Raw genomic sequence first — 72,089 nt, 5'->3', positions numbered from 1 at the left:
GGATCAGGTAGCCCTTGAGATGGCCTACCCAATGGTCCAATTGGATCATCCATCAGATCCATCATCAGGCTGCCAGAGCTGCCCAAGCAGTCTAGATGAATAGTGCCATAGGGTTTTGGCCAGGCTTGGGAGTTGGTTTCAGCCACATGCAGGGCTGGAAATGCATGAATAATAAGGGTTCAAGGCTGCAATCACCTAGGGTTTGGTCTCTGCAGCCCTAGCTTGCACCCAGGGTTCCAAATCACAAATCAATAGGGCCATCTGGCAGTGCAGGTGGGCACAACCAGGTTTTGGCCATAAGAACAGCATAACTAAATGCTCAAATTACATAAAAATTCCAGATCTTCCATGCACAAGGTCTGCATGGTAGATCTGGACCAGTACTAGGCAAACCCTAGCTAGTTTGGGCTGCCCAAGAAGCATAAACACAGAAAATGAGAGAGGGAAATAGAAACAGCAAGCATAGAGGGTGTTCTTATACCTGCACAGAGCTTAGAGAGACTCGGTTCCAGCCTATATGGGTGGTGGCAGCAGCCCTTCTTCTTCTCCTTCTTCTCCCTTTTCTCTCTTCTTTTCTCTCTTCTTTTCTCTCTTCTCTCCCACGGATTCTCCAACAGATAGAAAAGCTCTAATGAGCTCTAACGCTCCCTATTTATAGACCCCCCCTTCATTGAGGCATGTTTGCCTGTGAAGGCTCTTTTTAAAAATCAGTTTTAAAATTGATTCTGACTGATTTTGGGCTCACTGGGGGGGTCCACAGTGAACTGAGGGCATGAGGTGGTCCCTCAGACTTCCCTCTATCAGTGAAGGGTGCCTATGTCCATAATGGGTGGTCCCCATAAATAAAATCCATTAAAATATTCAAAATCAGTCACTGGGCGATGTCTCTGGGCCTTGCTGCATCGCCCAGTGCCATTGCCCAGAGAATTCCAGCAAGCTGAAATTCAATGGGGCTTGCACAGGGTTTGACCCTAAGTCAGGGTATTGTCCCCACATGCCACATAGGGGATTTTACACACTTTTCACATAGGTGGGTCCCACTGTTTGGGGAGGAGAGAGAGATTACCTGGGATCCAAGTCATGCATCAGCCTGTGAGCTACACAGTTGCATAGGTCTGCTATCCATCTTCTGACAGGTATATAGGGAAACCTGTTCAAAGTATTCCCATTGATCTCATTGAGTGGTGAGATGCTCCACAGTGATCCTAGTTGCTTGGACAGGGGTTCCTACCCTTAAATCAAGAATCCAACCAGTCAGGAGCAGGGTTTGACAGGTCCGATGACTACGAGAAGAGCTTCCAAGAATTGAAGCAGCAACTGGTTTTGGCTCCAGTACTCACCATTCCAAATGGTACTGGAGGGATCGTAGTTTATTGTGATGCTTCCAAAATGGGCCTCGGCTGTGTCTTGATGCAGGATGGAAAGGCAGTAGCCTACACTTCTCGTCAGCTGACTTAGAGTTGGCGACTGTGGTCTTTGCTCTGAAGATCTAGAGACACTACCTATATGGAGAAAAGAGGGGGATCTACAGTGACCACAAGAGTCTTAAGTACTTCTTTACCTAGAAGGAACTTAACATGAGACAGAGGCGATGGTTGGAGCTCATGAAGGATTATGATTGCACCATCCATTACCATCCTGGTAAGGCAAACGTTGTGGTGGATGCCCTTAGTCAAAAGTCCCAGACCTTATCCATCGCATCCTTGGCTGTCAGTAAGGAACTTGTTGAAGAATCTAGAAGGATGGACTTGGAGTTATTGGTAGAGGGTGTTACTCTATCATTAGCATCCCTATCTGTGCAATCGACCTTGGTGAAAAGAATTCAGTTGGCTCAAGCCTCAAATGAATGCTTTCAAGAGATCATTGAAGCTATTCAGGGTGATACACAGCGAGATCTGGATTTCACATTGACAGAGAGCGGTGTTCTCATGTTCAGGGATTGGCGATGCATTCCTAAGAATGATCAGCTGAGGAAGGAAGTGTTGACAGAAGCACATGACTCTCCCTATTCGATTCACCCAGGTAGCACTAAAATGTACAAGGGCCTGAAAGGACACTACTGGTGGAGTGGAATAAAGAGGGATGTAGCTGAATTTGTGGCCAGGTGTCTCACTTGTCAGTAAGTGAAGGCAGATATACAGCGGCCCCATGGCCTTTTATAGTCCTTACCCGTGCCAGAATGGATGTGGGAATATGTTACTATGGACTTCATCATTGGACTGCCTTATACACCCAAAGGTGTTGATGCTCTATGGGTTATTGTAGATAGGTTGACGAAGATAGCTCATTTCATCCCAATAAAGGTCTATTCTATGGATAAGTTGGCCCACTTATATATTGATAATGTAGTTCTCCTACACGGAGTTCCAGTTAGCATTATCTCAGATCGGGACCCCAGGTTCACATCTAAGTTTTGGGGCGGATTCCAGAGAGCTATGGGCACCTTATTGAGTTTTAGCATTGCCTTCCACCTATAAACTGATGGACAGTCGCAAAGGACTATACAGACATTGGAGAACATGCTCCGAGACTGTGCCATTGATATGCAGGGTAACTGGGATGAGCACATCTCGCTTATCAAATTCACCTATAACAATAATTATCAAGCTACTATCTGGATGGCACCATTTGAAGCTCAGTATGGGAAGAAGTGCCAGACTCCATTGTACTAGGACGAAGTGGGTGAGCAACGTATCCTTGGGCCGGAATTGATCCAAGCAACTTGTGAGAAGGTGGAGTTGATCTGTGAACGAATCAAGGCTGCTCAGTCCAGGTAGAAAGGCTATGTGGGCCAAAGACGAAAGGATCTAGAGTTCTCTCTCGGCGATAAGGTATTCCTCAAGGTGTCGCCCACCAAGGGCATGATACTGTTCAGCAAGAAGGGCAACCTAAGCTCAAGATATATTGGGCCCTATAAAATTCTTGCGAAGGTCGGACAGGTGGCTTATCGGTTAGCACTCCCACCATCTTTGGATGGTGTGCATGATGTCTTCCACGTGTCCATATTATGGAAGTACGTGCATGACCCAAGCCATGTTCTGTCTCAAGAACCACTGGAGCTAGCAGCGGATATGTCTTATAAGGAACAACCCAAGAAGATTCTGGACAGCAAGGTGGTAAATCTCCACCATAGCCTATTCATTATGTGAAGGTGAAATGGTGCAACCACCCAGAAAAAGAAGCATCCTGGGAAGCCGAGGTGGAGATGCGAGCGAAGTACCCTTCCCTTGGATTCTTACAAGGTACGCCAAATTTTGGGGACAAAATTTTTGTAAGGTGGGGAGGATGTTACATCCGCACCCAGATTTGCTATTTAATTATAGTTTCTCTCTCTTGTGACATGTACATACTGCTGTCGTGTACGCTGGTGACCTGTTTTCACTTGTGGTCAAACCTAGCCACAAGATCGTGGAATAGTTTATAGGCCTGCCTATGGAAGAGAGGTTCCTCAACCGACAGTGGGGGAGATTTATTGACGGTAATTTCATCGACCATCCTCCTAGCACAAGTCCCCGGAGTGAAGAGTACCAGAAGGCATTTCCTGTGTCCCCACACTTAGACACCTCCCTCAGTGATGAGCTTGGCATTGTAGTCGGAAAACTCTTCGGGATCACGAAGGACATGTTGTGACAGTCGAGGGATAAGATACTGCCCTTATGAATGTTAGTATACCCTCCCCTTGATGGCCTTGAGGTATGGGCCAAAGCCCAATAAATTTCCTTAGGGTTCTATCCTTTAAAGCAGCGATGGAGTCACGAACGGACTCACAAGACTGCTTCCGTCCGTGAGTCCGTCCATACTGTTTTAGACCTTTGGTTGTTTTCCTTGTGTGGGACCCACACCCCGTGCCCCGGGCATCCTACCTAAGCACCTAGATAAGGTGGACCCCACCCTTGGTCTCCTTGAATTGTGCATGTGCTATATAGGAGGACCCACTTGCCTATGATGGCATTTAAATGAGTTTTAACTCTTAAAGCCCCAAGCCAAACCGGCCCTAAGTGGGAGCTTAGCTATAAAAGCACAGCCTAGCCATTTATGGCTTTTTCACTTCTCCTACCTACCCAAAACTGTGGAAGGTTAGAGAGCATTGAAGGCATTGAAGAAGGAGATTGGAGGGAGCTGTGGAGGTGGAAGCCATTCATTGGCTCATCTTTGAGGTGAGTATTCTCCCCTTCTCCCTCTCTTTCCATTTCAAACTTGGAAATCCCCTTGGGATTGATCCCAGCTTAGGGTTTCCTCTTGGAAACCCAATACCCCTCTTTAGTTCCCTAATTTGAGACCTACCTTTCCTCTCCCTTGATGCCTTCATGGCTTTAATGGCATGAGTAGCTGCTCAATGCCTTAAGACCTAAATCTAGATTTGGGAAACCCTAGAGATCGTTCCAATCCATTAAAATCCTTTGAGTCCTATGTAGGGCTAGGTGCTTTGGACCCTAATGAGCTTGGGACTCACCTCCCTGACCCTAGGAACCATGTGGACTCATGTGTGGAAGAGTGGAGATAGAAATCTATCCAAATCTCGAAGAGAGAGTCGATGGATCCACAAATGGATCCATCATCGTGGTTCCGTCCATTGATCCATCCGGTATAACTTAGTTGACTAGTTGGGATGGATCTAGGAACCGATTCACTCATGTGGTTCCATCCGTAGCTACGTTCGCTCTCGGGAAAGTCTCAAGGTCTGGACGGATGCACGAAGGGATTCACTTGGGAGTTCCGTCCATGAATCCATCCCATCTATTTTCACTGAATGCTTGGACGGAGCCAGGAATGGACTCACCTGGTTGCCTCCATCCCTGCGTCCGTCCATGCTGTCTTGACTCAAACTTCAAACTAACTGTTGGGACCCCTCATGGGACCCACCTATACACTTCTAACTTTATCCTCAAGCATCCTCAGACTTTGTAACTTGTACGAGAGTACGTACACCGAGGCAAATCTTAGCAAACACCCCGAGCAACAAGCAAGCAAATTATGAGTGGGTTTTGGGTGATGTTTGGGCTTGTTTTCTCTGCATGATTCATATAATTGTGCTTATGCTTGCATCCATTCTTAACATGTTACATCATTGCATATAAACTATGTTGGTTACGAATTGATGCAATTTGGATATGTTTACTTTACATTATTATTTTGGGTTACAGTGCCGGGTATGCTGGTGCCGGAACCCCAGAAATGCTTATAAGAATTATTGATTACCATCCTGACCTGTATGCACCGTGCCATGCTGGTACCCGGGTACTAGATGGAATGGGACGTTGATGCACCCGGAATACCTCTCGGGATGATAGGACTTGCATGTAGTATATCTGCGGCTAGGATTTACTTTCCCATGCTACGACCCTTACCATCAAGGGTTTAGGTGTTGGGTGATCGGGGCTCCTTGTTGCCTGTGGGGGAGAGAGGCCAGGTCAGGGATGACCACTGATCATCGCGGTCTGCCACTGGGTGGTCAGATGGCTTTTACCGACGTAGGCTCCCTGGTGATAATTGAGGTTTTATTGTGGCGATAAGTTAAGTAACCCACAATGTCTTCTGAGTTATCATAGTAGCATATACCCCGACTTAGATTGTTTGTTAGGTGGAAAATCTATTTAACATTACATGCATCATGGACTATGTGTGATTGTGTGTTTGTGCATTCCCCTTCCCCTCACTGGCTAAGTGGAACTAACCCCCTGTGTACACACTCTTTTAGATTTTGATGTAGATGGTGGATATCTAGCTGGTCTAGAGGCCCAGCCAGAAGATTATGATGGTATTAACGCGGAGGAACTTGAGGCTACGTCGAAAAAACACGGCGATGGCTGCCCCTGTGATGATTGTGCCTACGAGCCGTGATGTTGTTGGGGAAAATCCCCTCTTTTGATTCTTTTGGGGCTTTGTGCCCATTATGAACAATTTTCTGCAATACTTATTATTCTTTTGAGTAGTTACGTTATGGTCAGTCGACAAACTGTGTTAGACTATTATTGTATCACCTAGCCAGCTGAACATATAGTTAGTAACTGTTAATTATCGCTACCGCTTGTATTTACTCTGTTTTGAATGGAATATTCCTTCCTTCCTATAAATTGTAATTATTTATGTTTGTCCTTGGCTATTGACTATGGATTGGGACATTGTGTCATTGATCCTGGTAGGAAACGGAAAGATGTGTGTCATCCTAGTCACCCTCTTGACTGTGCTTATTCCTAGCTTGGGATGGGGGCGTGACAGTTTGTCTAGGACGTTAGACGTTAGCTTTAGGTAATCTAATGACCAAAATACCCTCATGATAAAACCCACCAAAATTAAAGAGTAATGTGACCAAATTGCCCTCATCTTCCCCAAATCATTTAGGGTTTGAAACTGAAAATCATCCAAAAAGTGTTATTGGATGATTTAATGTATAAACCACAAATTGCCCTCATCTTCTCCACTCCGTTTCTCCCTGCTCTGGAACCTTCCAGGCTTTCTAGACTTCTCCACTCCTTTCTATTCCAATTCTAGTTTCTGCCGCTTATTTCAATTCTCTCTTCCTGCCTCTTATATAATAGAAGCCACCTTCTTTTCTCCGTTAAACCCTCAACATAACTTGAAAAAGAACAATCAGTCGATGTTTTCTAAAGCATTTCAAATCTGAATGGCTTCTTCAATCGCTTTGAGGAGAGCTCCTGTTTCGGGCCTCATAAACAAGCTCTTCAATCCTATTCGTTCTGTCATAGTAGCATCATCTGCAGCTACTCGTTCCTTCAACACCAAATCTCAGATGCGCCCGTACGACGATGATGAGCAAAGCATCGATATGGAATGCCGATCCGATCATTCCCTCTCTCGTCACCATGAGTCTTTTCACTGGTAGTTGTAACCTGTTTCCCCAATCTGCTCTAGTTGCAATGCTAATCCCTCATGATTAATTCCAAAAAGGGTTTTGGGTATATACAATTTTCTTGCATTTTTTTTGGATGATTTTCAGTTTCAAACCCTAAACATTTTGGAGAAGATGAGGGCAATTTGGTCACTTTACTTTTTATTTTTTATGGGTTTTTATCATGAGGGCATTTTGGTCATTAGATTACCTAAAACTAACGTCTAACGTCCCAGACTAACAGATTGAACTAAAGTGTTACAATGTTTTCAAAGTAGGAGGCATTTGGAAATAGTAAAGTTTTAGGGGTACATTTATACAAATGGGCATTTTGAGGGGGGCATTTGGTAAAAACCCATAAAAGAAAGATTAAATATTCAGACCTTACATGATGTCATCATCCTTTTGTGACATATAAAATGCTAAAATATTTATTTTTAATACAAAATGTTGCGTCAAGAAATCACCACGGGTTGTCTTCCAGCAATGTGGCCTGCACAGAAGGGTAGAATAAACACAAGAGAGTCGGTTTCCACCAGCAGGGGACACTCCGATGCCTAAGTCAGATCTCTCTTAGCAACAAACAGTTAAGAATAATCGTAATCAAGATGCCCTTGTAAAGATTTATACCTGGGTATATATAACGCGGGGTGTAAGTAGAGGCGACTGTAGAGAGTCCTGTTTTAGTAAGTTTCCTATTTCTAGTAGGGAATCCATTGTAGAGTCCTTTTAGGAGTAAGATCCCTGATTAGTAGGAGTCGTGGGCACTACTTTTGTGGTTTCCTTATGGGAGTATGTCATTGTCCCTAAGTAGGGGATGGATTGATCCACTCCCCACGTGATGGATTGCACCGTTTTATAATTAAACTCTTCACTGGAGCGGATATGGGTACGACCGGATGGGCTTTATAGTTTTTAGGTTGCTCCAGATTATGATAACATGGCATGACACTATTGGGTGGTTAGATTTAAGTATATCATAAGCCCTCCACTCTGGTAGAGCCATTAGATCTTGTCGAAGTAGAAGACGTTTGCTCATCGCTCTAGGGATCAATGTTCCACTTTCAACCGAGGGGGAATGGATTTTACATTCACAAAATACAAGATCCTTCGCGTTCTCGACGGAATGGCGATGCCTTACGCGCTCTTAACCGAACAACGACGTATTGTACCCTTTTGACCGAGCGGCAACGTCCTCATTCTCTACCGAGTGGCAGCGCCTCCGACATTCATGACGGAAAACCAACTTCGTGCTTGCAATTTGTTTGAACGACAACGTTCTCCATGCTCTTGACCCTTCTCTGTTGCGAGTGTCCGTTAGCTCCTAATGTTGACAAGTCCCTCGCTCTAAACCGAGCGAAGGCTCTTTTTGTTCGTTCCTCGGAAGTATGCTTGTGTTTTTGAAAATCTGGCAGTTAATCTAGGTGTCATGATGCTGTGGTTGAATGTACTGTGGGCCTTGGCTATCAATCCAAGTGTCATGCAATTAGATGCCGTCAAGGTCATTGGTACGGATTTCCATGCATGCAATGGACTAATTGGTGCATGTTACATCATCAGGTGCGCTGCCTGGGGTGGGGGAAGATGAAAAGGTGTCATTTCAATTTCAAAAACCCATCCTTTCACGCATGTGATTGTCCGTTTCCTGAGCACGAGTTTCCCGGTGGCATTGATTGCCATCTTTTTGAATCTTTTCCCTTATTTAATCTCTTTCCCTATTCATCTTTCCCCTTCTTCTTTGTCTTCTTCAAACTTTGCAACTCCCTGCTCTCATTGCAAGTGGTCTTCGCCAAGCCTGAGCTTTGTGTGCTAGACTTTTCTTCCCTGCGAAGCTTCTTTGGGCTCCATCGAACTTGTTGCCTTGCTCCTCTCCTCTGTTAATTCATCCAAACAGTAAGGTCTCCTTCACTGTCTTTTCTTTTTTGGTTTAAGTTTCTGCACTTTACTCTCTGCCTTAGCCTAAATCTCCATTCCATTCCCCCCAGTGTAGATGGCTTCTTCCAGCCAAAATCCCCATCAGAACCCGATAGCATAGGTGACTTTAATCGCCTCTACCAATAGATTAGTGTATTCGGGTGACGGTATAATCCACCCTAGGGATCCTGAGATTGCTATTCCCGAGTTTGGGAATGTATTACCCCCCTTGGGGCCTACGACGCCCGTTGGTGTGGCAGATTTGGTTGTATCAGGTGCCGCTAGGGGCATTGGTGCTGCATTTACAGCCAACCCTGAGTGGGTGGCCCTGTAATTTCATTGTTTCATCGAGGTAGAGGATTTGGTTGAGCTCAGGGATAGGTACCATATCCCCGACGATGCTTCTCTTAGGCTTCCCGCATTAGGGGAGTCCTCTTATACCTTGATAGAGGGAGAGTTGTGTTTTCATGAGCAGTTCCTGCTCGGGGGCTTGAGGTTCCCGATCAACGACGTCATTTGGGGTTTCTTAGGTGAGGTTTTTGACCATTTCCAGGTTTCCCCCACCCATCTTGTCCCCAACTCGTAGTGGAGAATCCTAGGCTTCATCCTTTTTGATACCAGTCTCGACCGTCCTGTCTCTTTTTCATTATTCCTCAATCTCTACCATCTCGCCGCTCAGCAGGGAAGGGGTTGGTATAGCTTGAGTCAACATGGTGGCATCCATTTTTGTTACCGGACTTCCTTCCTAGATCAAGCTTTGGAAGAACCGATTCTTTTTTACTTCTGGGTTGGGAGGTCTTCTGCTCAAGAACGTCTTACAAGAGCTTGTGTCAAACCCTGCCCCTGACTGACTGGAATCTTGACTGAAGGACAGAAACTTCAGACATGGCATCCAAGCACACTGTGGAGTATCACTCCAGTGATTGAGATTGATGAAGAAACCCTGTGCAGATCCTCCTACATACCTGTCAGAAGATGGATAGCTGACCCCTGCAACTGCACAGCTCATAGCATAATGTACTACCTGGACTCCAAGTATTCTCTCTCCTCTTCACATCTGTGGGTCCCACTCCTAGAAATGTGTGTAAAAGACCCTAAAAGGCATGTGGGTACAAAGCCCTGACCTTTGGTCAAACCCCTGTGCAAGCCGACAGAGTTTCAGCCTTGCTGAATTCTCTGGGCGATGCACTGGGCAATGCAGACATCACCCAGAGACATCGGCTAGAGTGCAAAACAACATTATTTTAATGATTTAATCTGTGGGGACCACCCATATTGGACATGGGCATCCTCCATAGGTTGAGGGGAGTCTGAGGGAGCACCTCATACCCCTAGACCACCGTGGACCCCACCAATGTGCCCAAAATGGCTGAGAATGCAGTCAAAAATGCATTCTAAAAATGGGCCTTAGCAACCAAACATGCCTTAGTCAAGGCTGGGCCTATAAATAGGGGTACCATTGGCTCATTTAGAGCTCTTGGTACTGTTCAAATCATGGAGAGAAAGAAGAGAGAAAAGAGAGAAAGGAGAAGAGGAAGAAGAAGGAAGAGAGGGGGGGCAGCCTTGCATCCAAGGCCTGGATTCGAGCAGCCATAGACCTGTGCAGGTATAAAATTTATCCTCTAACCTGCTGTTCATGTACTGCTGCTGTTCCTTACTTGATTCCTTAGTATTGTGATGAGTTCTGACCTTTGGCAGCCCAGAACAGCTGGGGACTGCCAGGTACCACCTCAGATCTGCAATGCAAACATGATGCATGGAAGATCTGAGTGTTTTACATTGATATTCAGATCTGTTTTGCTAATCTGAGAACCGAAACCTGGCTGTGCATGGTTGCACTGCCCAGTTACACTGAAAACTGGCTGTTTGGAGCCCTGGGTCCTTGTCCTAACTACATGGGACCAAACCCTAAGTGGTAGCAGACTTGAATCAGTGTATTATACCTGTAATAAACCTTGCATGTGACTGAAACCAAGTCTGGGAAGTTGGAGAAATCGTGGTTACTATTTACTGGGCTGTCTGGGCAGCCTCTGGCAGCCAAGTGGTGGGCCCAATTGAAAATCCACTTGGACCAGAGTGAAGATCACCCCTGGGGGTACATGATACCCTAACATGTATGGGGAAAAGGTTTGGTCACTGCCCATGGCCAGCAACCTTGGAAACTCAGCCAGATTTCGTTTTTGAAATCTCTGGGTGATGCACTGGGCGATGCAAACATCACCCAGAGGCATCGCCCAGTGAATGGAATTTGGCAATTTTACTGATCTGACTTGGGAATCCTCACCCTGGGGCCATGAATCAGTATGGGAAGATGGAAAATGACCAAAAAGCCCCTTCCCATATCTATCCATATGTGGGAATGCTTTGGGAACCCAAGTGGACCCCGCAGGACTTGGAAACCTTGCCTGTGTTGGTCCTGCAGCACTGTCAAGTTGGGGACAGCACTGTAAGACTAATATGACCTAGGATCATGTACTAATGTAGCAAATGACCATTCTGCCCCTAGGCCACCAACTCTGGATGATGCACCGGGACATAGGCCTAAGGCCCAGTGCAAGGCCCAGAGAATTCCAAGTGAAGACCAACTGTACATTGGGTCAACCCAGTGAACTTAGATCAACCCTAGGACCTCCAAAAATAGTTTGGAATATTAAATAAAAATTTCTGATTTATAACTAGGATTTGATCCAGCGCTCGAGGCCTACAGCCAGACTGCAGCTGGAACTGAATTTACAACTGAGTTCTTAGAACCCAACCCAGGTGAGTGAAGTGTTATCATATATGCATGTGTAACTGTATTGCTATGCTGGCAATTAAATTCTTAAATTATAAATGTTGTGTTATTTAATTCTGTTCAATTACTCAAATTACTACACAATGATTGTCTGTTGATAAATACTGTGATTCTTATCTGATGATTGTGAATGTTAGTCTAGATGTTGTAGTCGGCTTAGAAATGAGGCCAGTGGTAGCCCATAGTATGAGATACGGTTGACACTGCCTGACTCATACGATGCCATATAGACATGGGGCTAGAGTTTCATCACCCATGCTACGCACCCTTGCCAATAGGGGTTAAGGTGTTGGATAACTGTGAGGACTACCGTAAAACCCTAAAGGCGTTTACGCCGGGAAGCCTCAGGCCTACAAGCTCGGGAAGCACCGAAAGGTGAGTTTTTGGCGGAATGCCACATATAATGATTATGCATCGGTTCGGGTGAATTGATATTGAGTCGGTTACCTCACAGGAGTTAATCCAGATGATCGATCGGGTTGACCTGGGTAGGGAGATGCTGGAGCTAGCTGATCTTCTCCGACAACTCATTGGGTGTATCGCGGGAAGGGGTAACCAAGCCCACACCAGGGATACATGTATTGGTGATTGTAGTAGCACTAACCTGACTTAGCTGTATTTTTAGGTGGCTAATAATTAATCTGGACTTGCATATCATGTAGGATCATGTGGATTGTGGTTGCATGTGCATGCATGATGATATGTTTCGCTCACCAGCTCAGTGGGGCTCACACTTTGTTATACATGTTTTTCTTCTAGATGATTCTATAGGTGGATGCCATTGTGGCATGGAGGCTCATTACGAGGAGGAGAGCCCTGGTTATAATGATGATATTGGTGTGGACCCCGACGGAGGTCGTGCCGATGATGCGTGCATTCTCGGTGGTCATTGATGAAGACCGTTGAGGAGTGTACTTTATGCTTTTTATCTTGGGGACTCCTTTTGGTTTTTGTTAGGAGTTTATCCCCGTCGTGCTTGGGGTGCAGTCTTAGTTTTCTTTCCTTTTTGGGGTTGAGTTATCTCACCCTGTATATATACATGTATATATTTTCTTTGGCTTTTGTTTCTATCTGCTTTATCTTTCAGTTGCGGGTTGTATCTGGGAGGGAATGTTTCAAACTCCTTTATGTATATATATATCACCATCATTCCCGTATCGCTACGTTTTCTCTTTGGGTATTATAATTATAGATTATCTGCAGCACTCTGATCTTGCTTATGGTAAAGTGAAGAATGTGGGACCGTGAATGTAATAACTGCTTCTAGATCCGTGGGATTTGGCGGATTGCCATTATGCAATTCGGGTTACCTACCTAATCCTCCCAGGAGGTGGTTTGGGGTGTGACAGAGCGTCACTAGGTCGGTGAATGCCAGGGCAGCCCTTAGCAATTAGGACCTTATTACTATTTAGATGATGGAGGATGCACCTTCGTTCGACACCATTGAGCTTATGAACGAGGGGTTCCTTTCTCAACATGGGCTTAGCCCTGGTGAGCTCTGAGCTTTGTAGTTTTGTTTATTGTGTTCTTTGAGTTTTGAACATATGACTAATCTTTTTTCTTACCTTTCTAGTGCCGCTCGGAGACAACGACCTTCAGGGCACCCTTAGGATCCACCAGGTCTGACACATTCCTAGGGCGGATGGCATTGGGGTAGGCCACAATGAATTTCACCCTAGAAGTCGAAGAAGAGGAAGAGGGGCGTCGGTTCCTCTGCTAGCGCACCCCAAGGGTTTCCAGTTAACTCCGGCGACATTTTTATTACTCTTCCTCCTAGTTACCTATTAACTCACCTATGGGAGAATCAAACGCTGCTAGGTCGGAGGAAGTCTTAGTGGAGGCTAATCCACCCCGGGAAGATAGGGGTGACCCAGAAGATAGGGGTGACGGCTTGGCTGATCCACCCATGGAGACTAGGGGCCGTCCAGACCCACCTACTGACTCGTCTCTTCTTCTCTTGCCACAAAGGGTGGCATGACTGATCTTACCCTTTCTCCTCCCACCGAGTGTCAGGACGACACAGTTTCCTTCGTGCTCATAGTCCCCAACTAGGACACCTTTAAAGATAGCATTTTTGAGCGTCGCAAAAATGTTGGAAAGTGGACTAAGGGTTGCCTCCTCCCCATCAACTTCGACACCGTGCAATGGGATCCTCCTAAAGTTGTTACAAGAAGGGGGAGGACCTAAATCGCCCGAGCGAGTGTTCCATGTTTCCCTTTTTTTGGTAAGTTTTTTATTATTATTTCAATTTTTTGACTCTCCTTTGTTGTAGCTTGTTGCCTATGCTTCTCAGGCCTTTGACATGGTGAACGCGTTTGATGAGATGTTCGCCAAGAAGTCCCAAGAAGCCAAGGACTTATGCGGTGAGCTTGCCATTGCTCAGAAAGACATGGATGTCGCGTGTACTAAGCTCGGCATCGTCAAGACTGAGAAAGAGTAGGTTTCGTCCAACCTTGCTGCTCAAAGGAACCGTGTCTCCAACCTGGAGGCACCGTGGGATTGTTATTCCGTATGGTATTCCCAAACCCCGTTTTTCGTGGGGAATTTCATTTTGAGGTGTTTTGTGGATACTATAGTGCCCTAACTCATTCAGGCTTGTTTGTCTCAGAATCACGTTGAACGTGGATGCTACTTTCACCACCATGAAGTTGACCAGTACTGTGGCCGTGCATGGGCTCTTTCCTATCATCGCTGTCAGCTATACCGACCCCTCTACAAGCGCAGCTGGCCCAGAGAAGCCATATAGAGATGTTCCCTCATATTGCAATTTATCATCTGGGAACCTGAACTGCTTGTAGGCATCATAGGATAGCATGTCCACTGATGCCCTGTTGTGAATGAGGATTCTGTGCATATCTCGGTTGCCTACTATGGCTTCGATCACCACCGCGTCGTTGTGTGTCCAACTCACTCCTTCCATTTCTTCATCGGAGAAGGAGATGGAAGGAGTCACCTTGGCTGGCTTATCTTTTGACTCATGAGACCAACAAACCTGGCGTGGCCCTTGGCCTTCCTTCCCGACTCCTGGCTAGGGCCCCCAAAAATTGTTAGAATTGTTGTTCTCGCCACTCGGTTTGCTTCGGGATCCACTCGGCACTCTTCTTGTGGTTGCCTCTCATCATTCCTCACAGGTTAATGCTCTTCCCACCAAGCGTCCTCCCTATGGATGGTGTCCCCTTCTCTCCGTCTAGGGCGCTCTTCTTGGCGATTTGTGCCTCGCTTACCCTTCACGAAGTGGCATAGCTGATCATCTCTGATTAGATCTTCTATCTCCCTTTTCAGCTGACAACAATCCTTTGTGTCATGCCCGGTATCTTTATGGAACTGATAATCATTCTTCTAGTTTTTATCCTCGGGCTTAGAAAACATTGGCTTTGGCCATCGTATAATACCTCGATCATGGATTTGCATTAAGATATTCGTCCATATGGTGTTCAGAGGAGTATAATCCGAGCTTGATTACCTCTCTTGTCGCCGCTCGATTTTTTTGCTTTTTGTCTTTGTCGCTCTTGTCATCTTTGCCCTGGACGATCTTTACTTTTCATGGGCCTTCGGTTTGGCTGCTTTTTTGGCCTTTAAGACATCCTTTATGTTGGCAAACTGATTGTAGCGGTCCATTAACTCTTCAATGTTACCCGGGGGATCCCGTGCCATGGACTTTAGCAGATCATCATCTGTGATATTGCCGTACAGGGCATTCTATGCCATGGCATCGTCTGAATCTTTGACGTCCAGGGATTCTTGTGTGAATCGCGTGAGAAAGTCATGGATCGACTCATCATCTCTTTGCTTTACTGCTAGCAAATTAGCAGCTGTCTTCTTTTGCTTGATGTTGCTCTGGAAGCGAGTGATAAACGCCTTGTACAACTCTTCCAGACTATTGATAGATCTGGGTCTAAGACTTGAGAACCAAGCAATGGCTACTCCCTTGAGAGAACTTGGGAAAGCTCGACAGATGACCTCCTCAGATCCTTCGTACAACGTCATAACTGTGTTAACATAGTTGATGTGGTCATGACGGTTTATCTTCCCATAATATCTCTCAAAACTTGGTGGCCTGAATGCCACGGGTAGGTATGCGTTCATGATAGTCGTTGAGTAAGGGTGTCCGCCCGGTATGGGTTGTGCCTTAGCGAGCAATTGTCAACTCAGACTTCTTAGCTTTTCATTGATTTCCTTGAGCTTCTTTTCAAGATTACTATCGACTGCTCTGCTCGTTCTTGCCTGGTGGGGTAACCATCGAACTTGATACCCAGCTTGGTCATGCTGGTTTTCCTGAGTGGCTGATCGTCAAACCCAATCCCTGTTAGGTCTAGGAGGTAGTCCATCTTCAGTAAATCGTCGAACCCGACTCGCGGTTTCTACTTGACCACTAGCCTAGTGGCGGTGCTACTGCGATGGCGCTGTACTCCACACCGAATGGCGAGTTCAACTGGCTTCGGGCGAGATCTCGCCTTGTTGATTGGTTAGTTGGGTCCTTTCACCCCTGGAACAGATTCAAGTTGGCCCTTGAGTGTCGTGCGATCTCCCTCAAGCCCTAGTAGGTAAGGCTCTAGTAATAGCCATTGGGGTGGGTGCTGACCGCCGTGACGCCAGGGATGAGAAGATCCCATTATAAAAAAACTACGTTAGAAGATTACAATCTAATGGACTAGATTGCGTCAATTGGTGTGATCTTAAAAGGTAGCCTTTAAGTTATCCTTAATTGCACTAAAGGATGACACTACAAAAGAGGTAACCTAAAAATCTTCATTTGTAGAAACTTTCATTATACTTTCTCCCCCCACACTACCAACATCCACAATGGACGTAGCAAAACATGGAATAAAATCACCACCATGAAATTAAGTCCATTGTATACAAATCTGAGAATGTTAAGACCAATGACTAGATACAAAAACATTTGAAAACACTTTTCAGATATAATTTATTTTAATATAATAATAAAATAAAATATTTTTTTGTGAAATCTTCACAAAACAATTATCAGACCCTGAATTTCAACCAGTCATAGTCCGACAACTCTCACTCTTGGATATTCTCCCTAAACAAGCAATGGAACCCTTATTGAGTGTTACCCCTCCACCATTATATCATGTACGCCGAGCGACTGGTGTGTAGTCAGTCCTATCAGTAGACATCAACCATTGGCATACCACAGGCGTACAAAATACAAATGCAATGGTAAGTATCTCTCATGTAAGAGGAAAAGTAACTTTAAAAATTTGTTGTTGCCAAACGCAACTGGCGATGAACCATTTAGGATCAGTTTGTTTTACACATTAAAGTACCCATATTTATATTTCCACCCAATCTACATTGGGGAATTATACAATACGGCAACCCTAGAATAAAGTGTCCAAGTCTGTCCATAGTTGAGAATAAGTAACCGTATACATGAGCATTTGCACAAAAAAGTATCAATTATAACAAGCACATAATGAAAATGTAATTAATTAATTTAATCCAATTAAATTGGGTTTGATAGAATTCACCAAAAAAAAAATTGGGTTTGATAGACACACATTAAATGTTAAAATTCCGGCAATCTCCCACTTGTACATCAAAGCCAATGTCCAACTACTCTAGCACCCATGTTTTCTACATCTTTACTTCATTCAACTGGTGTGAGTCTCTTCCTCGAAGGGTTAGATAAATTATCCTTAGAATCAACTTTGGCAATAAACATATCATCATGTTGTATGTTCTCCCGAATAAGATGATAATTTTGCTCCATGTGCTTGTTCTTGTAATGAGCTCTAGGTTCCTTAGCTTGAACAATGGCTCTATTGTTAACACATAACAGGGACATTGGGTGTCTAACGAGGCTAGGTACAACCTCAAGGTCGGTCAAGGACTTTTTCAACCACACACCTTCCTTGACTACTTCACAAGCTGCCAAATACTCAACTTCATTCGTGGAATATGTAGTTGACTTTTGCTTGATACTCCTCCTAACATGAACAACATCCTAGAAGTGGGCTTCCTATCATCTTTATCAAACTAAAAATTAGAGTCTATATACCATACTACTGACAAGTTATATGCACCATAAACAATGGAATAATATTTTATCTTTCTCAAGTACTTATGCACGAGACAACAATCTAATGTTGTTGTATCGGATTTGACTATTATCTACTAACCATGCCAACACATAACATATGTCTGGTCTGGTACTTAGTATTGTATACATAAGGCCTTCCACACCAAAGCATAGGGAACGCCTTTCATAGTCTCTATGTCCTCAGTAGTTTGAGGACATTGTGACATAGAAAGTGTAATGCCATGTTGGAAAGGAATATTTCCTTTCTTAGAATCTTACATTTTAAACCTTTCCAGAATTTTGTTAATTTAACTAGCCTATGACAATCCTGAGATCTAGAGTTTTATGTCTCTAACAACCTTGATGCCTAGTATGTAACTAACATCACTTAAGTCCTTCATTTAGAAATTTGTGCATAGACACTTTTTTACAGAGGTGAGCATACCCGCATCATTCTCAACAAGCAGTTTGTCATCCACATACACGATAAGAAAACAAACTAAGCTCCCACTAATCTTCTTGTAGACATAGGGTTCATTTATGTTCTGATCAAATCTAAACTCTTCGATTGTTTGATCGAATCTGATGTTCTAACTCCTAGATGATTGCTTAAGTCCATAAATGGACTTCAACAATTTGCACACATTATTTTCTTCTCCTAGAGAATTGAACGCTTCTGATTGAAACATATAAATGTCCTCATCTAGATGTCAATTTAAGAAAACTATCCGGATATTCATCTATCAGATCTCATAATTAAAATGTGCCGTTATTGATAATAAATCCGAATGGATTTCAACATTGCGACTAGAGAAAAATGTTTTATCATAATCCACACCCTCACACTGGGTGTAACCTTTAGCGATCCATCTAGCCTTGAAGCATTCTAGTTCCCATCAAAACACCTTTCTTCCTCTTGCAGATTCACTTACACCAAATGACTCTATTACCCTCAAGTGGATCCACTAGAGTCTAGACATCGTTGGTGTACATAGAATCCATCTCAAGTTTCACAGCATTAAGCCATCTATCAACGTCTACTTCTCCTATAGCCTCTTGGTAGGTTATGGGATCCAAATATGAAGAATCGACGACCATGTAGAACTCTTCTACTTTATTCGACTCTTTACTATAGAGTCAAACAGTCAAGAGTTTTAACCGTCCTCCCATTGTGCTTAGGTTCTATAGGATTTTCCATAGGTTATGAAATATTAGTGGTTGGTACTACCAGAATTGTTTGAGTGTCAAGGTTACCACTTCTTGGATTATCACTAGCTGAGATATAGGGATGATTTGATCATCCTCGAGGAATGTTGCGTGTTTACTAATAAACACCTTCTACTGAACAAGATTATAAAATTAATAGGCTATGATGCCCTTGGGATATCCTAAGAAATGACATCTGTCAGTCCTGGATTCAAGTTTGTCGCTCAACTACCATTTTACAAGTGCAACATAGTTCTATACTTTCAGATGTTGCAGACTAGGCTTTTGCCCTTTCCACAATTCATAAAGCGTCTTTGGCATAGACTTACTTGGAACCTTATTCAGAATATATATCATTTTTTCTAAGGCATATTACCAAAAAGATAGGGGAAGCTGAGAGTAAGTGAGCATGGATCGATCCATGTCCAACAGTGTTTGATTTCTTCTCTCTAAAACATCATTTAGTTGTTGTGTTCCAAGTGCACTTAGTTGGGATAAGATGCCCCTAACATGTAAGTGGTCTGTGAATTCGTAAAATAAATATTCACCACCTTGAAGGCATTTGATGCTTTTAACTAATTGGTTCTCAAACTCAGCTTGAAAATCCTTGAATTTTTCAAAAGCTTCCAATTTGTTATGCATAATGTAAATGTATCATATTATCAATAATCATTGGTAAAAGTGATGAAATACTAATATCCATGCCTAAAGGGATATTCAAGGGTCCACATACATCCGAGTGAATGATATCTAATGTACCACTAGCTCTACCTCCCTTCTTAGGGTAAGGCTTCTTGACCATTGTGCCTTGCAGGTAGGATTCATAGATCGGATAAGGTTGAACCTCAAGACTCTTAAGAGGACCATCCTTTATTAATCAGTTAATAATGTCCATCCCAACTTTGGAGATCGCTTTGGTTTCGTTACACTAAAAATCATCCTAAAATTACTAGATTCATTCAAGACCGATTTGAGAAAATACAACCATTCATTTTAAAACTGGAAGCAACAAATTTGCCACATAACTGATGATCAAATCATTATTAAATGAAAAACTATAACCATCATCAATGAGTCTTGAAGTAGAACTCAAATTCCTATTGAATCCAAGTACATAATAACAATTATTAAGTCTTAAAGTTTCAGTATCGATAAATGAATAAAATAAGTGCCGACTGAAACTATGTTGACCTCTTCTCCAGTTCATACTAGGGGTGATCTCACTCTTTCTTATCTTTTTGCTCTCCTGAAACCCCTGCAACATATTGCAAATGTGTACGGTAAACTCAGAGTCTACACACCACAGATTAGTTGGTCTTACCAATAAATGAGATTCAATCAAAACAAAAGAGTCAAAAATACTTGTCTTTCCCTTGTTCATCTTCAAAGAAGTAAAGTACTAATGAAGAAAAAGGACACAACAAAACTTAGATAGTCTTTCTATGAAAGTACAATTCTACTCCACAAAAGTTTCTTTAAGGTTCTTCATAAACTCTTTCGTAGAACTTAGACAGTCTTTATATGAAAATAAAATTCTACTCCACAAAAGTGTCTTTAAGGTGCTTCATAAGCTCTCTTGTAGATGTAAAGTCATCAAATGAAATCCAGAAGCTTTTATCTATTGAACTGAGTATGCAAGCTCTTATAAGGGCATCATTTCAGTAAAAGCTCTCCCAGTTTGCATAACCCTCACCATCAAATGTGAGAGGTAGAGGAGGTATAGAAAACTCATACACAAAGTGAGTCTTTTTTGTTCTCAGGACGTGTAAAAGCTTTCGCTTCTACTCAAGGTGTTAATCAAATAGCAGTCCATGGGATCATCTCCATGTTGATCATGGTTAAAACCAATGGTTGAATTTATCTGGGTCAGTCCATGGTCTCCTGTGGTCACCCTAGGGAAACCAATTATAAACCAATTAAGGTTTTACACCTCTAGGGTTAACCCATAGCTGCCCATGGGTGCCCTATTTTAATTTTAGGGTTGCCCATGGTCGCCCATGGGAACCCTGGTGTAACCCAATTAGAGTATGGTATAATAAACCACTACCCAATCCTTATCTTTCATGTCCAATAAAATTATGGGATCCCTAAGAGAGAGAGAAAATTCATCTCTTTTCCATCCCATGGAAAAAGGGATCCATCCTATACCTGAATGTGCAACGGAAAGAGATCGATTCGGGTTTCTTTCACATCCTATGATTATCATATAATTAAATACAAAAGGAATTAACAAGAACTTGCTAACATATTGAGCCTCAAGTGTTGCTCCTCCAATAGACAGTGGTTCTTCCTCTAATGAGCACACCAGGTAAACAAACTTGAACCTCCAATGGTGCTACCAAGGTTCTCCAAGCCAATCCAAGAGTCTCTTCAGTTCTTCAAGCACAGATTTGGGTTTCCAAAATCCTAACTCTCAAAAACTAGAGAGCAAAAAAGAAGGAGAGAGAGAGAGAGAGAGGGAGCCAAAAAGGTGGAGGGGGGAGCACCAAAAATTCGGCCAAGGCTGAAAACATGGTGCTCCCCTCCACGGTTTTTAATATTTAAATAGACAGGGCTTCTAAAGCCCTGCTTGGAAAAAATCCCAGTGAGAGTCTGTTTCTCTCTCTTCTCTTTGACTTCCTGTTTAAACCTGATGGGCTTCTAATTGATGAAGAAGTAGATTCTAATAGGGAATTGTAAATTAATTATTTATTATATATTTAATGGATAAATAATAAATTGCACCATATCCAATAAATTAAATAAATAATTAATTAATTAGAAAATTTCATTTATACCCTCACATAATAATCAATTATTATGTACCAACCCACCACTAATCAACATCATCATTATGGAATCTAGGGCATGCACATATGTACTGCCAAACCCCATTCCATAGAACATGTCCCATATAAGAGCGTCTATGTACGTGATCGAATCCCACAAAATACGATAAAATATTTTAAATGAAAACTACACATAAACTATCATTTTATGTAAAATAGGTTTTGCAAAAACCATTTCTAAAATGGCATTGGATCCAAATTTCGATCCAACCATTCACAAACAATCTCTATCTTGATGTTCCCCAATCGGGCAGTGGTGATCGTGTTGAGTAACTCTCCCACTCACAAAATGTTTGCGCATTCCTAGAACACCGACTTTGACTCTCTTGAATCTTAGTCATTGATGATCCAAAGAATGCGTTCACATTTCGTAGTGACGAGGTCCTCTCATGTATAGGGTCTCGGTGACACATCTCTATCCCATCCTACATTTGGCAGTAATACATGAGGGAATCGACAAATAAGATTCGTCGCAAATGCATATTATGATGTGCACTCACATTTGTGCTCTGATATCAACATGTCTAGGCATACCCAATGCGACGACTATATGATAAGGGTGTCCAACCCAAACCGTAGTCGTGAATACCATTTTAAGTAAAACTTACGGGCACATAATGCTAAAAAAGTTTATATTGCATGTGATAATATTAAACCAAAATGTATTAAAGGTTCAATACAAGTAAACCGGACTGAACCGGACCGGACCGGGTTTGATGGATACATAAATCCAACACAAGGTACTTTGTACTAGTCAATCTATTGTCATTTAGTAAAGAGGTCAAGCTTTAAAAATGAAATGAGGGTTGGACGGATAATGAACATTAGATCATCCAGCTATTGCTGAAGGCTAGACCCCAAGGGGCTCAATCGGCTAAACTAGGCGATTGACCTACTCTACCAATATTGGAGCTGTTGGATATTCCGACAACTCTATTTTGGGGTCTCTCTTCTTCCTTTATTTAAGAGAAACTTAGAAGGATTTAACTAGGACTTTAGCCCTTCATTTGTATATGTAGTCTTGGTTTTTTGAGCTCAGTAAGAATCATTATTGTGCTTTTATCTTGCATATCTTACTTTCTGAAGGTCTTGTTCTTAAGTTGTAAATTCAACTATTTGATCCATTGTTGTAACTTGAGTGGAAATACTTAAAGATTTTTCAAGAGAGTTGTAGTTGGAGATTAAAGAATCACCATTGTTGTAACAGTTATGAGTACTAGCTAGTTTGGAAAACTACTTGGGTTTGAGTTTTAGCCAAAACACTGAGGTTAGTTGTGAGCCTAGGAAAATAAATGTGAGAAGGCTTGATTAATATCATTTGAAAATTCATCCACGGTGGAAGGTCCAAGTGTGCAGATATCGCTTGCTAGTGGATGTAGGCAAGAGACCAAACCACTCTAAATCTTGTTCTAAATCTTGTCTTATTATTGTCTCTTTCTCTTTCCCCTTCTCTAAATTGTGTCTTGCATTATTTATAAGTTTACAACAAATTATTAATTAGTAACTTGTAATCATGAATCTATTACTAAACAAGAATTGTGAAATCAATGCATGTCTGATTATCGCCAAATAGAGAATGTATAAAAAACATATGCACGATAGGCGACAATCTACTATGGTGACCCTGTGCAAGAATGGAAGGGGAGAGAGAGAGAGAGACCTCTATGACTTAATTATGTAGCTGCCAAAATTAATAATGACCCTATTTAGGTGAAGGATGAGACCTCTATGACTTAATTATTTAGCAACCATAATTAATTAGGGGTGGAAATGAATAGTTGAAATTCGTTTTCGTATCCCTATCCATTTAGTATTATCCGAATTTGTCCGAAAACTAAATAGATGCGGATACGGATAAGCTATAGCTATACAAAAAGCTATGTTTACATGTAAACAGATAAAATATTCGATCTGTATTTGTGTCTGTATCCATTTAGTACTATTTGAATCTGTTCGAAAACTAATCGAATGCGGATGTGGGTATAGCACTATCCAAACCAAATCGAATCAATTTGCGTCCCTACAATTAATAAAGTGCACTTGTCACCAGTTCCATCATTCCATGACTCTTTTCCTGACAACCTACCCTCTCTCTCTCTCTCTCTTATAGAATAAAAAAGGCCATTTAAAAAAAAAAAACAAAAAAACAAAAAAGGAACTTAAGAGGAAGGAGCGATGAGACTTAATTTGTTGTGCCCTTGTCTGTAACTGTCAGAAAGGTAAGGAGGGAAAGCGCAGGGAAGGTGAGTCGAGAAATAGACAAAAGGAGGAGAGGCTCGCTTCTTTATAAATTGGGCTTCAGTTGGCTAATAAATAAACGTAGACAATCATTCATCTCTAAGATACTTTTAGTCGTAACGAGTTAAGTCATGGGCAATGAGGCCAAGGTTAAGCTACTTCCTTGCTCAGCTGCAGAAGAAGAGCAAAATCAGTTATATAGTAGGTTATGGATAGAATCAAAGCAGCTATGGATAGTTGCTGGACCTGCCATCTTAACTCGACTATCTATGTATGGTACCTTCATCATAGCTCAAGCCTTCATTGGCCACATCGGAGACACCGAATTGGCTGGTCTCTCCATCGTTTATCATGTCCTCGTTCGCTTCTCCATTGGAGTAATGGTATCTTTCATTCTTTCTTCTCTCCATTTATTGTCTTTCCTTCAAAATTTCTTATCATGTAGTGCTTGTTAGTCATTATAGGAAAAAAAAAAAAAAAAAATATCCTTTGCAGTAAACGAGTATGAAATTCTACATTTTTTTAAATATCCAATAGTCAGAATTACTACATCATCTTTCCAATATGCCACAACTAGTTGTGTCTGTTTCTATAGATTCTATGACATCATGGGGATAGGTTAGTCATTTAGACCCCTTCTGTGTCTAGGCATGGGCGGTAGTACAATCTTTCACAGAGAACTTTCTTCCATAAGTATTTTATATTGTAAAATTAACTTCACTTTATATTTATTTCTTTAATTTAATACAGACGGGCATGTCTAATGGACTAGGAACTCTATGTGGGCAAGCATATGGAGCAAAACAATATCACATGTTGGGGATATATTTGCAGAGGTTTTGGTTGATTGAGTTCTTCTTTTGCATTCTACTTCTCCCTCTCTTTATCTTTAGCGCTCCAGTTCTGAAGTTGCTTGGGCAAAGTGATAAGGTATCAGGTATGGCAAACATAATAGCAGTGTGGTATATACCTATAATGGTATCTCATGTCTTCCGTTACACACTTCGGATGTATCTTCAAACACATGGTAAGAACATGGTGGTGACATGGTCGGGGGTTGTGACTCTCATACTTCAAGTAATTGGTTGTTGGATTCTGGTGGAGAATATGAAATTGGGAGTTGCAGGTGTGATGCTGGCCATGGATATTGCAAGCGTAATTCCTATAATTGGGCTGTTGATGTATGTTTTTTGTGGAGGTTGTCCTCTAACATGGAAAGGATTCTCCATGCATGCATTTTCTGATCTATGGCCAATGGTGAAACTTTGTGTGTCTTCAGGTGTGATGCTTTGGTAAGCCTATGCAACACAACATAACTGTTAACCCCCCCCCCCTCTCTCTCTCTCTCTCTATATATATATATATATATATGAAAAAAGATCTCTACTTGGTGGGGTTTTCTACGCCCTCTCATTGGGCATCATGAGCAACGTCAGATAACGCCTTTGATCCCTACCTGGTCACGTGTAGTGTGAAGCTCTTGCGCCTAGAAATAGGACTGCATGAAGACCGCCACACCCTCCTGGATTTCCGCCTTTCCATGAGGTGCGCCAATCATTTTGTGCGATGTCGCAATAGAACTATCTTCTTCTGGCTTTTATAGAGACTAAAAGGGCATACCTAGTGCACGAGGCTCATGCCACTGAGGGGTATGGGAAGGATCATAATGTAAACAACCTTACGCTCACAAAAATGTTGTTTCCAGACTTGAACCCGTGGCCACTTGATCACAATGGAGCAATCTTTACTATTGCACCTAGGCCCGCCCTCTCTGACTTTTCTAGAAACTGATACTTAAAAAAAAAATTATGTATTTTTCCACCTATCTTAGATCCCTAATTTATAGGGAGGGCATAGAGTGGATCAATTCCCTCTTTATGGAATGTAATGACTTTTCACATACATGGTTTTTTTTTTGTTCTTTTTCACGAATGCGATCTCAATTCAGAGGGGCATTTATGGAAGAAGGACACGTGTTACCATAAAATTATACTTGAAGACTAATTACACTCCACATATGACGAGGTGATCCCAACTCGGTCATTTGGGATCGTCAAAGGATAGGACGGGACGGAAGGAAACCTACAAAATTAAGAGGATAAATATTATGGAAAAAGTTTTTCTGAGCCAGAGGAGAGTATACTAGCACTCTCTGGGAAATGGTTCCAACATACTTTACCGGTGCACTCCCCTATGCCACTTGTTTAAAAGATCTTTTCTCATAATAAATAATTATTATTTAAATAAAATTAATTTTTGTAAGAAGGGTTTTGGGAGAGAGAGAATGCGTCCGGTTAAAAGGCTGCTCAGTATGTTGCAGTGCAAAAGTGTTCCCCACATTGTCGGTGTGGAGATTCTTTTCCTATCTGTGTAGATCTCAATGATCTTTGTGTGGGGTCAGTCCATGTCTTATATTCTGATAAATCTTATTAAAATTCTTTTTTTTTTTTGGTTCCTTTTAGGAAGATGGTGGGGTGTTTGGATGTGGACAGGTGGCTAAAACTGTTCCAACATATGATATATTGCCCATGTGGAACCCCTCCAACCTCACCGCGATGAATGGCCTTTTCGCTATCAAATAAAAAACCTCGTCGTTTCAAAAAACAAAAAAATAACAACAAAGCATTTGTTAAGAATTTTCTTTTTGTAAATTCTTATATAAATTGAAATTATTTTTTGAGAAGTTGTTTTCTGCGTGGGATGCAAGGGCCACATCCTAAGCGCTAGCCAATGAGAGCGTGCACGACAACACAATGGACGGTTGAATTTCCGTCATACATGGGGGTATGCGGTCATTTTGTCATCCACTCCAACCTCCCCACCCTCAAAAAAAATCCAATTTTGTTTATTTTTAATATTATTCTTTGGGAACACTTTTCATACACGACTGTATAAGCCGTGAATGTGAGAGGGTTGGAGTTTCAAGGCATTAAATATGGGTGGGGATTTTATGATTTTTCCAACTCTTTGTGAGAGGGGATATGATCGTGCATGCTTGCATGACTATGTATGAAATCTTTGACCTATTTCTTTTTTCCTTAGGTTTATTTAGTGCAATAGAAGAAAAATCAACACTTGCACCTCAAATTTAGGGCCTTAATTCAATCATTACCATATGTTTTACTTTGTATTTTCAAAAATATATAGTTGTTCAAAAAAAAAAAAAAAAACTTTTGTTATCATTTTCCTTTGCTTTCTTTCAAAAAAATTTTATTGGGGAAAAGGATTAAGGCGGGATTCGAATCTGTTAATTCTAACACAAGGCTTACATAATTATCAAATACAGCTTGGAGATGTGGTACAACTCGGTGTTAATTCTAATCACTGGCAACACCAAAGACGCGGTGGTTTCAATCGACGCTCTCTCTATTTGGTAAGAGACCCATGGGCATGCGAGTTTTTAAAAGTTTAATTTCCTGTTTTGTTTATGCTGTGGTGGTTGGTTTCTGAGAATTGAAACACATAAACATGTGAGTTTTCTAATTGTGAGAACTGCTGATTTATGGGAATGGATATCATCTTTTTCAGCCTTAATATCAATGGTTGGGCAATGGTGCTTTCCTTCGGTTTCCTCGCAGCAGCAAGGTTCGGGTTTTCATTCCCATGCAACTACTACTACTACTACTACTACTATTACTTCTTGGGCAATTTGGTTCTCCTCCAGCCGTGGCGGGAGTTGGACGGTCCAGCCTAACAAAAACACCCACAAACAAGGGTGATTTTGGTCATTTCACAGGTGGGACCCAAGTGGGCCCCTAGAAAATGACCATAACCCACCCCCCTATTTTGGGGTGTTTTTGCTGGGCTAGACCTTCCTGCTCCTACCACGGCTGGACCCTTCTTGGAAGGCCTTAATTTGACATCTTCTTCTTCTTCTTCTTCATGAAAACAGTGTTAGGGTTTCAAATGAGCTTGGGAGGGGAAGTGCCAAGGAAGCAAAGTTCGCAATAATAGTGGTGGTTTCAACTGCTGTAGTAATTGGGATTGTGTTATTGGGCTTGGTATTGGCTTTTAAAGATAAAATATCCTATATTTTTTCAAATAGCGTAGAGGTAGCCAATGCTTTTGAGGACCTCTCCATACCTTTGGCCTTTTCTCTCCTATTGAACAGCATTCAACCCGTTCTCTCTGGTGAGAATACTAATTTTTCTTCCTTTATTGGTTTATCTCTTCCGACCCTCACTTCCTCTAATTTCATATCTTTTTATGTTCTATATAACAGGGGTTGCTGTTGGTGCTGGGTGGCAAAGCAAGGTTGTGTATATCAACCTCATTTGTTATTACTTTGTAGGGCTTCCTATTGGTGTCTTCCTTGATTATATTGGCAATCTCGGTGTGAAGGTATTCTTAGATAATTAACATTAACTTGGTTTTCATGTTTTCCAAACACTAGTCCTTTTTGAGAAAAGCAAGGAATTAATTAACAGTGCCAGACATGTTTTCAAAGTTCCAAGGCAGATTAATAAAAATTTGCACTCTCCTGCAGATATACTGTGAAAAAGATCCTATCAATCCGGGCAGCTTTGCTGCATGTGCAGTGCCACAGATGAGGTGGTGTGCATTGACCGCCTTACCCCTGCCCAGGCAAGGCTCTCGGGTAGGGTTAAGGCGGTCAATGCGCATCGCCTCACCTCTGGCGCTGCACATGTAGCCCAGCTGCCCGGATTGACAGGAGCCGAGTCCTGCTTACTGATCATTAGTTTTTGGTTTCATACTTACAGGGTGTATGGATGGGAATGATTGGAGGCACTCTTGCTCAGACTTTGGTGCTTCTTTACTTCACCTACAAGACAGATTGGGATATGCAGGTAAACCATATATATTGAGCCAAACCAACTCAACAAGCCAATTAAAACCTAACTCCATCACTCTCTATTCAAGTTGATTTAGAAAGAATCAGCCAAACCAAACTCTCAATTTTAGGCTGTTTCAATTTGCTCCTTCCAATCCCAATGGGCAACTTTAACCTCAAACCTACCTGATACTTTTTTTTTTAAACCCCAATATTACCTGCAACGACCCAGGCTGGCCCCTAAAATATTATTAAAAATGATTGAAACAAATAATACATGGGGGTTTTAACCCGCCTTACTCTAAACCTGAAATGAGAAACCTCTCTAACACACACAAACATTAAAATCTTAAAATTGGGAGGTCAGCTTTATCCTCCAGAATAATACAACTAAGCTAAGCTCCCTACGAATAATCTGATGTGCAAGAAAAAAAGTATTACCAATAGACTCACAGGCCAAATTAGCAGGCCAGTCCACTTCTCGATTACTTTCTCGAAACGCAGAAGAGATATTTACCATAATCGAATCGCATAGCGAGAAGACTTCCTGGAAATACCCTTTGTAAAACAAAGTTCACTATCCTGGTTGAGTTTGATTATATTAGTTAGACTGAAAATATCAAATTTTAATAACTTATGAGAGTTTTACATATTCGTTGATGCAGGTCTCTATAGCAAAGACACGGGTAAATAAATTGGCAATACCTCCTCCGGATGAATTGGACAATACCAATGCTTCAGGAAACAATTAATATACGTTCCCTCTGACATACGATATCAATCTCAGTTTCCTTTTCAATTAATAAGGTCTTCTATGTATCCAGTTTCCTATTTCATTCATGACTCTATGTAGTCAGTCTCACCTTGTTGCCGACTACGGCTTCACATGTAATCTCTTTCTATACACTCTCTATATTGTAGAGTGCAAATCAATGAAGAACTTTGCAATTCAATCACGACTTAATACAAGTTAGTTGTTTCAAAACATGATCCTATCGATCTTTTCTATATGTTTTGTTTGTATTATATCCCTAGCTAGTATTGTAATTCATTAAACTCTCAGGAGTTTCTAGAGTGTTGGAGAAAGTTGGAGATTAAAATAATGATTGTTGCAATGTGTTGTCTCTAGAATAGTCTAGGGAATGTGAGAGGAAGAGTTCAAATGAGTCACTTTTTTTGTTTTTCGGGCTAAAAGGTCGTATATATTAAAGGAGAAAAGGAAAAACAAAAAAATATACAAACTGGATAAAATCCAGAAATCATAATGACAAATCTCTACTGAGAAGCAATCACCCAACTACGGCAGCGCCATCAGTTATAATGTGTTGATTAAAATATTTTGTATTAAAATATATGAGAAAAGAACATTACCTGGTGGCGTGACCTGCTTGGTTTCTGTGCCTAGACACAAAAGCATGCAAAAGTACCGTACTGCCCCATAGAAAGGTGGAAATCCCGTTCAGAATGATGCTTGCACTTGCGCTCTCATTGACTAGTGTGCATGTGCAGACTCTAGAGGCTCAGGTAGCAATCTCTTTCCCTAAAATATAATAAACAATGTGTCAATCGATTGTAAGAGGAGATTGTGGGTAGGGATGTAAACGGATCGGATTCGGATCGGATACGGATCGGATGTGATCGGAGTCGGATATTCCCTGACCGAATTCGGATACCTCTAAACGGATTCGGATGCGGATCGGATTCGGATTTTTGACCATCCGTTTACATCTCTGCCTTGTGTAACTCGGATCTTCCTCCCCCTAGTGGATACAATTCACTCTCAATCCATCTCTTAGATCATGATTCTCTTTTCATCATATTCTAGAACCTATTGAATCTTCAAAAACCGTCAGAATCATTATTTATTTAATTTTTTATTATTAAGTATTCGGATTTTTTTTCGGACGGATTTTAATCGGAGTATTCGGATTATTTCCCGGATATCTCTAAACGAATACGGATGCCCCTAAACGGACACGGATGCAGATTCAGATTCAGATTTCGGTTATCCATTTACATCCCTAATTGTGGGTGACTATCTAAACACCACCTAAACTGGTTGAGGTAAAGAGCTACTTCTCCTACATTCCATAGGAGTAGCAACTGGTGCAAGTGAGGAACCCTATTCCAAAGATGGGCTTAGAGAAAGCCCACAAAGAGATGAAATGAAAGAATGCCCATAGGGATCACTACAATATGAAAGGTAGAGGGGAAACCCCATAGGGCTCAACAGAGAGCCCAGGCTCCCATTCAAGTAATGAGAAATTGTAAGCTTGTTTGGAGTATGGCTCTACTCCTAAAATCAATCAAATGTTGTACTACGTTTCCTGTACATCAATAAAAGTGTGCTATTATTTTTCTTAATTTCAATAGTTTATAGTAAGCCCACTTACCAGAATTTGGGTTTTCTGGAAGGGTGACATTCAAGTTTCAGTGATTAAGGGACACATGCAATATGTTTCTTTAGAATGCACTTTGAACTCTTGTACAAAGTATTTAATCACTTTTGTTCATGCATTGTGTACGGCAGCGGAACGTCGTATGCTTTGGTCGAGCTTGATTGAGGATGCGGCGGCCATTATTTTGCCATGGTTGATTGGAGGGGATTTTAATGCTATCACTAACCCTATGGAAAAACTGGGGGGAAGGGCGGCCTGTTCTATGTCCATGGATGATTTTGGAAAATTCCTTAATGATGCGGCATTGGTGGATGGGGGGGGGGGGGCTTGAGGGAAGTATGTTTACTTGGTCTAATAATCAAGAGGAGAGGGGGAAAATTCTAGCTCGCCTACACAGATTTTAGTTCAATGGTCATTGGGCGAATTTTTTTGCCATGAGTCGGGTTATCCATCATAACAGAACTTGTTCTGATCATTCGCCCGTTCAGCTTGAGTGCTCCTTAAAAAGGATTATTAGATTCTCTTCTTTTAAATTTCAGTAGATGTGAATCACTCACCCCAATTTTTTGAGTTGTGTTAGTCACTCTTGGTCTGTGCCGGTGTTGGGTTCTCCTCTCTATATTTTTTTTGGTAAATTGAAGGCCCATCGTTCTCATCTACGTAGTTGGAATAAATCTGCTTTTGGTAACATACACTAAAATGTTTGCGATGCGAAAGATAAAGTGTGTCGCATGGAGATAGAGTGTGACCAAAATTTAAGTGATTTCTCTAAGGAGGAATTGGCTTTACATGAAGTTTTGTTGCAGGAAGAGATTTTTTGGAGACAAAAGTCTCGGCTGAGGTGGTTAAAAGAGGGAGACAAGAACTACAAATTTTTTCACACGATGGTCAATGTCCGTAGGCAACGTAGAGGGGTGGACAAAATTAAAAATAATAATGGAAATTGGGTGATGGGTGAAGATGGTGTGGAAGATGAAGCCATCAATTTTTTTGTAGCATAGGATTCCCAGGATTCCCAGAGGGACGATGATTTACTGCAGTACATCCCCCAGCTTATCACTGATGAGGATAATGCGAGTCTGCTGGCCATTCCATTGTTCGAGGAGGTATAGAAAGCGGTCTTTGAGTTGTTAGCGGACAGTGCTCCGGGTCCAGATGGTTTTTCGGGTTGCTTTTTTACTACTTGTTGGGAGATTGTTGGTAGCGATGTGTGGGAAGCGGTCAAGGATTTTTTTTCCGGTGGTTTCTTTCCCAGGAGCTATACTTCGGCTCATCTGGTGCTTGTCCCCAAGAAAAACAATCCTGAGGTAATGTCTGACTTTCGCCCTATTAGTCTTTGCAATTTTTCTTACAAAATTATTGCTGAGGTCATTGCCTCTAGATTAGCTCATATTCTTCCATCGATTATCTCAGAGGAACAAGGGGCCTTTGTCCAAGGCAAATGCATCCATGATAATATTGCTTTGGTTAAGGAGGTTATTAATGATATAGACAGGAAAACTCGTGGGGGGAATGTGGTCCTCAAATTGGACCTGGCCAAGGATTATGATTGTCTTGAGTGGGATTTTCTTTACAAAGTTTTAGAAAAAATTTGGTTTTGCCACTCCTTGGATTAATATAATTAGGAAAACTATGGAGAGTTGTTGGTTTTCTTTAATTATGAATAGAGGCCCTATAGGGTTTTTTAAATCGACCAGGGGGTGAGACAAGGTGACCCCCTTTCGCCTTCGCTCTTCATTCTGGCTGAAGAAGTTTTAAGTAGGGGTCTTAGATCTTTGTTCTTGGAAGGGAGCGCAAGGTATTTTCATCTCCCTAGGGGCTGCCTAGGAATTTCTCATAGTCTTTTCGCAGATGGCACTATTATTTTTGCAAGGGGTCTTAAAAATTCTCTGAAACAAATCATGGGGCTTATTACTAGATATGAGGTTTCGTCAAGGCAACTAGTAAATAAGCAAAAAAGTTGCTTTATCATTGGAAAAAGAATGGAGGATGGTAGATGTCGCCTTATTGAGATAAATACAGGTTTTTCCAGGAAAAAGCTTCCCTTAACTTACCTTGGGGCTCCAATGTACTCGGGGTGTCTTCAAATTAATTTTTTCGATGATTTTCTAGCCAAGACGCAAGAAAGTGGCAGGTTGGAAGGGGAAATTATTGTCTTCAGGAGGGAAAATTATTCTTTTGAAGCACATTTTAAATTCTATGCCAATACACATTGTCTCTACTTTGAATCCTTCAAAAGCTGTTGTTAGGAAACTTAATGGTATCTGTGCTGAATTTTTGTGGGGCCATTCAGAGTGGGGTAAGCGCCACCACTGGGTGGAGTGGCACAAGATCACTCAGCCACTTGAAGAAGGGGGTCTTGGCATTCACAGGTTAGAAGATATCAGTATGGCCTTGAGATTGAAGGGTTTATGGAGAATCATGTATGAAAATTCCCTTTGGTGCTCTTTCTTCAAGGCTAAATTTATTCAGAACCATCATTTTGCTTTGGCTAGCCAAAGGAATATAGGAACAATCTCTTGGAGAAGAGCTTTAAAGCACAAGGAATTGTTACTCACTAATTCCAGGTGGCTCATAGGTTCAAGAGATATTAAATTTTGGTTTGATAATTGGTCAGGATGGGGTCCTCTTTTGGACCATGTTGATGGGGCGATCAATCTTGATTTGGAGACTCGAGTTGGAGATGTGTTACATGTTGATGGCTCTTGGGATGACAATATCTTGATGCAAATTGATTCCCAGGAAGTTAGAGACAATATTTTGAGCACTAACTATTCCATTTCAAACAAGGATGATAAATTAATTTGGTCTCCAACTAGTGATGGTATTTTTACGAGAAAATCTGCTTGGAATATAATCAGAATCTCTTCGACTCCTAAACCATTTGCAAAATGGCTCTGGAATCGAGCTCTTCCCCTAAAAATTGGGTTCTTTTCTTGGCAAATCATGTGTAGTGACATCCCAACCGATGAATCGTTGAAAGGTTTGGGCGTTCCCTTGGTTTCCAAATGTCTTTGTTGTGCTTTGTCTGTTTGTGAGTCGACTTCACATTGCTTGGTGGAGGGAATGGCAGCTTTTAAGGTATGGAAATACTTCTCCTTAGTTTTTGATGTGGAGATTTTCATGTCCCAATATGCTAGGGGTCGTATGTTATTTTGGTAGGAGCATGCCAAGGAGAAAGGCATATATGGAAAAATCATGGGATTGATTACGTCTCTCATTTTTTGGGAATTGTGGAAGGAAAGGAACAACAGAAGGCAAGGAGGGAGACCAAGACTTGCTACAGTCATTGAGGAAGTGGTGAAAAATTAGGTGAAAGAAATCCCTTGTGTTGGTTCCTCTAAAAGATTAACTTCTTTTAGGGATAAAATTGTCGTCCAATTTTTTAATATTGCTCCAATCCAAATTCGTTGCAAACCGCCTTTAGCAGTTTTTTGTTGTCCCCCTTTCATTGCTGTAATACTCAATGTGGATGGAGTGTGTAGAGGTAACCCCGGAGTAGATGGAGGGGATGAGATTATTAGAGATGGAAGAGGAAAAGTTTTGGCTGCCTTTGCTAACTTTTATGGGGAGTGCACAAACTCCACTACGGAATTTAGAGCCTTAAGGGATGGTCTTAAGCTCTATGATGAAATGGATTTTGTTGATTTCCATGTAAATTTTGATTCTTCTTTGGTTGTGCATTGCGTCTCTTTAAAGAGATGCAATATTTGGAAGGGGTGGTACTGGTTCTATGAAATTCTGTCTTTGGTACAATCCCTTCGGCCAATGGTTTCTTTCACTTTTAGAGAGAGTAATAGAGTGGCTGATTGGTTAGCCAATTATGCCTGTGACTCAACGTCTAACACGACTTTTAATTCTTGGATTGACATTCCCCCGGAGCTGAGGAAAATAATTTGGGAGGAAGCAATGGGTTTACCTGTTATTCGTAATTAAATTTATTTTGTGAGGTTTATTATGTAGTTCCTATTTTCTGGATGAGAGAGTGAGTTATTTGTCTCTTTGGGTTGGGGTAAGGCGGGTTATGTCCCCCCTTGTAATTCTTGATCTTTTATGATTTGATTTTTTGACGAAATGCCAGGGGTCAACCCGGGTCCCAGATAATATTCGGGTTAAAAAAAAAGTAAGCCCACTTACCATGGAACTTCCATGGGATAGTTTGTATGAGATCATATCCAGCACACCTTCCATCTTGGAGTCAGATCCTATCTCATCTTCCCATATTTTTCATTGCTCATGCAATCTCATTGACAGCCTATGATCTCTATAATATCTCTCTTAATCTCTCTCAATATAGTATATGCAATATTCTCTAATGGTGATTGAGTTTCCAACCTGTGGATTCCTCTCACCTGTATATACTCAATCTTGTAAATCTTAAAGGTTAAGGCAATAACAATATTACACTTTCCAACATGGTATCATGAGCTTCTAGCTCCACCGAGCAAGAACTAATTTGATCCTCCCTCCCTCACATCTCCACCTAGTTGGTATCTCTCCCCTTCAAGTCATGGTCTCTCCTCCCTCCACTCCATCGACTACACCTAGTCTTAGTCAAATTCTCTCCATTAAATTATCCTCTAAAAACTATGTCTATTGGAGAACCCAAATTGTTCCCTACCTCAAAAGCCAACAACTATATGGCTAGGTCACTGGATCCAATCCCTGTCCTAAGGATGAAACGCAGGTTGAAGTATGGCACGAAAAAGACGCCTCCATCATGAGCATACTTATTTCTTCTCTCTCCGATGAGGCCATGCCTCTTGCTATCGGACCTAAAACAAGCAAGGACATTTGGGATGCCCTTCATGCGGCCTTCAGTTCTGCTTCTATGACGTGAATTCTTTCACTCAATGTCACCCTCTAGAACCTAATTCATAAACCCGAGGAGACTGTCACTCAATTTCTACATCGGGCCAAAGCCCTCTTTGATGAGCTCAGTGCTGCTGGCAAACCCCTCCCAACGGAAGATCTCAATATTCATATTTTTCATGCACTATGAACCAAATTTCAGTCTATGGTTTCCACCATGATGGTTCGTTCTGAGCCGATTTCCTATAGAGAATTACATGGCCTTCTTGTCAACCATGAGTACCTCATTGCATCCCGTCAAACTGTGATTGATCTTGCTACAAATGCTACTCCCAACATTGCTCAACAAAATCATGGCCCTCCCACTCAAACATATGGTCGTGGCTCCCCTGGTGGCCGTGGTCGTGGCAGGAGTGGTGGTGGTCGTGGTGCTTTGACTGGACCTAGTGGTTTTGGGTGCTCTAATGCATTCGCACATAGCTCCTACACGATCTATGGTAGGACCAATCGTCAAGCACCATTGTGCTATTATCGGAACAACCCATGGCCAACAATCCCCACCGCCATTCCCCACCCTAACCCAATCCAGCCCCAAACCAATTCCCCATCACCCTCTTCCTTCTCCCCATGCACAACCCTCCTTTATTGCCCATACCTCAGCCCCAACCGCATTACCCCCTACCCCAACCGCATTACACCTAGCACCAACTATTTTACACCCCACCCACTCCCCCATCTAGCCTTACTCATTGGATCTTGACACTAGTGCAACGCATCATGCAATGCCTAATCTACAGTCACCCTCATCTTGTACACTGTACAATGGTAAGCATAGTCTTTTGGTAGGTGATGATAACTCTATCCCTATCTAAAATATGGGTTCTTCTTCTCTTCCCTCTAACTCTCGCTCTTTATTTCTTTCTGATGTCTTACATGTACCTTCTCTTACTAATTCATTGCTTCCTGTTCATAAGTTTGCTTTTGACAACAACATGTTTTTTGAATTTCATGCTTCTCATTTTAATGTGAAGGATCCAACGTCCAATCGAGTTTTGCTTATGGGACCTAACAAAGATGGTCTCTATTATCTGCCCTCAGTGTCGTTGTCATCTTCATCCACCAATCTAGCACATCTCTCCTCCTACGATTGTTGACACCAAAGACTTGGTCATCCTCATGATCGTTCTCTTAGGATCATGTTGCGTGATGTCAAGCTTCCTCCATCTCACCACTTGTGCTACGCCTGTCAAATTGACAAATCATGGCATTTGACCCTTCGTGAATCTAGTAGTTGTAGTTGTTCTTCTCTTCATTTAATTTTCAGTGATATTTGGGGACCAGGCCCCACTGTTTCTTCTCTTGGACATCATTACTTTATAATTTTTGTGGATGATTTTACTAAGTATGTTAGGTTTTATCCCCTTAAAGTTAAATTTGATGCGTTTTCTATTTTCAAACAATTTCAAAACCTTGTTGAGCGATAATTTTCTAGGCCAACTAAAAATGTGCAAACCGATTGGGAAGGGAAGTATTGCTCCCTTACCTCCTATTTTGCCTCTCTTGGCATTCAGCATCGTATCTTCTACCCCCATACCCATGAGCAACAAGGCACCGTTGAAAGGCGTAATCACCACATTGCTGAGACCGGGCTCACCCACTTGTCTCAAAGCTCTGTGCCTCAGGCCTACTAGGATTATGCCTTTGAAACAGCAGTTTATCTAATCAATTGGATGCCCTCTCCTGTCATTGGCAGCATCTGCCCCTACTAACTCATCACAAATCATCCTCCTGATTATAGTTTTCTTAATGTTTTTGGTTGTCTTTATTTTCCCTTTATCAGAATGTACAATAGTCGTAAAATGGATCCATGGTCCGCTCCATGTGTCATCCCTGGGTACAATCACCATCACCATGGTTATCGTTGCATGCATCTTGAGCACATCGCATATATATTGCTCGCAATGTACGGTTCGATGAACTATGTTTTCCATTTCATGATCAACCCTCCACTTCACCCCCCCTCATCACTTACCTCCCCTCCTTGGGTTTCTCTCCCTGAGCCACTATACCTGATCCCCCATCCAACCCTCCACCCCCACCTCTCCCATACTTGCCTCAGTCACCCACTGTCCAATCACCCATCTCTAGATTGGACCACCTCTCCCCCTCACCTAGCCCGTCTCCCACTTTCTCTCTGACACCCCATACTACCCCCTCTTTGTACCCACCTCCTTAGTGACCTGTATGATGACCCTTTCACTGCTTTTCGTGCCAATATCGCCGAATCCACCCCTACCCCTTCAACCCCAACAAAACCCACCTATTATTCTCAAGCTAAAAAGGATCCCCAATGGCAGTTGGCCATGTTCAATGCGTTTTCCAGCTTACTACAAAATGGGACATGGTCTTTAGTGCCTCCTCCTACTAATGTAAACTTGGTTGGTTGTAAGTGGATGTACAGGATCAAGTGGAAGGAAGATGGAACAATCGAACATTACAAGGTAAGGGTTGTTGCCAAGGGGTTTCATTAGCAGTAAGGCCTTGATTTTGATGAGACTTTTAGTCCTGTTGTCAAGCCTACGACCATCCGTCGGGTGCTAGCTATGGCTATTTCCAATGGATGGGCGGTTCGGCAACTCGACGTCCAAAATGCTTTCTTGCATGGTATTCTTAATGAGGAAGTTTACATGGCTTAGCCTCAAGGGTTCAAAGATTCCAGTCGGCCCAATCATGTTTGTAAATTACACAAGTCTCTCTATGGCCTCAAGCAGGCCCCTCGTGCTTGGTTCAGCCATCTCTCGCAATTTTTTATTCAATTTGGTTTTTGGGCATCCAAAACCAACCCCTCATATTTATCTACACACAAGGCCCATGACATCTTATGTCCTTGTGTATGTGGATGACATTCTTATTATAGGGAATCTGTCCATGCATATTACAACTCTCCTCCAACAGCTAGTTTTTACATTTTCAATCAAGGATCTTGGACGTTTAAGCTTTTTCTAGGTATAGAAGCCACATACTGGCCAGATGGTGTCACTCTATCTCAATCATGGTATATTATAGATTTACTTCACCGGGCAAGTATGGCTGATTGCAAACCGGTTTTGACCCCCATGGCAACCACATTCAAAGCCTCATCTGCAGGGGGTGTGAATTTTTCTGACCCCACCAAATACCGGTCCATATTTGGTGCACTCCAATACATCACACTCACTCGTGCTGATGTCACCTTTTCTGTGAATCGCGCTTGTCAATTCATGTATTGCCCTATTGAAGACCATTGGTCAATGATGAAGCGTATTCTACATTATCTTAAATACACAATGAACTATGGGGTTCACATAACCAAGTCCTCTTCTCAAGACCTTTAAGCTTTCACGGACGTCGATTGGGCTGGTGATGGTGATGACCAGAAATCAACCAGCAGATATGCTATCTATATGGGACAAAATTTAATCTCTTGGGCATCCAAGAAGCAAAAGACCATTGCACGGTCCTCCCCTGAATCCGAATATAAAGCTCTTGCAGATGCTTGTGCAGAGCTGACCTGGCTTTAGTCCCTGTTCGGTGAGCTTGGTCTGAAAATGACTTAAGCTCCCATGTTGTGGTGTGACAATATTGACACAACATATCTCTCAGCAAACCCATTCTTTCACGTGCATACCAAACACGTGGAGATCGACTTCCACTTTGTACACGATAAAGTTGCCAAATGAGATCTTTAGGTCCATTTTATTTCCACAAAGGACCAGATTGCGAACATTATATCCAAGGGGCTCGGTATAGCGCGATTTTCTTTCCTTCGAGACAAGCTGAAGATTAGATCCATCAAATCTTCACCTTGAGGGGTTGTATCAGATCAAGTTTTATATATAGTTCACTCTTATGACAATCACACTTGAATCACTTTCAATCCATAGGTGGGAAAAAACCTTGCTCTTCGCCAAATACAGCCCTAAGAAGAAAGCTGAAAATTCGGCAAAGAAATTTGATTTAATTCCCAAATAAGAAGAAAAACACCCTATAGATTCACCTCTTGAATTTATGAATATACCAACTGCACTTGAGTGACTTGGATTCCCTAAAGATCATCCATCAATGACCTGGATTCCCTAACTAGTATTGTAAGCACTTGAGAACTTACTCATTACAAAAACACCAATGACAGAAATATTGGAAAATATAGGCTTGAGTCTTCAAGGTGTGTTATAGGGTCGCTTTCTTTAAGATGTAATTTGTCTCTACTACCAAGATTCGAACAGGTTGCAAACGAATCGTCATGTTTTTTGGGTAGTTTCTGGTTTGAAATAACCTGGGTATTTATAAAACACTTGGCCACTGTTCTCAACAAAGAGATCTTTTCATAATTGAATTTGGACCGTTCAAAGCGATGTAAGCATGCAAAGTGCGTGCGCCACTAATGCCTATACAACCCACTACCCACACTGGCATGGGCGCTCGGACGAATGTCATCTCACATACACCATAGCAAGCCCTTTTTATTAATTTGAAAGTTATATAACACTTTACTAAATATACCCAACAAAGTTTCTTCACCTGTCCGATGTGGGACTATTCCCAAACCCATTATTTTGAAAATACTATATAACAAGAAGGCTCTGAAAAAATTCAGCAACCTGTAACCCAGCCCTCAAATCATGCCCTTCCACATTAATCTGAAAAAAAAAATTTCCTTAAGATGCAGATGGACAAATTGTTAGAGCCATATACTCCAAACTCAACCATTTAACCTTTGTGAATGTAACATATTTTCACACTTCCATAACTATTTTCCTTGGTGACTTTCCAAGCGTGTCACTCCAGAAGCATTTAGCCTTTTCCAAATGGCTCTAATAGAAAAGAAACTGCTAGAAATAGAATAAATTAAAAGACAATATATGAAACAGGGGAAGACATTTTTTTTAAGACAATAATTTTCTCCGCTATCTTAAGTATGCAGTAGTTTCACCCCAAAAAAATAAAGAACAAGTATGCAGCTTGTCTCAAGAAATGATGTCTCCGAAAAACAATGCCCTCAAACTAGTTTTAAAAAAGACTGTAATTATTAACACCATAAGTTCACATGTAAATATTGCCTATACAAAATGGAATATAATTTTTTTTTTTAAATAAAGTAAACTTCACAAGATTTTCAACATATCAAATGGATGGCTGAGTAATGAGAGAGATATTGTCACACCCTAACCCCAGTTAAAAGGTATGGGGTAGGTACTCACCATCCACTGTGTGATAACGGTTGGTCTTCTATTCACATTCTACAGTGGAAACTAAAATCATATTCATTTTTATGCAACAACGGAAGATCTAAAATCATTAAACATTTAAACAAGACTCTGGTGGCCTTAAGCATTCAGAGGATTGAATTAAAATTGTTTTTTTTTTTTTTAATTTCTCCATTCACATAATATATACAATCAAACTATTGTGTCTAACTCATCATATTTTCTGTTGTACCTCTACAACCATCTCTTCGACTACATAAAAAGTAACTACTATCAGATTTACATCTATCTCAAACTTCTTAACAAAAAGCTACACTGTCTCAATCCACAATCTCGTAATCAGAGGTACGTATGTCATGCCCTTTGCCTCCAAGCGTACACCCCTCACACTGGTACTGGACATGGACATGCTCTGTAAAGAAATTAAAAATAGTGGGAGTGAGCTCAAGTAGCTTAGTGAGAAGAATAATATCCAACATCAACAAAACAAATCTTGCATACATGGATATTCATACTATCCACTCATAAAAAAACTGAATTATGTTCATTGATCTTCTCTAGGATTGTAGAGGTTTTTATAATAAATACAAGACTTAGACTTTGAGTAGGACTCGACATAGGAAGCCAACTATAGGACTCTCAAGTGGATTGGGAATCCTATAGTCAATTGATATGCCCCCTCAAGATGGGGATTCAAGCTTCAAATGTGTAGCTTGTCGCGAAAAAGCTGAAATCATGCAGTGGCAAGGCCTTTGGTCATAATATTAGCAAGTTGATCCTTGGTAGAGATGAACTGAACCAGCATTTCCTTTTTTGCAACCTTATCACGAACAAATTGAAAATCAATTTCAATGTGCTTTGTTCTGGTATGGAAAATTGGATTGGTAGAGAGATAAGTCATGCCAATATTGTCACACCAAATAATAGGAGGTACAGATTGCAGAACCTTGATTTCATGTAATAGGAATTGGAGCCAAGTAAGTTCAGCCAATGCGTCAGCCAAAGCCTTGTACTCCTACTTGATTGAAGAACATGCAACAGTTTTTTGTTATCATGACGACAAGGAAATAAGATTACTGCATTGAAAAATGGCATAACCTCCCATCGATTTTTTATCATCAGAGTTGCCTGCCTAGTCGACATCAATAAATGAAAGTAGTTAGAAGTCAGATGACCGGGAGAGAGGGAAACCGAGAGTACTAGTGGCTTTGAGATAGCGCGGGATGTGTTCAACCAAGGACTAGTGCTCTTTTGTAAGAGCATGCATAAACTGACAAGCACGGTTTATTGAAAAGGCAACATCAGGATGATCAGTATAATAAACTAGAGTGCACCAATAATGGAGTGATACTTTGGTGCATCAAGAAAGGGCACGGCCCCTGTGGCCAATGGTGATGCAGTACTAAAGATTGGTATCTGAATAGGCTTTCAGTTAGTCATACCATTACGTTTTAACAAATCAACAATGTACCGATGTTAGGTTAATAGTAGACCGCTAGAATGATATATGGCTTCAATACTAAGATAGTAACTGAGGGGTCACAAATCCTTGATGGAAAACTCAGTAGAAAGAGAATGTAGTAGGACATCAATGTGAGATGATTTTTTTTGGTAACCAGGGTATCATCAACATAAACAAAAAAAAAAGTAGTAACATTACTGTGCAAATAAATAAATAATGAAGGATCTGTTTGAGACGCCTTAAAGTTGGAATGCAAGAGGCGATGAAACCATGCACGGGGAGCCTATTTGAGCCCATATAAGGAGTTGTGAAGGTGACAGATATGGTTAGGGTAGTTCTTGTCCTTAAATTTTGGTGGTTGAGCCATATAAACCTCCTCAGTTAGTAAGACATGAGGAAAGGCATTCCAAACATTCAATTGCTAGATAGACCATCGTGGAGAGCTAGCATGAGAGAGAACAGTTCTAATTATGATGGGTTTAACCATTGGATTTAAAGTTTCATTGAAATCAATACCCTGTTCTTAATAGAACCCCTTGAAGACTAGCCGGGACTTATAACGTTCAAGAGAATTATCAGCATTTCTTTTGATTCTATACACCCATTTACAACCCACTAGGTTCATGTGTGAGTGATGTGGGACAAGAGACCAAGTACCATTCTGCATCAAATCATTAAATTCATTGGCCATAGCTATAAGCCAATTAAGAAATTGATTAACTTTAGTAAACAAGTAGATTCAAATGTGGTGGTGGCGATATGAACTTTTGGTTTGGTACGAGGTCGTAAGGTCATGGGATGACCACTAGGAGTGGGTGGAGGGTGGAATAGGTAATGTTTGTAGGGTTAAGTGGGGGGAGATGGGGTAAGAAGCGTACAAGTACTGAATACCCTTAGTTTTTAATGGAGGAGAAGATGTAAGAGAAGATGAAGGAGACCCTAGAGGAGATACTACTAGGGAGGGGGTTTATGGACCAAGGACAAGGAAGCAAAGGGTGGCCATGTAGGGGAAGGGAGATTTAGTGGTGGTGAGGTGGGTGGAGTAGGGTATGTTGGTCAAACAACGGTCCAGGGATCAAACCATGGTTCCCTAGGGAAACCAATATATAGAAAAAATAGGGTTTTGCATGCCTTGGGTTATCCCATGGTGTCCCATGGGTGCCCCATTAAATTTTAGGGTTTCCCATGGTCGCCCATGGGAACCCTGGTGCATCCCTATTAGGGTTTCTCCTTCCCTATTGCATCCCATAAAATTAATTATCACAATAGGGATGGAGAAATTCATCTCTAGTCCATCACAGGGCAAGAGGGATCCATCCCATACTCGAATGCGCAACGGAAATTAATCGATTCGAGTTTCTTTCGCATCCCATAAATATTAATAATCAATAAACTGAAGGAATTAATAAAGAACTACTAACCTGGTGAGCCTCAAGTGTTGCTCCTCCAATAGACAATGGTTCTTCCTCCAGTGAGCGCTCCAAGCAAACAGATCTGAACCTCCAATGGTGCTACCAAGGTTCTTCAAGCCAATCCCAGATGCTCTCGAACTCTTCAGCACAGATCTAGGGTTTCTCAAACCCTAACTCTCAAACACAGATGAGAGAAGCAAGAAGAAGAAGAGAGATCATAAGAGGGAGAGAGAGAAACCAAAAACGTAGGAGAGAGAGTGTCTGCTCAAAAAATATGGAGAGCTTTTTTTTTTCTTTTGCGTTTTGGTCCCCTATATATAAGCCTAGGGTTTAATTAAAAACCCTGATGGATTAATTAATCCCAGTGAGAGTCATACTCTCTCTCTCTTTGTTTGACACTTCTGTTTAAACTCAAAGTGCTACACAGGTGAAGAAGCAGAATCTAATAGAGAAAGTATTAATTAGATTCTTTATTTAATTATTAATGGATAATTATAATTAGCACCAAGTCCATTAATTAAATAAAGAGTCAATTAAATTAGCAAATTCCAAATAACTCCCTATATGATAACAATTTATCATATACAGCCCCCCCACTAATCAACACCATCATTATGGAATCTAGGGCATGTACATATGTACTGCCAAACCCCAATCCATAGTACATGTCCATATAAGAGAGTATGTGCATCTAATCGGGACCCGTAAAACTCGATTAAACACTTTATTTAAAATAACTACAAATAATGCATCGTTTTATGTAAAATAAATTTTACAGAACCATTTCCAAAACTGCACTAGATCCAGATTTTGATCCGACCATACACAGACAATCTCTATCTTGGTGTTCCCCAATCGGGCAATGGTAACCATGTTAAGTAACTCCTTCACTCACAAAGCGTTCACGCATTCCCAGAACACTGGCTTTGACTTGCTTAAGTCTCAGTCATAGATGAACCAAAGAATGCGGTCACACTTTGCAGTGACAGGGTTCCCTTAGGTAAAAGGGTGTCGGTGATACATGTCTATCCCTTCCTACATCTGGCAGTAATACATGAGGGAATTGACAAAGTAGATTCTTCGCCAATACACACATCAACATGTGAGTACTAGCATTCGTACCTTGACATCACATGTCTAAGCATACCCAATGCGACGACCATATGATAAAGGTGCCCAGCCCAAACCCTATGTCGTGACTACCATTTTAAGTATAACTTACGGACACATAATGCTCAAAAAGTTTATATCGCATGTGATAATATTAAACTAAAATGTATAAAAGTTCAATACAAAGGTAAATCGGGTTGAATCGGACCGAAGCGGGTTTGATGGACACACATATCCAACAATCTCCCACTTGTACATCAAAGCCAATTCCCATACATTTTAAACCCATGCCCTCCATGTGTTTTTCAAACACTCCAGGAGACAAACCCTTTGTCATGGCATCTGACACATTTTCAGTTGTGTCTACTTTGGAGATACTCATGTCGCTCTGCTAGATAATCTCTCTGATGAGATGATACTTTCGCTGCACGTGCTTGTTCCTCTGATGAGCCCTAGGCTCCTTAGCTTGTGCAATGGCCCCTCTGTTGTCATATAACAGGGGAATAGGGCCTTCGACAAGATCAGGGACTACTCCAAAAACGTTAGAAACTTCCTAACCTAAACACCTTATTAGCCGCATCATATGATGCAAGGTGTTCATAAAAATTGGGATCGGCTGTAGATTTCTATTTTGTACTCCTCTACATAATGGCACATCCACTCATTAGACTCGTAACGACTCACAATACCTACTGTATAGCAAATGTCTGGCCTCGTACATGACATGACGTACATAAGTCCCCCTGTCGAAAAGGGACATTTCCCCGTTTGGAGTTCTCCATGCAAAATCTGGCCAGGACTTTATCTATATAGGGAGCCTATCACAAGCCTAGCATCCTTTTCTGGCGATCTCTTACGAGTTTAATCCCAAGGATATAACTAGCTTCACCAAGGTCTTTCATTGAAAATGTTGTGGATAACCACTGTTTTACTGATGAAAGGAATCCTACATCGTTACCCATCAGCAATATGTCATCTACGTATAAAATAAGAAAACATACTGCCCTCCCACTGATCTTCTTGTAAATGCATGGTTCATCCATGTTTTGATCAAAACAAAATGATTTGATTGATTGATCAAACCTGATGTTCCAGCTTCTGGAAGCCTACTTCAGTCCATAAGTGGACCTCTGCAATTTGCATACCTTTCTTTCTTCCTCCAAGGAAGAGAACCCCTCTGGCTATTACATGTAGATTTTCTCTTGGAGAAATCCATTTAAAAATGCAGTCTGCACATCCATCTGCCAGATCTCAAAATCAAAGTGTGCGGCGATTGCAAATAAAATCCTGATAGATTTCATCATCGCCACCGGTGAAAAAGTTTCCTCATAGTCTATACCCTCATTCTGGGTATAGCCCTTTGCCACCAATCTCGCTTTCAACCTTTTGACTTTTCCTTCAGCGCCCTTCTTCCTCTTGAAGATCCATTTACATCCAATAGGCTTGACGCCAGCTGATGGATCGACTAGAGTCCAGATCTTGTTGGAATGCATCGAATTAATCTCAGAGCGCATTGCCTCCAGCCACCTAGTGACATCAACATCTTTAAGAGCCTCAGAGTATGTCATCGGATCATAATCCGATTCAACCGATACCATGTGGAACTCTTTAATAGTTTCCTCTTCGGTTAGAAGAGTTAGCCTGGTGGGTGGTCTAATAGTCCTCCCACTGCGTCGAGGTTCTTCAGGTGTTGGTATTTCAGTGGGTATGTCAATTGGTCTCATTTTTGGAAGTGACGTTGCTAAGTTATCTGATAACTCTTTAATGACTACAGATTTGGACCTCTTGGTCAACATTTCTTCCTCCAGAAATGTGACGTTTTGCTTACTATGACCTTCTGGTCAACTAGGTCATAGAAATAATATCCTATCATGCCTTTGGGGTAGCCTATGAAATGACATCTTGAAGTCCTGGATTCCAACTTGTTTGTCTATTGCTTTTGCACATGTGCTATGCAACCCCATACCCTAAGGTGTTGAATACTGGGCTTACGCCCTTTCTATAACTCAAAGGGTGTCTTGGCTACAGACTTGGATGGAACCCTATTCAAGATGTAAATTGCCATATCCAATAGGGTCCGATTGCGTCGTTCGGATACACCATTTTGTTGTGGTGTTCCTGGATTAGTTAGTTGACTAACTATCCCTTGCGATATGAGGTATTCTTTAAATTCATCCGATAGATACTCGCCTCCACGATCTGATCGTAAGGACTTGACACGTTTTGAGCTGTCTTTCGACCTCGGCTTGGAACTCTTTGAATTTATCAAAGGCTTCCAATTTTCTACGCATCAGGTATATATATCCATATCTAGAGTAATCATCGGTGAAAGTAATAAACTACTCATACCCATACATCGCTTGTATGTTTATGGGTCCACACACATCAGTGTGTATCAACTATAACAGATCTGTGGCTCTAGTACCTTTATTGCTAAAGGGTTTCTTGGTTATTTTGCCCTGAAGGCATGACTCACAGGTTGGAAATGATTCCACCCTCAGACTCTCTACTGATTCAGTCCACATTAATGTGACCTAATCTTAGATGCCATAGATATGTTGAGTTCACTAGAGCTGCTTTCCATTTCAAATCAACATTCGAAATCATATTTTTTCTAATAGGGCAATCTAGGAAGTACAAACCACTTTGCATATATCCAGATGCCACAAAAGAATTATTAGAATGAATAATTAACTTAATATTAAAGAAAAAACTATATCCGTCCAAAATAAGTTTTGAAACTAAGATTATCTTCCTCTTAAAAGATGGTACATAATAGCAATCCTTTAAAACTAAACAAGCAGAACTAAAATTCAAAATAAAAGTTCCCACGGCTAATGCCATGGTCTCAACTCCAATGCCCATCCGAAGACGCACCTCATTTCTTTCCAGATTCCTTGTCTCCTTGAACCCCTGCAAATCATTGCAAATGTGAACAGTGGAACCACTATCCACCAACCAAGAATTGATCGGTTCAAAAGACAAATTAGACTCATAAAGAACGTGAACATCACATGTACCTTCTTTAGTAGCCTCAATTTCATCCGGCTTCTTATCTTTCACAGTAGCTAGGTAAGCACGATAATGCCTTTTCCAGTGACCCTCCTTCTTGCAATAGAAGCACTTGCCTTTGCCTTTATTGCCAGACTTCCCACCCTTGGGTTTCAGGTGCTTGCCCTTACTTCCCTTTTTCTTCTTCTTTCCATTTGAAGAAGGCTTCACATCAGTTGCATTAACCTCAGCCTTGTCCTTTTTCAAGGAACCCTCAGCCTCTACCAACGAGTTAGCAAGCTCAGTGAGCTCCATCTCCTTGTCAGACAGTAGGACATCTTAAAGGGAGTGTAGGCAGAAGTGAGTGATGCTAAGATCACATCGGTCTTGTATCGCAGGCTGAATTCAGTCTCCATAGATTCCAGTTTTTCAAACTGATTGATCATTTTTATTACATGATCCATCACTGGAGTCCCTTGGGACATCTTGGAGTTATGGATTTGACCCACCACGTCAAAGTGGGCGTGTGTCAACTGCCTGTTGAACAATTTAGCAAGCTTGTCCATTTTACCCCCAGCTGTGCGTATATCCTTGACCGAGTCCACAACTGATTTTTCCAACGATCCTAGGATATAAAGTGATGCCTTAGAATCCCTCATGAGGAACTCCTGCATCTCTTCATTTTCCTCAAAATCGTTTGGGTCGGGTTGAGGAGGAACTTGTTCATCAAGAACCGTATATAGTCCTTCTGCAGTCAGGAGCAATTTAATGCTCCGGTACCAATCGATATAGTTTGTACCATTAAGTTTGTATTCACTAATGAGTGTTAATAGGTTAAAATTAACGACAGCCATTGTATAAAGATCTACACACGTACAAGTAAAACACATACGAATTAACAACCATTGATAAAAAATTGAGCATACACACATCAATGGTCTTTCATGATTTAGGTCTTCCTCATGACCCAAAAGATGAATTGGATACCTACAACCTTTGCATGCATAACTTACCCTGTCGGGAGTCATTATGCACATCGGGGTAGTGAGAACTAAGCTATCCGCCTCATGGGCTTCCAATATTTTTGACCACCTGGGTGTCATGCCCATATCCTATCGGCTAACATACACCCAAGTCATGTATTTACCTACTGCATTAGTTAGAATCATGGAATCATGAAAGATGGCCCACTGTCACAGTGCCCTCTCACTATCTATACCCTAACGTATCTAGATCGAGGTAAATATAGATAATCATGTGACAGTGGTCCTGGCAATGTCCTGTCGGCATATGCGGGGCATATCACACAATCTCTACATTTATCTTCAATAGGAGGCCATGGACATGTCTACCGATTGAGACTAGTCCATATCATACATGTATTATTAAAGAGGGATTAAACAACTTTCACATATCATGGATAGATTTAAAAACAACATAATTAATCAACATTAATTAAAAGTGATTATGGGATGATGACATTTTTATTAGAAGCAATTAAAGAACCCTCCTAAGAAAAATAAACTAATAACTTGGGTGCATCAATCATGCTATGGTTGCCACGCCTCGATCATCTCTTCCGCCCGATCACGTCTTCAAAGTAAATCTTTGAGCATCATATGTGGATCACCATCAACATGCCCTGGGAGTCCTAGCTCCTCTAAAATTACAATGAAAACCTAGGAAAAAATTCTATACACTTTTCTTTCCATGATAATAAAGAAACCCTGCATGGAGAAACCAACCCACCATTTGGGTTGCCCATGGGGTAGAGTACATTTGTTTATAAAAAAGATAGGGGGAGAGAGAGAAAGAGAGAGAAGCATCACATCCACCCTTAACCTCATATATCATATACATAGACAATCCATCCATTTTATTAGAATGCCATTCCCATAATCACATTATAACATAATCTCATGCATGGGCATTGTTAAAACAAGTAATAAAAAATAACATGGATTTCCTCAATTATTGAATCACCACATCACATGTGATAACATGTATCCAAACTCAAAAATTAAAATCATATTTAATTACAACTGAGTGGAGGGAGGGATCCTTCACCCATCTTCTTCCTTTAAAATAAAAAATTCTATTTTTCCCGTAGGTAGTAGCCACTGGCACCGTAGGCAGAAGCGACTGGCATCGTAGGTAGCAGCCCAAAATAAAAAAAAATACGTAAATGGGCAGGGAAAAGGGAGAGGGGCGTGCATAAAGGCTTGGCAGCTTGCTCTCCCCCCCCCACATGATTAAAAATTAAAAAAAAATAATCATTTATTTGGATACATGCTTCAATAATTGGAATAAATAAATCAATAATCAAATCCATCATACATGGGTAGGTTGTTACACCAACAACCTTGTAACTACCGAAGTGCACATGGGAAGGTTGTTACAACAACCATATTATAACCACCCATGTGCCAACTTGCATCCCACTCATGATAATCATATTAACCATTAATTATTCAATATTCATGGGTGGGAAAGGTGGCTCTGATACCACATTGTTGGTCAAACAATGGTCTAGGGATCAAACCATGGTTTCCTAGGGAAACCAATATACAAAAAAAATAGGGTTTTGCACGCCCTGGGTTATCCCATGGTGTCCCATGGGTACCCCATTAAATTTTAGGGTTTCCCATGGTCGCCCATGGGAACCCTGGTGCATCCCTATTAGGGTTTCTCCTTCCCCATTACGTCCCATAAAATTAATTATCACAATAGGGACGGAGAAATTCATCTCTAGTCCATCACATGGCAAGAGGAATTCATCCCATACTCGAATGCGCAATGAAAATTAATCGATTCGAGTTTCTTTCGCATCCCATAAATATTAATAATCAATAAACTGAAGGAATTAATAAAGAACTGCTAACCTGGTGAGCCTCAAGTGTTGCTCCTCCAATAGACAGTGGTTTTTCCTCTAGTAAGCGCTCCAAGCAAATAGATCTGAACCTCTAATGGTGCTACCAAGGTTCTTCAAGCCAATCCTAGATGCTCTCAAACTCTTCAGCATAGATCTAGGGTTTCTCAAACCCTAACTCTCAAACACAGATGAGAGAAGCAAGAAGAAGAAGAGAGATCACAAGAAGGAGAGAGAGAAACCAAAAATGTAGGAGAGACAGTGTCTGCTCAAAAAATGTGGAGAGCTTTTTTTTTTCTTTTGCATTTTGATCCCCTATATATAAGCCTAGGGTTTAATTAAAAACCCTGAAGGATTAATTAATCCCAGTGAGAGTCATACTCTCTCTCTCTCTTTGTTTGGCAGTTCTGTTTAAACTCAAAGTGCTGCACAGGTGAAGAAGCAGAATCTAATAGGGAAAGTATTAATTAGATTCTTTATTTAATTATTAATGAATAATTATAATTAGTACCAAATCCATTAATTAAATAAAGATCCAATTAAATTAACAAATTCCAAATAACTCTCTATATGATAACAATTTATCATATACAGCTTCCCCTACTAATCAACACCATCATTATGGAATCTAGGGCATGTACACATGTACTGCCAAACCTCAATCCATAGTACATGTCCATATAAGAGAGTCTGTGCATCTGATCGGGTCCCGCAAAACTCGTTAAACACTTTATTTAAAATAACTATAAATAATGTATCATTTTATATAAAATAAATTTTGTAAAACCATTTCCAAAATGGCACTAGATCCAGATTCCGATCCGACCATACACAGACAATCTCTATCTTAGTGTTCCCCAATCGGGCAATGGTAACCATGTTGAGTAACTCCTTCACTCACAAAGCGTTCACGCATTCCCAGAACACCGACTTTGACTCGCTTGAGTTCCAGTCATAGATGAACCAAAGAATGTGGTTACACTTTGCAGTGACAGGGTTCCCTCAGGTAAAAGGGTGTCGGTGACACATGTCTATCCCTTCCTACATCTGGCAGTAATACATGAGGGAATCGACAAAGTAGATTCTTCGCCAATACACAAATCAACATGTGAGTACTCGCATTCGTACCTTGACACCACATGTCTAGGCATACCCAATGCGATGACCATATGATAAGGGTGCCAAACCCAAACCCTAGTCGTGACTACCATTTTAAGTGTAACTTACAGACACATAATGCTACAAAAGTTTATATCGCATGTGATAATATTAAACTAAAATGTATAAAAGTTCAATACAAAGGTAAACCGGGTTGAATCGGACCGAACCGGGTTTGATGCACTACAAGAAATTGGTGCAATGACGGCACTTTGGGTTGAGTTATTGCGGCATATTTTACAAACGTCGTCATATATGAAGATATACCGACATTTTATTAAAAATGCCGTCATATATAAAGGTATAACAGCGCATGGGTTTAAATGCCGTCATATATAAATATATAACGGCGTTTGATCACAATCGCCATTAAATAAAGCAGTTTCCACGGCATTTTTTAACAAGTGCCACTGTAGTTTACTATGTAATAATGGTTTTTTTTTTTTTTTAACGGCAGTTTTCAAAGAAAATGCCTTTGTATTTCACAATACAACGGCGTTTATTTATAAACGCCGTATAAAGTAATACTTTTCAGCTCAAGAAAACCCCAAAATCATTTCACTTCCCCGCGTTTTCCATCTCCATCTCAAAAACATTTTCGTTTTGCCCGCTCTTGCCATCTCTCTCTCAAAGTTCTCTCAAGTCTTTTTCCCCTTTCTACCGTCAAACTTCTCTGAAATCCCTTGCAAAAGACAGAGCAATGGTGAATCGGCGACACTAATTCTCGCAAGTCCCACAAGGTTCGATCCCATTGAACCCTTCTTCTCTGTTTTTTTCTTACATGTTTTGATTTGTCAGAAAGTGTGGGTTCTTGTATTGTATTTGATCTGTTGTTAGTATTTCAAGTTTTTTGTCCAAATTCTTTTGTTTAGGGTTTCTGTTGTTAATTCTGTTGTTTTAAATTATTTTTTTTTAATCTTAAACTCTCCTTTCTCTCTTGCTCTCTGTGTTTCTGCTTCGATTCATTCTGTGTTTGTCTTTGGATTTGCTTATGTTTATATATGTAATGTGGTTTTGATCTTTAAGGGGGGAGAGTATTTTCTACTTCTCTCTTTCATCTTCGTTCATTCGATTCTTTTGCTTCGTTTAAGCACCAAAGAAGATCGGTTTGATTTCTGAAATTCTAATGGGGATCATCGTCAGCATCGCTTTGAGGGCATGAGGTTTATGGCCTGTGGGGTGTTGATATATCATACTACAGTACTAATACTACTGGGTATGGTCGTATGGAACATGGATAGAGTCAGATCGACCTCCACTAACTTCTCTGTCAATGATTGAGTCAATTCACGAAAAAGGAGAGGAGGAGAAAGATGGAGACCCCAAGAGAAGATGTTGACATTTCAGCAAGCAATCAATATAAAATAGAGCAGTTAAAGAGATGGGTAAAACTTATAAAACATAAAAGGATGGTTAAAGGTGGAGGAGGGGAGAGGAGAAGAGTGGAGTGGAGAGATGCCATTCTAGTGAATAGGAGTCAACGTAGAAAGACAATAGGAGAAGTGTGGTTTTGTGTCTTCTGTGTCTTCAGAGAATGTCAACCCAACCCAATCCCATAGAATTCAAATTCACCATTTGTATATTCTTTACTATTAGGTAACAGGTAGGACACTTTCTTTTTTTAAAGAGGAAATTGAAGAAACCACCCAAGATTTCTGTTTTTTTTTTTCTTTTCCACCTTTGAAGGTGCATGAAGGAATATCTCTCTCTATCTCTCTATCTCTCTATCTCTGTGTGCTGTAATGGGAGTGTCGAAGAAGATATAGAAAACAAAGAATGGCATCCCTTGTATACAAACAATGGCGTACGACTAGAGATTAATACCCACCCACATTATGAAATTCCACAATAAGAGATTAAGAGTGCTTGAATTGCCCAACCAATGTGTATGATCAAGCCAAATTAATGAAGCTAACCGCATCTGCATTATATACTTGAGATGAACTCAACATGAAGGAAATGTCTATTTCTGTTGAGTTACTCTCCTTTCTAGGTTTACCCAGAAAAAGAGAACAAAAAGGATAGAGAAGAAAATAAAAGCAACTATTCTCAGTTCATCACCATCTATAATCAAAACAGCTACTCACAGAAAGAGGTTTAAAGGGAAGAACTTATAAGCACATGTACTTTGAGAGTACTATTAAGCAAAAACGTCACAGTTTCTCCCCTTCCCCAAAGCAAATTGACAAGGTTTTTGAGTCACTTACCTAAATTTTATTTTTCTTTCTATCTGCCAAGATCATCTTTACTGAAGATGATTAGCGCCGCCTCCAAAGGATCAACCAGAACCCGACTTCATTTCTGGATCCAGGGAACTGATATCAATACCATGTTGTTCTCTTTGTGATAACCCACCTCCCATGCTCCTTACCATCCCTCCAACACCTAAGAAGTCTCTTGTTAACCTATCAGATCCTCCAAGAATCACTGTAAGATTTTGATGCAACTTGGGTTCTTCCATGTTTCCAAAATTGGTCTCTTGTTCATGTCCACCACTATTACAATTCACTCCAAAGGTAGGGATTCCTCCTGAAGCATCTCCAAAAATGGAGGAGCCACCATTTGCTAGAGAATTCATTAGATCTTGGAGATGATTTTCATTTTCCATCTTTGACAATGTTTCACCCCCACCACCTCCAAAATTAGCCCTAAAATTAGCAGTCAAGTGAGACCTGTCAGATTTAGGACCACTTAATGAAGAACTGCCAAAACCTCTAAGCAAAGAAACACTTCCACTGCTTGCTCTTGAACCCATTTGAGCAGCTTTTTGAAGCAAAGCTGTTGCAGACATTTGAGGAATAACAACTTCATTTTGTACTGAATTGTTGTAAAGAGAAGAGACACTTGACCCAATGTGATCACCCATTAGGTTAGAAGAAAAGAGGGAATTTCCTTCTCCACCAGCATTTCCATTGAACTGTTCAGGAATTAGTAACCCAGAAGAGGACAATTGACTGTTGTTATTGTTGACATTGTTGCTATTATTGATGCTGCTATTGGAAAAAAAGCTGAGATTGAAGAGATTGGCAGCAGCTGCAGCTGCAGAAGAAGAGGAATTACTTGTACTGCTTTGAAGTTCAAGTAGTTGCATTAGTCCATGGAAGGTCTTATTTTGTAACAGTCCATGGTGGGGCTCTTCATGGTATTCTTGATTTGAAGCTCCTGGTAGGAAGAAGGCAGATGAATGGGTTTGCTGAGGTGATCGAAACAATGAAGAAGGATTCGATTGCGAGATGAAATGATTAAATTGTGCTCCTCCGGAACCATCCCTTTTTAGAGGAGTAGAACCTCCTTGACCTTACATATTTCCTACATCAAAATTCTATACAATTGATTTGCTTCCGCCCACCATCCCTTTTCCTACAGATCTATGCCAAAGCTTACAGATAAGATGTTTTTTTTAAGTTATAAATCATTTAAGTGTATCAGTTTTTGGGTAGACAGTTTGACTGCATTTGTATTTTTTTGAAAAATGTTGAAATTGATGCTTCCCACTAGGATATTTGGGTGTTTTGAATTAGTTTGTTGGCACAATAGCTTATCAATGTGTGGGATCTTTCATATTTATTGCAAAGCCTCTCCCTATCAGACTAGTTCTTGAGTCTCCTCTCAATTAGAGGAACATGAAGGAAAAGAAAAAGAAACAAAAATGAAAAGGACAGTTATTGGATGTCTGCTTTCAGTAATGGAGAGCACCTTGATCTAAAAAAATGAAAAAATAGGGCCCTGCTCTTACCTGCCATTCATTGCTTCTTTTCTCAGTAATTTCTTTGTCTTCCCTAATCCCAATCATTTGTATCTCCCTGTCATACCCAGACCTATATCATCCAATCAAGTCCTTCTGGGCTGAAGATCACATCTCATGATAAATATCTTATTAAAATCTGACCTATTTCAAATTGTAGAAACAGGTCAGATATCCATCTTTGGATGTTATGAGATTGCAGCCTGAGGCTAGATATCCATCTCCTTCTGGGATGGTTTATTGGGTTTTATTAGGCATGGTAATGGGGTAGGGTTATGAGATTGCAGCCCTGAGGTTAGATATCCATCTCTGGATGTTATGCATAAGGTGAGTGGGGTCATTGCATTGGTTTTTAGCCAGTCATATGAAATAGCATGTAATGGAAAAGATTGATAAGAAGAATTTTTAATCCTCAATGGTGGTCTGGTTGGAGAAAAGCAAATTGGATAAAAGGTTCAGGAGGGACGAGTCTCTTAGGTGCTCAGTTATAAGACGTAGAGGTCTTGCTACCTAGAGTCTCTTTGAGAATGGGCAAGAGACAAAACGATGTCACATTGTTTCCTATTCAAAGTTTTTTTTTTTTAAATGAGAAGAGAAATATTATAAAACAAAAGAAAAGATTACACAGTATTGAGAAGAGTATCTACTCTCACCAACAAAACAGGAAGGGGAAATAAATAAATAGAGTTTATTGTAGCAGAAGTAACCTGAGAATGACTAGAGTTTATTGCAGGTTTATTAGGTTTACATTGAGACTACATAAATAAGAACAGCTCCATCTACTATGATCTAGTCCTTATTCACTAGTCAAAAGCTTTAGCCCAAGTTTTAAAACCACTAAATTTGAGAATGCTTACAGCAATCTGGAAGCAATATATTGTATTATATTGTATGACAATTATAATGGATCACCAATATATTCATGATGTCTTCACTCTCTCACTCTTTCACCCAAAATGCAAACCCACCAAAGGAGAGATGGCAGTTACATAAATCAGGCGACAAGAGATATCATAGTAAGTATTTGTCAAGGTTAATAATGTTTATAAAATTTATGCATATTCTTGGGTATCTATTGGAATGTCCGTTGTTAACCTGTTATACATTGGTTTATAGGATAAGTTTGAAGAGAAATTGGAAGAACTACCCCCAAAAATGAGAGAGACGAGTGTTGTCCAAAACGATCTTTTTGTGGAAGCATTTGGCGTTGATCCTCCAGGCCGAGTGCGCGGTGCAGGCCTAGGCGTAAAGCCGAGTACTCTTGGCCTTACACAAAGAAATATTGAGGAGAGACGGGAGAAAGAAGAAAGACAAAGAGAATTTGCAAGCATGAAGGAAGAAATTGCTGATTTGAAACGTGTTGTAGCTGATCTATTCCAAATACTTCGGGGTAGAAGTAGTTCGGAAAGTTCAACTCACTTATGTAAGTAATAAAATTATAAAATTTTGTTGGTTTTTTATTTTAATTTTTATCTGAAGTACTATATATATTGATTTTGCTCACCCATTCATTTGAACAGCTGATAATTGAGGCCATTGCATCAGTTGGCTTATTTTTTGTCCGTCTATCTGTACAGGTATGCTTTCAGTACTTTCAAGATTTGGGTTTCATTTGAACTGTTGAATGGATTAGTTTTGAGTTTGATTTGGGTTCTTTTGACAGTCTTCTTCCTACTCTTTAATCTTCTTCCTACTCTTTAACAAACCCCAACTTTGAACAACATATGCATGTGAAAACAAACCCCAAACCCCCGGCACCGGCTTAAGCTATGTTGTTCAAGAACTATTCATGTGCCACAATTGGAATTGCTATGTTTGGTTTGTTCAGAAATAGCGTCCGGTATCTATATTCAAGGATTGTAATCTTGATTTTTACATGTTACAGGGATCTCTACCAAGAGACCGTAATTTTCTTTTCTTTCCTGATGTGTTTCTATAATATTTGAATTCATCTGCCCCTCAATTCCTGAATATCAATAAGAGATCAAATCTAATGAATTAAAAATTAATGAACAAAAAAGCAAAATCCATGTTGTTATTAAGTTTCTGTAAAGACTAGTAGTAAGAAGACCCGTCTATAGAATATTTGTTCATATGAATGTCTATTTACCCATTGACATAAACATTTGCCCATTAGTTTTTGGTATTTTCTATTCAGGTCTTTCTCTCTCAAAAGATGGAGAAAGGGCTCTTCTTGGTCCCAAGACCCATATGTGGTGTGGTTCATGCTGCGGATTCTACATCCAAGTAGCAACATTTATTTTTCTACTTCATCTAATGTTTCAATTTTACACAATTATAGGTAGGTATATTATCTTAAGAAGTTATAGGAGTCAGTACCTCGTAAAGTTAGGACTGGAAGCGGGCAAATGTATGGCTTCATCAGAATCTGGTATCTCCATTGTAGATTTCCCAGCACTCCATCTGACTCTAGATCTTTTTGGTTACTTTCAAATAGCTTAGTTTCATCAATTTACATCATTCTCAAGTTACCTAGTACCCTCTCATGGTTTATAGATTCTTCTCAGTTTTGAATCTCCAGAGTAGGTTATTATTTTGATTTAATCTGCTTCAACTTTTAGATGCTATGAGCTTTACATCCTCATCTATGGATGCAGGCATAGCTATGATGTCACTCTTTTTATTTTTATTATTTGTATTGGTACTATGATTTATTGCTTGCCATTCAATTGATTTATTGCTTGCCATTCAATGGAGTGAACTAAGGTTTGTAAAAGCTCTCAAAATCTTTGAGATGAAAGCCTGTGAATCTATGGCCTGAATTACCCTATAATAAAATAAAACAAAACAAAGAAATGTCCTAATACATAAATATATAAACAATAAAAAGATAGAAATCAAAATATGAGCTAGATGGTTTTGTGCAGGTATAAACTTGACAGCAATCAGAACTGATCTAGAAGTTGCTGATATTTAAAGGCTAAAGCTCATGAAGAATATAAAACAGAGATGGGTTTGGGTGACTTGGTTGAATCAGTTTAATATTCCTCTTGGAGAAGTTTATGTAGTTTACTTTGATCATTTTATGGGTCTTGATTGATGCATCAATGGTTTGATTTCCTAAAATCCATACCTAAAACAGAGACGACTGAGAGAGAGATAGAACCGGAATACAGTAAAATCCCTAAAATTCATACCTAAAAATCAATTTTTCTCAACAAATCCCTAAAATGTATACCTGTTCGGCTGATTCCTTCAAGGTATAGTGATGGTAATCCAATTCCTGAGGCAAAATCGTATGTAACAGTATAGATTTGTCAGATTTGGGCAGTCAAGATCAATGGAGAACGAACAAGATATAGATTTTAATTAAGTTAGAGGACAAGTATATTACTCTAAGCAGGGATATGATGCCACTTCATCCTTGGTGATGCACCCAGACTTGTCTGTATCATACAGCTATAATCACATAAAAACAGGGTATTAGTTTTTGATTCTCTAAAGAATTCAATCTATAAATTAAATTATTGTTATATGAGTGGAATAAGTAGCAAAGTTGGTTTGCAAAAAACCACCTTCCTAGGCCATGCATATTTTACAATGAAATTCTGACTATAGTTCAATAGCCAAAGAAAAAGGCCCAAAAGAGAAGGAGGGGTGGGAGGGGGGACATTCTGATTAGGTTAGTTTGCTATCTTCAATCCAAGAAGAGTAGAGAAAGATAGGGATATGACATCACCTGGAAACAAAGGCAAAAAGCATCATCTCCTTTTAAATTTCTGAGGGATGAGAACCCACAGAGTATCTCCCTCATATCTACTATTCCATCATGGTTACTATCAAATATTTCATAGATGCCGGGGGGGGGGGGGGGGCAAGAGGGATAAGTGAGGACATAGTCATTGCTGTAAGGACCTTTTTAAATTTAGGGAGTGTAGCACTAACTCTATTTGAACACCTGCACTTGTAGAAAATTTCTAGTTTTAGAGACTTTAAGTATTAAGTATGGTTTTTTCTAGTTTCCTTAAATCAGAATAGATGCAGGTTCTGTCAATTTCTAAAATTTGGCAAGAGCTTCTGACATCAGCTGTTTCAAGTTCTTCAAGGCACAACTGCCTATGGGTAACTCAGTTGCATACACCTCATTTCTTCCTTCATCATTGCAATTTCTATGGAAACAACCCTTCTAAATCTTCTTCAGGTGTTTCTCATAGCAAGCTTTATTTTCCACTTCTTGCAAAAAAAGCAACTTCTATTAGACCTACCATATGCAAGCAAAAGTGTGTTGGATGGAAAGAAAAAAAGAAAATCCCTATGACTTCTGAGCTCATACCCTGTTTTGGCTTCTGTTCCTACTTTCATATATTTTATTTTAATCTTATTGTTGTCATTAAATATGTCACTCAATTGTAATTTATGGTGCCTGTGATTGCTATGTTTGAAATAGACAAGTCAGGAGGTAGTAATTAATTAGCCAGTTAAGAACATCTAGGACAGTTGCACAATTCAAGGCTTTGAGTGTGGGATTGAGTGTAAAGATCTGTTAAGAGGTTTTATTTATACAAGCCAGTGAAGGATGGTTGATTGGATTGTTTATTTGTCCCCATAATTTTTTGTTCTTTGTTATTGGTACTTGTGCATACCTCTTGTCACTTTCAGTCTTACTAATTAGTTTATATTGCTATTTGATGGTTTTATGTAGGATGGAGATGGTGTTCAGGTCTTGGAATTTCACTTTTGAGCTTAGTTTCCTCACTGGGAGTATAACTTTGGTGGCTTCAGAGATCCATGAACTGATATTATTTTCTTAGCTAATTGGGTTATGAATTTTGTATAGAAGGGGGTCTCTTTGTGTCTTTTTGCAGTATCGGAACCTTGATACTATGGATTTTGTGTAGGAGGGGATCTTTTGTCTTTTTGCAGTATTAGAACCTTGGAACTATGGATTTTGTGTAGGAGGGGATCTCATCTTTTTGAAGTGTCAGAACCTTATTAGTACTTTAGACACTGTTTTTATTTCATGTTTAATGGATATTTTATATAGTTCAATTTATCTTGGCATTAGTAAAACCATCATTTTGTGGGATTTATGTTTTCTATATGAAACGAATGGTCGAAAAGATTAATATGAATGAATGCATTATATATGAAACAGGTGGCAGAATGAATCCATTACATTTGAAACAGGTTAATGGAATAGATACAGAAGCTGTTCTTAAATTTAAAAAAAAAAAACCATATATAGCGGCGTTTTTGAAAACGCCAACAAAAACAAAAAGCGAGGCCACATTTACCGGCGTCTATTAACAAATGCCTCAATATTTAAAAAAGTTGTTCTGTACAACGGCGCTTCTATAAACGTCGTTTTAGTGTACTTGTCCCGGCGTTTATTATAAACGTCGCAACAATTAGAAATTCAGTGCCTACCACGGCACTTTTAAAAACGTCGTTGTTGGGCATTTTCCACGACGTTTGTTAGAAAACGCCGTGGTAGAGGCTCCTACACAGTCACTCCCAAAAAATGCCGTTGTACAAAAACGGCAGTACCTTCGCCGACGTTTCTGCGGCACAAAGTATAAACGTCGTCATATTTTACGACAGCGTTTTATGGATCTATAGCGGCGTTTAAAAAAGCCGTCATAGACCCTATTTCTTGTAGTGATGGACACACATATCCAACAGGGTAAAGGGGAACAGCAGCCCATGGTGATGATTGGGTTGAGGTAGAGGTGGGGGTAAACCTAGAATAGACGATTTGGCCAAGGGAAAAGAGGATTGGTCAAAAACGTACATAACGAGCAATGTAAATGTAATGAGAATCCAAATCCATACAATGGTAACCAACATGTGAAGGAGTGTATCCCAAAAATACCCACGAAGCATAACGATATTGCATTTTGTGTGTATTATATGGACGAAGAAGGAGAAAACAGAGGCAGCCAAATACTTTAAGAAGTGTATAATCATGGTCTCTATTAAACACTAGGCAATAAGAGGACTGATGGTGTATGATGCCATGCATTTCATTCCTATTAATTTATTATAATCTATTGTGGTATTGACGGGTAACCGGTGTTTTGAGGAGGCCTATGTTGATCAGGTATATTTATGAATAGCTTAAGGTGTTGTCCTTGTAATGGCATTTATTATCATCATATATTGATTTGGAGGTGAAATGTTTGATTTTAGATTTTATGGTTATTATATGCTTTGTGTTGATTTAAATATTACTATTTTATGGTACTATGTATATTTTATTTTGTGGCATTTGTTTATAGATTGATTGAAGGTTCATATTCATGAGCAATGCTTATTTATATGGATTAATATGGAAGAGATAGTTTAACCAAGGGTTTGGTTCACCTTTGGGTTGGATTGGTTCATTTCAATGGATAAAGTTATTTTATAATAAGAAGATTTGACCAAAGGTAAGACTGGAAAGATATGAAATTAGTAGACCATGCATGAGTTTCTATTGGTTATATTAGTTAGTGGTGAAGGATTTAAGAGACGATAAAATGGATAAGTTTTAAAGAGTTAAAGTTATTTATAGCTCTACCACTTAAGGCTTGAGAGTTATGTTTTAAGTACATTTGAATGAGTGGAGTTCATTTTAGAACCCAATTAAGAGAATAGAAAGAATAAGAGAGGGTTTAGAGAAAAAGAGCCTGGAAAAAGGCTTAATCTTGCTGAAACTTTGTGATTTTGTTTACACCCCATTTTTACAAGTTTTGCACCCTACTTTTGGTTATACACACTTTAAGACTGTGCATTGCACGTTGCCATCAAAGAGGTTCCTTTTGAATTTGAATAGCAGAAGCTGGTGCAGGAGATTGTGGATAGTTACTTAACCACCTAAAAATGTTCAAATTCAAATTCAAAAATGAGAAGTGGAAGTTGCTGGAACTACCACAACTGCCAAGGGAGCAATTATAAAAGGAGAGAATGCGAAGAAGGACGGGCTCTTGCCAATACAAAAAATTTTATCTTTTTATCAGTCTTTACATTTTACCTTTTTTTTATTTTTTTTATTTCCTTAGTGTAACTCTCCTCTCCCTCTTGATCCTTGTGATCATTCTCTCTTTCTCTCCCTATATCAAGTTCTTTGATATCTTGTAAAAGTGGTATGTCCTCTGCGTAATCAAGACATGAAACATCTAATCAAATGGGTCAGACTAACCTGGTGACAGGACTACACCTAAATTCCCTAAGCTTGCTGCCTTTTGACCAGGTGAAAAGCTTTTACCTTCTCATTGACACCTTCCTTGAAATACTCTTGGCTTTGACGAAAATCCGTCGGGTCCATCCTTCGGTCCACTCCTCAGTCTAAACTCTTGGGGAGGTTCGACTGATGAATTCTTGACAAGTCTGCCATGATTAAATTAACTGGAGAACTTTCTTCAGAAGCTACATCATCCTCATCAGGTAATGGTAAATAGATGGCCCCTTTTAGCACATCTACGTTAGGGTTATGCCCCTCGCTCAGTATTTCGACACCAACCCTACTACTGCTGGGACAACCTTTGGCGAAGACTGTCTTAACACTTCCATCATCGAGCATCATAACATCCTTCAGATTCACCTTTATCACTTATGATAACTTCTTTTCCCTTGTTCTGACAACGAGACTAACTTGGTCCCGAATTCTTCATTGTAACACCTGTCCTTGTGACTTGCCTATTAACCCCACGGTCTACTGATCGAGAAGACTCTGTGTGCAATTTCAGATGACTCACACATGGAAACTGACTTGGTGCCCCAAGTATACTCTCCTTTCTCTTCTCACATTTTGTGTGGTCGGTTTAGAGCATATTAGAAGGTCGAACTGGTGGTATCTCATGATTTGGTTGGGTTAATGGGGGGAAGGCCGATCCTGGCACAAACTAGGTCCGAGCATCGGCCGAAGCAGCTAAAGTAGCGGTTAACATACTGTGCATCATAGGTTACATCATATTATGCATCATGGCCGCCACTTGTTTAGGGCGTGTCTCTGCATATGCTCCGAGTTGTGCTTTAAGATGTGATTCAATGTCTAAGTCGTACGAAGGAGGTCGTGTTTTTCCTTGTTGAATACCTTTCTTGGCCATATTTTGCTTACAGGGTCCCATCGAGCGTGCCAAAAATTGTTTGGCTCTTTTTTCGGATCACTAAAACAACAGGTGAACTGTAGGATTGGTCTACCTTTGCAAACAATATTGATATATTGATAAAAAGCGTAGGCGTGCCAAAGTCCTCAAGACTCAATGTAAGAGAGAAGTTTACACTTCTAACTTCTATCAAGCTATGTGGATTATCCTCCTGCCTCGATTGCTCCAAGGCCTTCAAAAGTAAGACCAAATTGCAATGATTGTAGGAAAAGGGAAAATCACAAAAGGAATGATAGTGAGGAGAGAAATTAAGATCTTCTATTGATTCCTGATAAGAGTACATTCAAAGGAAGTACCACTATTACAAAGAATTGTAGAAGAACTTGATAGGGGGAGAAAGAAAGAATGATCACAAGGATCTAGGGGAGCAAAGGAGTTACACTAAGGAAATGTAAATGCAAAAATAAAAGATAAAATGAAGTTGCTGATTTGTTTGTTGATCGAGAGATCCCTCCTTCTCTTGAAATTTTGCCTTTTATACTTAAGAAGATAGCATCTCCATTATGTGCTCCCCAACTGCAGCTTAACTTGACGGTTTCAGAACCGTCTTGGGATCACGTTCTTCTACAGACACCTTGCAGTTGTAACTATTATCTTTCCATGTCTTTCTCTTCATGCGAGAACGGCTCGGCTGACCGTCATGGAAGGTTTATTCTGCAGATCGATCTTCTCGAGGTTAAATGTCATCGGTCTTACTTCTTCACTCACTTGGTAATTTTAGGGTGTAAACAGATTTTGAGAGGGGTTTTGAAGATTATTGATCCTAGATGATGTAGAAAGCTTGAAGGAAAGAGATTGACCCAGTTTATACAAGAACAACACTGGTATGAGGTAAAAACACCTTGTTTCTCATTTGATTTTAAAATGGTTTGATAGAATGATGTTTAGAGAGTAGGTTGGTGATGAAAATTAGTTGTTGATGCTAAATTTCACACCATTTGAGAGATTCATCCATGTTTCGAAGAGAGATTGAACCCTAAGTTGGAGAACAAGGTAAATGTTTCCTATAATTTCATTTGGTTTTGAAATCTATTGATTCAAGGATTAATTGGAGGTTTCATTATGTTAAAATGATGATATGAACATGAATATATGTTGCATTTCGTGTATGATAAATTAGAATGGAAATCCCCATGTTTGAACCCCTATTCAATGTTGTATTTTTCATTTTTGGGCAAACTAATCCCTGTGCATACTAGATATCATATCTCACTCATTTTATATTTGAAATTAATTGATTCTTGTTTTGGGTGAAATAAGACTTATGTATCTACATTTTATGTGAAATAGCATTTTTTCTATAACTGCTCAAAAATGGTGGGAAAATGGTCAAAAACCCCCCTGTAGACACTGAATTTTGTCACCCCCCGGCGATGATGACAACAAGACACGGGCAGACATCGGTATCTCTCTCAAGAAGGACTCTTGTCCCTACATCTAAACCAAATCACCCTAACATCCCTAAAATGATTTATAAGACCCTTTTATCAAATGCTGAACGAGGAACTGCTCACCCTCCCCCACCAAGGCGGTCCCGCTAATCGGTTAGCGGGCCGTGGGGGTCTAGGGGGGGCAGGCAGGCCCCCGATAGGAAATTTCCTGAAGAGTCAGAAGGGAGCCAAAAACCCAAAAAAAAAAGGAAAAATGGCACTATGCTCCCACGGCGCTGTGGACTCTTTCCACGGCGCCATGGACGCCTTCCCACGGCACCGTAGGGATGTGTACCGGATTTCCACGGTGCCATGAGGGGGTGTGACATCAGCCTGCTGACGTCATCCACGGCATCGTGGAAAAGTCCCCCACGGCGTCGTGGACATCTCCAAGGCGTGGAGGACTTATCTAGCCAGGAGAGAGAGGGGACCCCTCCCTATAAATAAGAGGGTCTCCCCCCCTCATTTCTCAAGCTTTTCTCGAGTAAGGAGACCCTCCAGGGCTTGGTTTACCCCCTTTTCGCCCTCTTTTCCTTCGTCTTTTCCTCATGAGTATGTGAGTGAGTGGAGTTCTTCGACGTGGGTAGATCCTTCGGTTACCCATCCAAGCATAGAGCGATTTTGCTCTTGGGTATTGTTATCCCGTTAGTGTACGGATAACGAAAAACCCCCTTTACAACCATTATTCTGTCTGTATACAGATAATGAGAATCTCTTGTATAGCCGTTACTCTGCCCGAAGTCTGAGTGATAAAACTCATCTCGTATAGCCTCATTCTGTCCAACAAGAGAGAGACAAGCCGATCGTCCATCTCCACCTGAGCCGTGGGACATCACATATTTCGCCCTCGGTGCGCTTTCATTTATTTCTTGCATTTCTAGACAGGTATCTGTCTCTTTCCCTTTCATTATTTTTGGCATAATGTAGACAATTAAAGCAATTCATTTAGTGTACATACTAAATGATTTTCTCTTCCTTTGTCAAGATTAGTGTATCATAATTTAGCCTTACATGTTAGTATAAGATACATTATCAAGGGAGAATATTCAAAAACCAGCATCTAGTAGAAAGATCGGTTTATCCGGGCGAGGTGGGTGCCTAACACCTTCCCACCCTCGTAACCTGACTACTTACCCTGAATCTTTGACTAGACCATATGGAATCACGTAGCCCTTTCAGCTAACCCCGGATGGGGCTACACCCATTGGGTCCTAGGCCCTAATCCTAGGTGACGACTCCATTTCTTTATAAAGCATGATCCCAATCCCCATGATGATATATCAAAACGTTACGCCGTTATTCATCGAAGCCAATCCTTGTCGCCATAAGGCTGAGGAACCCTCGTCCCGAGGACCACGGTACTTACAGTGGCGACTCCACTGGGGACATGTCAAGCTTTCAACACTAGATGCTCTCGTTAAATGCAAGAATATTCTCCCTTATGTATTGTTTGTATGATAACATGTTTGGCTAACCCTTTTGTTTGTATTAACTGCATCATGCATAGTGCTCGAAGTGAAATCAAATGACGAGGGTACTCCCTGTCGTACCTCTACCCTCAGGGAGGTGAGGTACGTCATACTAAATACTCTGAGATCGAATGATAGCCGCTTCCTATACCACTTTTGTGCACACACGCACTACATGGGAACACTCTTATCCCCGTAGTTAGTCGTTGGACCCCATGAGTAGTCATGGGTAATTCGCGGCGAAGCTATAACCTTTGATATTTACTGTACGAGTTTAGAATCACCAGCGAGGGTATTCACTAGTGTGCTGTGGGATGCTTTAGCCATTCAAAAAAGGCACTAGCATGATTACTCTGAGATTGAGTGACCTACTCTCCAGGTATATTAAAAGAACCACGTACTCGCAATTCACAACCACGAGCGATAGTTATATCGGTTCTGTCAAGGGTGACCTTTTTCTGTCCTATCAAGCCTACCCCTTACATGCATCATGTAGGAAAATAGACCATATATGATTAGGGTGCGACACAAACTAACCCTTGTTAGCTGTAAGAAGGACCGAGTTTAAGGTCGCTTGATGATTAGTCTGGCCTCAATACGAGACGCCGCCCAAAGTAAGGAATTCCATAGTCCCGCGATAGTCCCTTGAAGAAAGATGGGAGCCCACTCCCGTATGATGGATTCCTACATGTCCCTCGAAAATGGGGCACCTCATATTGATTCAAGATATAATAATCAGGAACCTGAAACTCGGCTTTCTTCTTTGTTTGTTTATTTTTATTTTTTTAAGAAATGTTTGGGCAACGATGGCATTTGAAGTATGGTCTGAGAGAACTTCTACAATATTAGAAGCTCCAATGATGACTTCGATTACTTGAGCCAAATAAAATACAAAAATAAAAAAATGATAAAAAAAAAAAATGTTTAAAATAAAAAATTATTTTACATACTCAAGTAAATTCCTTGTGACCTGAAATAATTCTCTTTGACTTATGTAAAGCACAATTCACATTAAAAGACTTCCTGTTACTCGCGTGAGCCCGTTATGGCAATAGGCTAACCCAAATTGGCCCAATCCAATCCAGAGGTGTTCAGGACTTCCCCTTCTCCACCCAACATCTTGAGGCTGAGTTCGATCAGGCTTTTCCCGGATAGAATCACCATGGATTCGTTAGGTAGTGATCCACCTGAAGTATGGTTAGGTCGATAAATTGACCAATTACAGGCTGAGGTGGCAGAGATAAAGCAATTTATGGTGCAAATCTTGCAAACAGTACGAGACATGTCCCAAGGAGGTACAATACCTACTTTCAGGGAGCCAGAGCATGCTCAGCCTATGACTCGCAGGGTAGTCCCGACAGTGCCTAGGGTACCCACCAGGATTATGATGGAGGAAGAAGATGCCGTGATCAACGTAACTCAGGAGTATCCCGAGACTGAAAGGGAGCGTATGATGAGGGAGAAAGTTGAAAAACTTGAAATTGCTGTCAAGGACACAGTTCATAAGGAGCCTGAAGATAACTTGGTGTTCTTCCCTGAAGGAAAGATACCCGAAGACTTCAAATGAAAATTAGATAAATTTGATGGTTCAGGTGATCCTAAAGCTCACCTCAAAATCTTTGCTACAGTGGCTAAATCTTGGGGCCTCATGGAAAATCAAATGGGGCAGACTTTTCTGTACTCGCTTGCTGGACCTGCTTTGCAATGGTTGACATAGTTAGATCAGGCACAGACTCAGACTTGGTCAATGGTGGTGAGAGCCTTTACAAAGCAGTACTCATACAACACTGAAGTGGATGTCACACGAAGAGAGTTGGAGACACTAAGGCAAGGCCCTACTGAAGGGTTCTACAATTTCATTATGAGGTTTAGAGAGAAGGCCGTAAAGATGTGGAATCGCCCGACAGAAGCAGAACAAGTGGAGATGATCCTAGAGAATCTGTACGGAGAATATCACGATTGCCTTTACTACCAACACCTTAAGACTTTTGAAGAGCTAATGGCCGTAGGGAAGCGTATTGAAGAAAAATTGCTCAGAAAGGCATATGGCCAGTATAGCCACACAATGCAATATCAGAGCCAACATTTGGAGGCGAATATGGAAAATTCAAGACAACGTGAGTTCACCGATTTGGGTGTCGCTAGGTCTCTTGCATATGCTGAATTGAAGAAACTAGGACTTCTGGGCACGGTTCCTCCATGACCGGTCAAGGATCCTCCACCATTTTGGTATAATCCAGATCAATACTGTGACTATCACACCCAAGAGGGGCACCCCACTGATGAATGCATTGCACTTGGGCATGCTATCCAAGACCTGCTGGAAGCAGGAAAATTCAAGCCAGGGGCAAAACAACAGTCTGTTAATCAGACAATCAATGCCCTCGAAGAAGATTTAGAAGGGTTTGACCCCACCTCCTTGATCCAAGCTTTGCCGGTTCCTTTAGAAGAGGTAGTGACAAGTCAAAAGTCTCCATCAATGATGTTCACCCAGGATGTTCATGAATCCTCTCTTCCTTCAACAACTGATATGACCAAGCTGAATGAGTTTGAAGGCCATAAAGAAATCAAGGGAAAAAAGGTTCTGGCAGGATTGCAATATCGGATTGACCTTTTACCTTTCCATCTCCAAGAACAGATCATGCATCAAGTCTTACAATCAAGGAGTAAAGATTGCCTGGATTTGTTGCATGAAATTACTCTCCCCAACCGTGGGAATGATGACCTCCGAGGACTTCCTGTCCATCCAGATTATCCTTTCTTCAATATCTTTGGGATAAGAGACCTCTACCAGTTGTCTACTGAAGCCCTTTGTTTCCTTCTGTACCTTTGCGAAAGGTACGTGGTAGCATTCAGCTTTCGTGTTCCAGAATTGTTGACCTATATGAGCCAGGACGAATTGCATCCAGAATTTGTTCCTCCTTGGTCAAACACAATGAAATTTCTTCTTCGGTTTCAGACACAGACTCAATGGCTCGATCAATTATTCAGTTGTGCAAAATGGAATGTTCTCTATACCCTCCATAACCCTTATTGGATACAGGAGTCACAAGAAGAACCAAATGCGAATCTGATCATGCGTCAACCTCACTGCACCTTTCATTTTGGTACAACATTCAATTTGGTGGATTTCTTTAATAGAGGATACAGAAAGGATGATTGGGAGAAGATAAGGAATCATTTGTGTGAGATTAACGGAGTCCCTAAGGAGCAGATTCCTCCAGGATTATAGGAAAATCCTTTTGATGCTACCAGTTTTAAAAGGGAATACTTCTTGTACATTGCCAGCCTGCAAAGTGGTAGAATCACCGAAGAAAGTTCTCCGTATTCCTCCGATGGAACAGGGGGAAACACTGATTGAGGACATCACTGTTGCCCGAAGGTGTTAAACTATGATCATTAATTTGACGAGCATTAGTCTTGCTGACTGAAATAGTTCCAGCACCCGGCTCTAGTTAGAATGGCATTTTTCATGGTACAAACTGCATAGTCCCGTGATAAAGCAGTAACAGTACTTCACTCTTGTGTAGACAGGATCGCACTGAAGACATCATCGAGTCTGCATCCCTTAGTTCTTTAGGTCTTTTCATTCAGTCAAATTTCCTTTTGTAAACTCATCCACCGTGTATTTTCCATTAGCCGTCAATGAATATGTTCTCTCGTCCACCTACTCGTTCTCTTTCTTTTCTCTTTCATCTAAATAATAGTTTATGATGATCTCATGACTGCTAGTTTTAATAAACCAAAAAAAATAAAAAATAAAAATTACTACCCTTCTTTCCAATGTCAAAGTCTTGATGGTCAAAGATCTGGAGCTTTCCATACATCTGATCCCCTTCCAACAAGTCGGAAGCCTGGATGAAGATTTCATCTCATAAAGCCTATTAAGGGAGGCCCCCTTTGGCCACTAGTCATCTCAAATAAACCCTGAGACAATAAAATCCGCTAGTCCCCTAGTTGTGCCTTAGCCGTTCCCTTATAAAAAAATAAAAAAAAATAAAAAATAAAAACTCACTTTGGCCCACCCACACCTCATTATCCATATATCTTCTTGCTCATCAAAATGTCCCATTAGCTTCTAGGGTCTAACCGGAAGAGGTCTCTCGGTGAAGTAAGATGTCACAAGGGCAACACGTTTTCGAAGGATTAAAAAAAAAAAAAAAAAAAAGAGTAGCTCTGTCTCCACAATCAAAATTGGGTCAATCTCAAAAAGAAAAAAAATGAGAGTTCAAAAAAAAAAAAAAAGAGAGGATGCATTGGTTCAAGGCATTGCAAATAATTGGGAGCACTTAGACCATGAGGAAAAAATAGCCACTTTTCCTTCGGAGACAATATTGTCAAAATTATCAGGGTTAAAAGTACCAAAGTCTCCAATTGAGACACGAGAGAGATTGCCAAACTTCTTGATTACATTATTAAAAAAGAAGAAATTCCCCAACAAGTTCAGTTACCAGAATCTTGGTAAAGTTTTGGGAGCAGAAATGTCAAGTCATGGTTAGACCCTAGGGGCACATTTGAGCCTTTACCATCCTTTGGAACCCAGTCCTAAGCCCCATTACAACCTAGTAAAGCCCTCCCGGGCCAAATGGTGATGAGACTCTTGTCCACAGCTTCGAGCTCACCCAGCTATGATGGAACTTAATCAGCAAGGCTTTGACATTAAGGCATCTTTGTCCTGAACTACGTTCGACCTGATCCCTATTTGGGGTACGTAGGCAACTTGACGAAGTAATAATCAAGCTCGGTCCTCCCACATGTATAGTTTTCCATTCGTCCATGTACAACTTTTCATTTTTGCTCACTTGCATCATATCTATCATATTTCTATTTTTTTCCCTTTCCCACTAGTATCCCTCTCTCTTTGATGCGATCCGATGATGAGAAGAAAAAGAAGCACGTCTACCAAGATCATGAAGATTTCTGAAGAGATGATTAGGGGATTAAATGCCAGTAACATTGTACCCACCCTCTCAACCAGTAAGACGAGCAGAAGAATTAACTTGTCACTGAGGCAACCCCTATCCAAGATAAGAAGGACAAAGGAGCATAAGGAAAAATGATTTGTTTCCTTGGGGCAATCCACCAGGCAAGAGCATGTGAAATTAAAGGGGCATGTTGTCCATGGGGATCGACTCCCAATCATGAAGAGTCTCAGCCTAAAAGATAAAATGACCGTACAAGCAAAGAAGGATGATACTGTCTGGGATAAA

At 40.6% G+C, this 72,089-nt stretch overlaps 2 protein-coding genes across 2 annotated transcripts; one reads left to right on the top strand and one right to left on the bottom strand.

Annotated features, from left to right (window-relative positions):
* Positions 1-23,949: 23,949 nt before the first annotated feature.
* On the top strand, positions 23,950-29,420 carry LOC122649987 (protein DETOXIFICATION 20-like). The gene is made up of 8 exons (XM_043843267.1): positions 23,950-24,259; positions 24,627-25,168; positions 27,163-27,249; positions 27,405-27,461; positions 27,769-28,007; positions 28,099-28,217; positions 28,598-28,684; positions 29,334-29,420. Exons 1-8 carry the CDS (start codon positions 24,008-24,010, stop codon positions 29,418-29,420), a joined length of 1,470 nt encoding a protein of 489 aa, XP_043699202.1. The 5' UTR covers positions 23,950-24,007.
* Positions 29,421-54,158: 24,738 nt separating this feature from the next.
* Positions 54,159-55,870, bottom strand: LOC122650702 (protein indeterminate-domain 5, chloroplastic-like). Its single transcript, XM_043844095.1, has 2 exons — positions 55,864-55,870; positions 54,159-55,424 (listed from the first exon to the last, which is right to left on the bottom strand). The coding sequence occupies exons 1-2, from the start codon at positions 55,868-55,870 to the stop codon at positions 54,406-54,408; spliced, it is 1,026 nt and encodes a 341-aa protein (XP_043700030.1). The 3' UTR covers positions 54,159-54,405.
* Between the last annotated feature and the right edge of the window lie 16,219 nt (positions 55,871-72,089).

Source organism: Telopea speciosissima, chromosome 2, assembly GCF_018873765.1.
Source record: "Telopea speciosissima isolate NSW1024214 ecotype Mountain lineage chromosome 2, Tspe_v1, whole genome shotgun sequence".
In the NCBI taxonomy this organism is placed as follows: Eukaryota; Viridiplantae; Streptophyta; class Magnoliopsida; order Proteales; family Proteaceae; genus Telopea; species Telopea speciosissima.
This window is presented reverse-complemented; position numbering and strand designations above follow the sequence as displayed.

Bases quoted from the DNA above. Each gene is read 5' to 3' on its own strand.
- LOC122649987 (XM_043843267.1), top strand. From the start codon at position 24,008: ATGGGCAATGAGGCCAAGGTTAAGCTACTTCCTTGCTCAGCTGCAGAA. The intron at 28,008-28,098 runs GTGAGAATACTA...TCTATATAACAG, and splicing joins CATTCAACCCGTTCTCTCTG to GGGTTGCTGTTGGTGCTGGG. The intron at 28,218-28,597 runs GTATTCTTAGAT...TCATACTTACAG, and splicing joins TTGGCAATCTCGGTGTGAAG to GGTGTATGGATGGGAATGAT.